The 55,139-nt window shown below is 41.4% G+C and overlaps 1 protein-coding gene across 4 annotated transcripts; it reads right to left on the bottom strand.

The window, feature by feature from the left end:
- Window positions 1-3,256: 3,256 nt before the first annotated feature.
- NR2C2 (nuclear receptor subfamily 2 group C member 2) lies at window positions 3,257-54,808 on the bottom strand. Of its 4 annotated transcripts, none has more exons than XM_073644991.1 (14): window positions 54,522-54,798; window positions 40,592-40,681; window positions 39,718-39,915; window positions 39,530-39,632; window positions 33,992-34,171; window positions 22,077-22,224; window positions 16,096-16,189; window positions 15,881-16,014; window positions 15,350-15,521; window positions 15,132-15,253; window positions 13,706-13,845; window positions 13,490-13,627; window positions 11,956-12,061; window positions 3,257-6,025 (listed from the first exon to the last, which is right to left on the bottom strand). In XM_073644991.1, exons 1-14 carry the CDS (start codon window positions 54,537-54,539, stop codon window positions 5,851-5,853), a joined length of 1,818 nt encoding a protein of 605 aa, XP_073501092.1. In that variant the 5' UTR covers window positions 54,540-54,798; the 3' UTR covers window positions 3,257-5,850. The 4 variants fall into 4 exon arrangements, with proteins under 4 accessions (XP_073501092.1, XP_073501091.1, XP_073501089.1 ...); XM_073644990.1 differs by having other exon boundaries at window positions 15,881-16,017; window positions 54,522-54,797; XM_073644988.1 differs by having other exon boundaries at window positions 13,490-13,845; window positions 54,522-54,808.
- Window positions 54,809-55,139: the final 331 nt, after the last annotated feature.

Here is a 55,139-nt window from a genome sequence, read left to right as displayed (position 1 = left end):
ATCTTGACGCTATTCTTCAAGACGATGTCCCCGCTCTGCAGATACTGGAGGGTGCGGCGGATCGGGAAGCGGCCCTTCATCGGCATCTCGGCGCCGGGCCCGGAACACTGAGGAGCACGACCGCACTGCACGCCGGGAACTGCAGGCTGGGAGCTGACAGCAGCCCCGCACTGCACGCCGGGAAGTGTAGTCCTGTCACATCAACCCCTCCCACTGTCATGTGACCTGCGCTCTGCTCGTGTTAACCCGTTTTGTGCTGCAGCCTGATCTCAGGGAGAGGAAAGGAAAGAGAAGAGAGGCACCAGGACAGAACGTCACATATCTGATTATACAGCGATCCCAAGAGAGAAGCGAGGAGCCTGCATCTACTGCACCAGCAGAATAGTGAGTGCAGCTCTGGAGGATAATACAGGAGGTAACTCAGGATCAGTAATGTAATGTATGTACACAGTGACTGCACCAGCAGAATAGTGAGTGCAGCTCTGGAGTATAATACAGGATGTAACTCAGGATCAGTTATGTAATGTATGTACACAGTGACTGCACCAGCAGAATAGTGAGTGCAGCTCTGGAGGATAATACAGGAGGTAACTCAGGATCAGTAATGTAATGTATGTACACAGTGACTGCACCAGCAGAATAGTGAGTGCAGCTCTGGAGTATAATACAGGATGTAACTCAGGATCAGTAATGTAATGTATGTACACAGTGACTGCACCAGCAGAATAGTGAGGCAGCTCTGGGGTATAATACAGGATGTAACTCAGGATCAGTAATGTAATGTATGTACACAGTGACTGCACCAGCAGAATAGTGAGTGCAGCTCTGGAGGATAATACAGGAGGTAACTCAGGATCAGTAATGTAATGTATGTACACAGTGACTGCACCAGCAGAATAGTGAGTGCAGCTCTGGAGTATAATACAGGATGTAACTCAGGATCAGTAATGTATGTACACAGTGACTGCACCAGCAGAATAGTGAGTGCAGCTCTGGAGTATAATACAGGATGTAACTCAGGATCAGTAATGTAATGTATGTACACAGTGACTGCACCAGCAGAATAGTGAGTGCAGCTCTGGAGTATAATACAGGATGTAACTCAGGATCAGCAATGTAATGTATGTACACAGTGACTGCACCAGCAGAATAGTGAGTGCAGCTCTGGAGTATAATACAGGAGGTAACTCAGGATCAGTAATGTAATGTATGTACACAGTGACTGCACCAGCAGAATAGTGAGTGCAGCTCTGGATTTGTACTGTATGTGCAGGGTGTATGGATGGGGCTCCATGGTGACTATTAGTTGCCCTTTGGGCTATAACCATGAGATAAATGAGAGGACGCTGAGTTTTGGGAAAGTTTTTTATCCACTTTAATAGTATAAACCTTCAGGAAGTTATTATGAAGTGACGAGAGGACGATGCCAGGAGGAAGGAGCATTTGATAAACGCCTCATCTAGTCCATGCACTGCAATACTCTATATACAGAACAACAATGCAGATCTCTCCGTGACGAAGAACATGAATAGATAGAAAAGTCAGGTAGAAAATAATAACACACATGCCGAAGTGTAGAAGATCACAGAGACGGAGCTGGTAAGTGCGGAGGACCGGCGCGGAGGACTGGGGGGAGGGGCGATCACACCTCCTCATCATATACAATGCAGCCACTGACAGGACGCATGTCCTCCAAATCCTGCAGCCACCAGGGGGCGCCACAACCTCCAAATACTAAAGCAGCAGAAGAACCTCGGCCGCTAATACGTCTGGTAGCAAATTATAAAAAAAAACATTTTATGCCCAAAAACAGGAGTGAAAGTTACTGACCCTCAGCCCTCAGTGCAATCAGGTGATAGGTGGGGCTGAGCGACATGTGAGTGGGCATGTGGCTCCGGGGCCTCGGGCTGACAACCCCCACATAAGTTCTCGGTTGACCGCTGTGGTTGCAATGTGGAGTGTGACTGTAGCATCAGACTACCATAGAAACACACAGCTCTGCAGAGGAGCTGCATGCACAAAACGGGAGATTTAATTTATTATGATTATTTACAAAAGTTGCTGCATTAGAACAAAAAAAAAAAGAACAAGACTAGAAAGGCGTTACATGGCGTCGTACATGGCGTCTTACATGGCGTCTTACATGGCGTCGTACATGGCGTCGTACATGGCGTCTTACATGGCGTCGTACATGGCGTCGTACATGGCGTCGTACATGGCGTCGTACATGGCGTCTTACATGGCGTCGTACATGGCGTCTTACATGGCGTCGTACATGGCAGACCCCCCACTAATCAGACCCCAACCGTGGCATATCCTGTGGATTAGTACACGATCTGACCAGCAGGCGGCCCCCGGGGTTTGGGTTGGGGTACAGTGCAGATACGTCAGCGCCCCCCGCAGGCTGTGGTCTGCGCAGAGCTTCACCTGCCGCCTCCTGTGTAACGCATCAATCATCGGCAGCGTATAAGGCACATTAGGAATACTGCCCCCTGCTGGCCGGCCTGGATGGGTGTCAATCTGAGGTTCAGCTCCTTACAGATCATGAAATCGCTTCAATAGCAACTCCCTCACATCAAATAATGGAGTTAGGGCAGATGGAGGACTTTCGGGGGCAGATGGAGGACTTTCGGGGGCACATGGTGTCCCACTAACCATATGCCAACACATGACATTGATTTCATCTTTGCAACCTTCTTAAAGGGATTGTCCAGGAATGTGATACTGATGGCCTAACCTTATTCATCAATATCAGATCGGTGGAGGTCCGACCCCCGGCGATCAGCTGCTGTCAGCTCCTGCAGGGACTGGATGTGAACAGTGTCCAGAGACGGAGCAGCACAGCACCATACACTGTGTAGTGGTCACTCTTGGTACTGCAGCACACAGCAATAGAAGCTGAGCTGCAGTACCGAGAACGGCCACTACACAGTGTACGTAGTTCAGGCTGTAGTGTTCAGGCTGCATCCATTCTGTACATCTGGCCACCACTGACACCAGCTGATTGATGGGTGAAAGAGGGGCCGGACCCACCAACATCTTGTAACCTGACAAAGTTACCCAGACAGTAACTTTTTTATTTTTCCAGACACTTTTTATTGCACCTTTTGGTGGAGGTGACGGCGTTTTTTTTTCCCCCTTTACAGCATTTACCTTATGGGTTAAATAATTTTACACTTTGATGGATTGGCCATTTTTATTTATGTCTATTTTTTTTTTATTCTTTCTTTTTGTTCTAGAATATGGTGGATTCTAATTTTTATGTGTTTTTTTTTTTTTATATTTTTAAACTCTTTTTAAGTTTTTTTTTTTCTTTTTTACTTTTCACTTTTTTTTTTTAGTTCCCCCAGAGGACTTGACCTTTTAGTACATACTTCAATACTGCAGTATATAGCGAAAAATCAGGGTTTCCTATGAAGCACATCCTACGCCTGGGCTGTACAGGATGGCGGTGACCCGACCCTGACTCGGCCCCTTGGTGACCCATCGGGCACCGCGCCGTCGTGTTACGGGTGAAGGCTGATGGATTCCAGAATGGACGCCCCTCTGGGATTGAAGCACTTAAATGCCGCCATTGGTTTTTAGGGACTTGATTTTGCGGCACAAATTCTCCAGGAAAGTACGACGGCAGCGATAACAAACTGGTGTTTTTTTTTTGTTATTTCAGAACTTTGTAAAAAAAAAAACTCTTTTCCATTCTTCCGCTGGCGGAGACGTGCGAGGGTCTTTTTTCTGTGTGTGCCGCACTGTGGTGGTGCGGGGGGTACTGCAGCCTTTTGATCACTTTTTATTGGTGCGGTGAGAAAAATAAAAAAAAAAAAGCAGCAATTTTTTTTCTCTAATTTTACACTTTTTTTTCTTTTTTCATTTTCCAGGGAGATTCAATATTTTTTTTTTTTATTAACAGTTTTAAAAACGATATTTTACTTTACTCTTTATTTTTTAGTCTTCTTAGAGGACTTGAACCTGTGGATTGTTTGATCGCTTCTTCTATATTCTGCAGTATACAGTAATGAATCGCGGTCTCCGGGGCCTGCTGCGGACCATGATGGCGACATGACGGGGGGTCTTCAGCAGGTTCTCGGCCCATTGGCTGCCTGCGATCACATCGCTGGGCAACAAAACGAATCCACCGACTTAAAGGGGTTGTTCGGTCTTACGTACGGACTGGCAATCAATGTGTTAACTTTAAAACCAAATAAAACTTTGAATGCGTAGAAATGGCTTCCAGAGCCAAAACTTTAAAAAGAAAAGTCGCCGATCCGCAGAACCCGCTACACATTGAATGGACGGTGCTGCCGGAGCAAAACACAGCCTATTGGTGGGGGGACGCCAGGTGTCGGACCACTATCTATCCTATGGATAGGTCATCAGTATGTTAAAAGTGGACCACCCCTTTAAATGCTGCAGTCTAAAAAAAAAACCTTATTATAAGTGCTTTCTCGTTCATAAGGGGTTAAAATAGAGTGCAGGGGAGAGGGGGGATAAGTGCATCATTTCAGGAGTCAAATCCACAGCAAGGATCTAAACGGACGCAGCAGATTTGGATGTGAACAGCGAAAATAAGAATAACGGAAAAAGTATCTGCAAAGTTTCCCAACTTTTCCCGCAGGACTTCTCCTTGTCTCAGGACGCGGTCTGGTCGGGTTTCGCTTCCTTGTAATCAGCGATTAGTGTGCGTTCGCTTTACTAACGACCTGGAAATGCTTCAACCAATCTGAAATGAGACCGACCGATGTTTTCTGGCAATGGCAGACTCCGCTGACGGCTCCAAGATGAAGGATAGGACTGTCAGTATGAGCGGCTGCTGCACTACTACTCCCAGCGTGTACTCCTTGGTGCCGGGGAGTGTCTGTTCTCCAATGCTTCATCCAAGCAGAAGGATCAGAAGTGGCACAAAAGCCTAAATCATAAAAAAAAGTTCTGCAACTTTCTACTACACTTTGTGGATCAACCCCTCTGATTGCTGTCAGTATAGGGACACATTGGATTTAATGCACAGGCATTTGAATGTTTTCATTCACTGACAGCAATCAGAACTCTTCCTATTGGAGAGGTATTTAATCACAAAGGGGAAGATTCATCATTATTTTTGCAGCAAAAAAATATCCTAAAGTGACTTTTACACTTGCAAACTATTCATTATATTTTTAGGGTTTTTTTTTTTGGCCAATTCATCATCCATCCAATACAAAATGTGTGTAATATATATATATATTTTTGCATTAGTTGAAGACAAACCTACAACATTTATGGAAAGGATTGTGCAACTTTTTACCCCAAAAAAAGAGCAAAAACTCACAGATGATGAATTGGGGCCTGTTAGAAAGTTGCAGAACTTTTCATTAAGCACCAATTAAGTTTTATTAAGAAAAAATTGGAAACCGGAGAGAAAATGTGACCGGAGAAGGAAAGGAAATCTGGGAGAAGACGCCTCGTTATAAAATATCCCCTCCTCCGTCCATCTGTGAATGACAACATAAATACTGACTTTCCGCGACGCGTTTCGGGAATCCTGGCCACCGTGTGGAATAGTATGTAGCCTTACATAAAAAAGCGAGGGTACCTGGAATTCAGATACATGGGGGTACACAGCTAGAAAACATTGACCTGTAACATATACGCTCCTACCTGATCACCGGCTTATGGCTGCAGAACGGCGTCACTGTCCGGTAATGGAAATAAGGGGCTACAGCTACTGAAATGTTCACTGGTTGAGGAAATAAAGGAGGGAGCAGCGTCTACTCCTGAATGGGGTCTATGTGCTCCCAAAAATGTTAGTGCGCTTTCTCACGCCCTGGGAAGGGAACGCTGAAAAGTGCTTGATCCGTGCGCAAGTGCTAGTTCCGGCTATACGCTGGTCCCCGTGAGCTGCCCGTTGTATTCTGCCGTCTCCATCTTCAGGATGTAAGGGATGATGCTGTCGATAGGAACGTTGCCGATAAGGCCGGTAAAAAAAAGTTCCTCCGTTATACTGGAGCTCATGAGTCTGAGAGCCGGGAGCCGCACCAGGATACGAGCCAGTCTGAGCGAGAGGAAGGGGAGCGACAGAGAAAAGGCAGAGGTCAGAAAACATTGAATAATAGAAGTTACATCCTGTTTTATACTCCAGAGCAGCACTCACTATTCTGCTGGTGCAGTCACGGTGTACATACATTACATTACTGATCCTGTACTGATCCTGAGTTACATCCTGTATTATACTCCAGAGCTGCACTCACTATTCTGCTGGTGCAGTCACTGTGTACATACAGTACAGACCAAAAGTTTGGATACACCTTCACATTTAAAGATTTTTCTGTATTTTCATGACAGAAAATTGTACATTCACACTGAAGGCATCAAAACTATGAATTAACACATGTGGAATTATATACTTAACAAAAAAGTGTGAAACAGCTGAAAATATGTCTTATATTCTAGGTTCTTCACAGTAGCCACCTTTTGCTTTGATGACTGCTTTGCACACTCTTGGCATTCTCTTGATGAGCTTCAAGAGGTAGTCACCGGAAATGGTCTTCCAACAATCTTGAAGGAGTTCCCAGAGATGTTTAGCACTTGTTGGCCGTTTTGCCTTCACTCTGCGGGTCCAGCTCACCCCACACCATCTCGATTGGGTTCAGGTCTAGTGACTGTGGAGGCCAGGTCATCTGGCGTAGCCCCCCATCACTCCCCTTCTTGGTCTAATAGCCCTTACACAGCCTGGAGGTGTTTGGGGTCATTTTCCTGTTGAAAAATAAATGATGGTCCAACTAAACGCAAACCGGATGGAATAGCATGCCGCTGCAAGATGCTGTGGTAGCCATGCTGGTTCAGTATGCCTTCAATTTTGAATAAATCCCCAACAGTGTCACCAGCAAAGCCCCCCCACACCATCACACCTCCTCCTCCATGCTTCACGGTGGGAACCAGGCATGTAGAGTCCATCCGTTCACATCTTCTGCGTCGCACAAAGACACGGTGGTTGGAACCAAAGATCTCAAATTTGGACTCATCAGACCAAAGCACAGATTTCCACTGGTCTAATGTCCATTCCTTGTGTTCTTTAGCCCAAACAAGTCTATTCTGCTTGTTGCCTGTCCTTAGCAGTGGTTTCCTAGCAGCTATTTTACCATGAAGGCCTGCTGCACAAAGACTCCTCTTAACAGTTGTTGTAGAGATGTGTCTGCTGCTAGAACTCTGTGTGGCATTGACCTGGTCTCTAATCTGAGCTGCTGTTAACCTGCGATTTCTAAGGCTGGTGACTCGGATAAACTTATCCTCAGAAGCAGAGGTGACTCTTGGTCTTCCTTTCCTGGGGCGGTCCTCATGTGAGACAGTTTCTTTGTAGCGCTTGAAGGTTTTTGCAACTGTACTTGGCGACACTTTCAAAGTTTGCCCAATTTTTCAGACTGACTGACCTTCATTTCTTAAAGTAATGATGGCCACTCGTTTTTCTTTACTTAGCTGCTTTTTTCTTGCCATAATACAAATTCTAACAGTCTATTCAGTAGGACTATCAGCTGTGTATCCACCTGACTTCTGCACAACACAACTGATGGTCTCAACCCCATTTATAAGGCAGGAAATCCCACTTATTAAACCTGACAGGGCACATCTGTGAAGTGAAAACCATTTCCGGTGACTACCTCTTGAAGCTCATCAAGAGAATGCCAAGCGTGTGCAAAGCAGTCATCAAAGCAAAAGGTGGCTACTGTGAAGAACCTAGAATATAGGACATATTTTCAGTGGTTTCACACTTTTTTGTTAAGTATATAATTCCACATGTGTTAATTCATAGTTTTGATGCCTTCAGTGTGAATGTACAATTTTCAAAGTCTTGAAAATACAGAAAAATCTTAAAATGAGAAGGTGTGTCCAAACTTTTGGTCTGTACTGTACGTTAGATTACTGATCCTGTACTGATCCTGAGTTACATCCTGTATTATTCTCCAGAGCTGCACTTACTATTCTGCTGGTGTAGTCACTGTGTACATACATTACATTACTGATCCTGAGTTACATCCTGTATTATACTCCAGAGCTGCACTCACTATTCTGCTGGTGCAGTCACTGTGTGCATACATTACATTACTGATCCTGAGTTACATCCTGTATTATTCTCCAGAGCTGCACTCACTATTCTGCTGGTGTAGTCACTGTGTACATACATTACATTACTGATCCTGAGTTACATCCTGTATTATACTCCAGAGCTGCACTCACTATTCTGCTGGTGCAGTCACTGTGTGCATACATTACATTACTGATCCTGAGTTACATCCTGTATTATACTCCAGAGCAGCACTCACTATTCTGCTGGTGGAGTCACTGTGTACATGCATTACACTACTGATCTTGAGTTATATCCTGTATTATACTCCAGAGCTGCACTCACTATTCTGCTGGTGGAGTCACTGTGTACATACATTACATTACTGATCTTGAGTTATATCCTGTCTTATACTCCAGAGCTGCACTCACTATTCTGCTGGTGCAGTCACTGTGTACATACATTACATTACTGATCCTGAGTTACATCCTGTATTATACTCCAGAGCTGCACTCACTATTCTGCTGGTACAGTCACTGTGTACATACATTACATTACTGATCCTGAGTTACATCCTGTATTATACTCCAGAGCTGCACTCACTATTCTGCTGGTGCAGTCACTGTGTGCATACATTACATTACTGATCCTGAGTTACATCCTGTATTATACTCCAGAGCAGCACTCACTATTCTGCTGGTGGAGTCACTATGTACATACATTACATTACTGATCTTGAGTTATATCCTGTATTATACTCCAGAGCTGCACTCACTATTCTGCTGGTGGAGTCACTGTGTACATACATTACATTACTGATCTTGAGTTATATCCTGTATTATACTCTAGAGCTGCACTCACTATTCTGCTGGTGCAGTCACTGTGTACATACATTACATTACTGATCCTGAGTTACATCCTGTCTTATACTCCAGAGCTGCACTCACTATTCTGCTGGTGCAGTCACTGAGTACATACATTACATTACTGATCCTGTACTCATCCTGAGTTACATCCTGTATTATACTCCAGAGCAGCACTCACTATTCTGCTGGTGCAGTCACTGTGTGCATACATTACATTACTGATCCTGAGTTACATCCTGTATTATACTCCAGAGCAGCACTCACTATTCTGCTGGTGGAGTCACTGTGTACATACATTACACTATTGATCTTGAGTTATATCCTGTATTATACTCCAGAGCTGCACTCACTATTCTGCTGGTGGAGTCACTGTGTACATACATTACATTACTGATCTTGAGTTATATCCTGTATTATACTCCAGAGCTGCACTCACTATTCTGCTACTGCAGTCACTGTGTACATACATTACATTACTGATCCTGAGTTACATCCTGTCTTATACTCCAGAGCTGCACTCACTATTCTGCTGGTGCCGTCACTGAGTACATACATTACATTACTGATCCTGTACTCATCCTCAGTTACATCCTGTATTATACTCCAGAGCAGCACTCACTATTCTGCTGGTGGAGTCACTGTGTACATACATTACTGATCCTGAGTTACATCCTGTATCTCCAGAGCTGCACTCACTATTCTGCTGGTGCAGTCACTGTGTACATACATTACATTACTGATCCTGAGTTACATCCTGTATTATACTCCAGAGCTGCACTCACTATTCTGCTGGTACAGTCACTGTGTACATACATTACATTACTGATCCTGAGTTACATCCTGTATTATACTCCAGATCTGCACTCACTATTCTGCTGGTGCAGTCACTGTGTGCATACATTACATTACTGATCCTGAGTTACATCCTGTATTATACTCCAGAGCAGCACTCACTATTCTGCTGGTGGAGTCACTGTGTACATACATTACACTACTGATCTTGAGTTATATCCTGTATTATACTCCAGAGCTGCACTCACTATTCTGCTGGTGGAGTCACTGTGTACATACATTACATTACTGATCTTGAGTTATATCCTGTATTATACTCCAGAGCTGCACTCACTATTCTGCTACTGCAGTCACTGTGTACATACATTACATTACTGATCCTGTACTCATCCTGAGTTATCTCCTGTATTATACCCCAGAGCTGCACTCATTATTCTGCTGGTGCAGTCACTGTGTACATACATTACATTACTGATCCTTAGTTACATCCTGTATTATACTCCAGAGCTGCACTCACTATTCTGCTGGTGGAGTCACTGTGTACATACATTACTGATCCTGAGTTACATCCTGTATCTCCAGAGCTGCACTCACTATTCTGCTGGTGCAGTCACTGTGTACATACATTACATTACTGATCCTGAGTTACATCCTGTATTATACTCCAGAGCTGCACTCACTATTCTGCTGGTGCAGTCACTGTGTGCAGACATTACATTACTGATCCTGAGTTACATTCTGTATTATACTCCAGAGCTGCACTCACTATTCTGCTGGTACAGTCACTGTGTGCATACATTACATTACTGATCCTGAGTTACATGCTGTATTATACCCCAGAGCTGCACTCACTATTCTGCTGGTGCAGTCACTGTGTACATACATTACATTACTGATCCTGAGTTACATCCTGAATTATACTCCAGAGCTGCACTCACTATCCTGCTGGTGCAGTCACTGTGTACATACATTACATTACTGATCCTGAGTTACATCCTGTATTATACTCCAGAGCAGCACTCACTATTCTGCTGGTGGAGTCACTGTGTACATACATTACACTACTGATCTTGAGTTATATCCTGTATTATACTCCAGAGCTGCACTCACTATTCTGCTGGTGGAGTCACTGTGTACATACATTACATTACTGATCCTTAGTTACATCCTGTATTATACTCCAGAGCTGCACTCACTATTCTGCTGGTGGAGTCACTGTGTACATACATTACTGATCCTGAGTTACATCCTGTATCTCCAGAGCTGCACTCACTATTCTGCTGGTGCAGTCACTGTGTACATACATTACATTACTGATCCTGAGTTACATCCTGTATTATACTCCAGAGCTGCACTCACTATTCTGCTGGTGCAGTCACTGTGTGCAGACATTACATTACTGATCCTGAGTTACATTCTGTATTATACTCCAGAGCTGCACTCACTATTCTGCTGGTACAGTCACTGTGTGCATACATTACATTACTGATCCTGAGTTACATGCTGTATTATACTCCAGAGCTGCACTCACTATTCTGCTGGTGCAGTCACTGTGTACATACATTATATTACTGATCCTGAGTTACCTCCTGTATTATACCCCAGAGCTGCACTCACTATTCTGCTGGTGCAGTCACTGTGTACATACATTACATTACTGATCCTGAGTTACATCCTGAATTATACTCCAGAGCTGCACTCACTATCCTGCTGGTGCAGTCACTGTGTACATACATTACATTACTGATCCTGAGTTACATCCTGTATTATACTCCAGAGCTGCACTCACTATTCTGCTGGTGGAGTCACTGTGTACATACATTACATTACTGATCCTGAGTTACATCCTGTATTATACTCCAGAGCTGCACTCACTATTCTGCTGATGCAGTCACTGTGTACATACATTACATTACTAATCCTGAGTTACATCCTGTATTATACTCCAGAGCTGCACTCACTATTCTGCTGGTAGAGTCACTGTGTACATACATTACATTACTGATCCTGAGTTACCTCCTGTATTATACTCCAGAGCTGCACTCACTATTCTGCTGGTGCAGTCACTGTGTACATACATTACATTACTGATCCTGAGTTACCTCCTGTATTATACTCCAGAGCTGCACTCACTATTCTGCTGGTGCAGTCACTGTGTACATACATTACTGATCCTGAGTTACCTCCTGTATTATACTCCAGAGCTGCACTCACTATTCTGCTGGTGCATACATTCCGTGACTCCTCGGTGTGCGCGCCGTTTACCTGTACGTGTCCTCTGGATACGCTTTCTGTACATAATCTTGAAGCTCCATTTGTGCCTTTTCCTGGAACGTCTCGATCTGCTCGGTGCTGGAGAGCCCGGGGTGATCTGTGATGATACAACATGCACTGGATATTATTGAAGCCTCCAAGATTAAAAAAGTCCTTAACTTAAAGGGGTTGTCCCTTTTCTGTATGAAGCATCTCGTTAAAGGGCCACTGATGAGCACAGGGGCCAGGGGCGTACATAGGAATCATGGGGCCCTATAGCAGAAGTTCTAATTGGGTCCCCCCACCAAAAAGAAAAGAAAAAACAAAAATTAAATAATTGTCGGGGTCACAGAAGAGCAGATCTCACAACTTTCCAGCCTTTACATAGTAATTTTCCTCCTGCTGAAGTCCTAGATTCCCCTTTCATTGCCCCCATAAAGTATTATGCAAACAAAAGTGCCCCCGAACACAGTATGATACCCCCATGGTGAATTCCTCCACATGCACAGTATAATGACCTTACTGTACCCCACCTCAACTCCCAAGGCAAAGTATGGTGACCCCAACACAGTATGTTCCCCCGACTGTGACCCCCACACAGCTCTCCATACAGTATAATGGCCCCACATAACCCTCCAAATACTATAATGGCCCCACATAGCCTTCCATATAGTATAATGCACCCCCCATGGTCCTTCATGCAATATAATGCACCCCCAAGGGTTCTCCATGCAATGTAATGCACCCCCCATGGTCCTCCATGCAATATAATGCACCCCCCATGGTCCTCCATGCAATGTAATGCACCCCCCATGGTCCTCCATGCAATATAATGCACCCCCCATGGTCCTCCATGCAATGTAATGCACCCCCCATGGTCCTCCATGCAATATAATGCACCCCCCATGGTCCTCCATGCAATGTAATGCACCCCCCATGGTCCTTCATGCAATATAATGCACCCCCATGGTCCTCCATACAGTATAATGCACCCCCCATAGGGCATAGTGCAGCCCCCATAGGGCATAGTGCAGCCCCCATAGGGCATAGTGCAGCCACATTAAATAAATACATATTCACCGCACCTTGCTTCCCCTCCGCTTCGGTCTCGGCAGTGCGTCTCCTCAGCTCCATTATCTGACCCAGCGTGGTGCAATGAAGTGACGTCACCGTGCCCGTTGCGTCAGACGCAGAGGAGGAATGATGGGACAGGGAGGGAGTGTCACATGACGCTCCCTCCTCCATCATTGCTTTCAACTGTATCAGCATCTGCCGAACAGTTGAATGCAGGTAAAGGGGATGGGGGAGCCCAATGCAGGGCCCCATAGCAGTTGTGTGGCCTGCCGCCACTGGCGATACGCCACTGACGGGGCCTGTATTGTGCTCTTGCCCTGGGGTCCTCTGCTGCCCATATTCACCCGCGGTGTAGGGAAAGGCGTCAATGTTTTAGGGGCTCCAATGCAATATTAGAGATATTTTGCAAAAACATGCGGCAAACAGCTGCAGAGATCTCAGCTTCCTGCACCAAGAGACCAATCCCTCTAACCTGGGCTGAAGAGGACCACGGCCTTCAGATAGGCGTATTCGTAGCCGTCGATGTCCAGTTTGGCCATACTGTTACAGAACTCCTGCAGCTTCCATATGTGCTCCATCACCTGCTTAATGCGCTCCCCGGAGAGTTTATCTGAAAGAGGGAAGAATGACTCCGGTGAATCCGACCCACGAGTTCCTGATCGGCCGTAGCGCGAGGAGAGGAGCGCACCTTCCTGGACGCTGTTTTGCAGGTGGTTGACGATGGCGGCCAGAATGGTGGAGAGGCTCATCACCTGCGAGCACTGCGCCAGACCCAAGGTGAACAGCTCGTTCCAGCAGGCGCGGACCAGGCTCGTGTTACAATCCTGCCTGGAAGGAAACATGGACGATAACATATCACGGAGGAGAAAAAACTGCAGGTAGACAACTGGGAAACGGAGCGGAGGAGACGCCGGGACCGATGGTCGTACACTGAGCCTCAAACCGTGCAGAAGCTTCCAAGAATAAAAAGTAGCAAACTTTTGTAAAAGTTTTGATTTCTGCACCAAAAGTTAAAAAAGTTGGTAAAGAGAAGTCAAAAACTTATACGGCTTCTCCAAATGCAGCATTTTTTATGCATTTTGTTTAGTGTTTTTATTGCAGTTTTTCCAGATTGAGATCAAAATTGTTTATAAAAAAAACAACAATAAAAATGCATAAAAAATTGCAGGTAAATTTCGTTGTGGTTTTCTGTCCTATAGTCTTTATGTGTCATGCAATAAAAAATGCAGCATGTGAGCAAACCCTTTTTTTTTAATGACACTCGGTTCGTAAATCTGCCCCAGTGTTTCCAACAGAAGCACAATAATCAGAAATGGCGAGCGCTCACCACATGGACAGACTTCTGAACTCTGGTGTTTTATTCAACAATTTAAAAAAAAAAAAAAAAAAACTCACTGGCATCAATTTTGCCAAAATTTTTTAATTTATTTTTATTTATTTAGGAAAGTTTTTGACGGCCCAATGTCACAAAGTGGAAGCTGCGTTCCCTGCTATGAGCAGGTGCAGAATTGTGCCAAAACTTTCAGGAATAAATCTAATAGGTGGCACCCCTTCCTTTTACTCTGTGCCCACTTTTGTGCCTTTATCAAGAACTTTGCAATAATCATAACAATAACACTCAACACTTATATGCAATTTGTTGCTTTTACAATTTTTTGCGCAAATGATGACTTATTGAGGCTATAGTGATCGAGGCGTATTCCCGGTTTATAAAATGATGGCACATCACTAAAATGTTATTATTGTGCCGGGTCCAATCCTAAAAATACTGGGGCCACAGGTAGTGTTGATTCCTCTGTACTCTCTACAGTTTTTTTCCGGCATAGTAGCACCCAAACCACCACCGGCGCAGGACAGCCCCAGCAGTTATCAAAACTGGCAGTGGTCCCTCAGGTCAGTCCTAGCAATATGCCGGCAATTTACAACCTGGAAATACCCCTTTAAAAATAGGGGAAAAAAATTACAATTTTAGCCAAACTTTCATTGTTTTTGTGCCCTCTAGTGGTGATCAATAGCAATACCAGGACATTAATGAGGATGCATCAGAGCAAGCTCTTTGCTCTCATGGGGCTACGCACTGTGGTTCCCGGGTCGGGCAGGTGGTGAATACTTACCCCAGGGCCTGGAAGGCAGGTATGGAACGAGCCCAGTGCATGGAAAGGAAAAGCAAACGAGATGCGGACTCGCATATATAATGTACGTTCAGGTATTCTGGCATCGGGCTGGGCATCGTGAGCTGCAAGAGAGGAGGAATATCATAAGACGGCCATACTTGTTACAGAGGAGGACTGAATGAGTAATAATTCACGGTCGCCCCTATTGTGATATGGACCTTAAAAGTGACGTGTGTGTCGGAGAGCAGCGGTCCTTCCACCTCCAGAATGGGTGTAGCCTGATCCCGACTAATGACGTGAATGTTCCCGCTGGCCGCCGTGTCCAGACCCTCCGACGCGTTCTGTCCGGCGTCCGGCGTGTTAAGAGCTTTCGCTAAGGTGTCAAATGCCCTGAAACAGGGAACAGAATGCAGAACATCAGTCGCTCTGATTATCTAGGAAATCGGTAAGAAGTGATTCCACTTTTTATATAGTTCCTGCTTCAAGATCTCTGCTTGCTGACAGTGAACAGGCTCATCCCTATTTCCATGGAGCACAGACCTAACACTTCTCACCGCTGCCGGGGGGTCGTTACGAGCATAAGATGAACACATCAGATGCACAATTCTCTCTGCCCTTTCCTGATAGTTTGTTGTAAACTGTATCAGCCCGGCGGCTCGTCACTGTGCTGTCGAATGAGCAGCTGCCTTCACTGACTGCAAGCAGAGATCTTGGAATAAGATCAGAGTATCATTCAGCATTGCACTCACCGGGTGATCTCACTGGAGAATTGGTCCTCTTGTTGAACATCCGACGTGTCCCCGTTATTCAATGACTCGGTCAGGTTGGCGAGGGACGTCACCACGTTAGCCAGGGTGCCCAGCCCGCTCTGGCTCGTCTCTGTCTGCTGGTTGTACGACACATTCATACTTACAACCTATAGGAAGAATGAGGTCCCCATCATCCGGCAGGATCATCTCCTCACCTTGGCATCTGCAGACAGGACCACGGTGCCATCGTCACGTATCAGCGGCTGCTGGATATTCACCAACATCCCCGGGTCCAGGAGTCCGGCTGGTCTGCAAGCGTCAATGCAAAGACATAAAGCAGAACGCACCTTTAACCCCTTTACCCCCCCAGGGTGCTTTGCACGTTAATGACCAGGCCAAGTTTTACAATTCTGACCATTGTCACTTCTGGAACGCTTCAACGGATCCCCCTGATTCTGAGACTGTTTTTTCGTGACATATTGTACTTCATGACAGTCCTAAAATTTCTTCGATATCACTTGCGTTTATTTGTGAAAAAAAATGAAAATTTGGCAAAAATTTCCAAAATTTTGCAATTTTCAAACTTTGAATTTGTATGCCCTTAAATCAGAGAGATATGTCACACAAAAGAGTTAATAAATAACATTTCCCATATGTCTACTTTACATCAGCACAATTTTTTAAACATAATTTTTTTTTTTTTGTTAGGAAGCTATAAGGGTTAAAAATTGACCAGTGATTTCTCATTTTTCCAACAAAATTGACAAAACCATATTTTTTAGGAACCACTTCACATTTGATGTGACTTTATGACAGAATATACCCAAAAGTGACACCATTCTAAAAACTACACTCCTCGAGGTGCTCAAAACCACATTCAAGAAGTTTATTAACCCTTCAGGTGCGTCACAGGAATTTTTGGAATTATAGAAGAAAAAAAATGAACATTTAAATTTTTTCACAAAAATTTTACTTTAGACGCAATTTTTTTTTTATTTACGTAAGGGTAACAGCAAAAAATGGACCCCAAATTTTGTTGAGCAATTTCTCCTGAGCACGCTGATACCTCATATGAGAGGGAAAACCACTGTTTGGGCGCACGGCAGGGCTCGGAAGGGAAGGAGCGCCATTTGACTTTTTGAATGTAAAATTTGCTTGAATAATTAGCGGACACCATGGTGCATTTGGGGAGCCCCTGATGTGCCTAAACAATGGAAACCCTCCACAAGCGACACCATTTTGGAAACTAGACCCTCAGGGAACTTATCTAGATGTGTGGTGAGCACCTTGAACCCCCAAGTGCTTCACAGAAGTTTATAACGTTGAGCCGTGAAAATAAAAAAAATCTAATTTTTCCCACAAATATGTTATTTTAGCCCTAAGTTTTTTATTTTCACAAGGGTAACAGGAAAAATTCTACCATACACTTTGTTGTGCAATTGCTCCTGAGTACGGAGATACCCCATATGTGGGGGAAAACTTCTTTTGAGGCACAGTGCAAGGCTCAGAGGGGAAGGAGCGCCATATTATAGTGCAGATTTTACTGTTATGGTTTGCGGGTGTCATGACCCACTGGGAGAGCCCCTGAGGTGCCAGAACAGCAGAACTCCCCCTTAAAAGACCCCATTGTAAAAACTACACCTTTCAACTACTTCATCTAGGGGTGCAGTGATCATGTTGACCCCACAGGTATGTCACAGAATTTTATACCATTGGTCAGAAAAAAGAATTAAATTTTTACCACCAAAATTTTGTTTTAGCCCCAGATTTTAAATTTTCACACAAGAAGTGGGTAAAAATGGCACCAGAATTTGTTCCACAATTTCTGCTGAATGCAGAAATACCCCATATGTGGCTGTACAGTACTGCTTAGCCACACGGCGAGACCCGGGAGGGATGGAGCGCTATTTGCCTCCTGGAGCGCAGATTTTCCTAGAATAGTTTGCGGACTCGATATACAGAGCCTCTAAGTGTTAGAAGAGCAGAATCCCCCCTCAAGTGACCCCATTTTGGAAATTATACCCGTTTGGGAATTTATCTACAGGTGTAGTGACGATTTTGACTTAATGGGTGTTTTCCAGAAACAAGCAGCAGCGGATGCTGCTGAGTGAAGATTGCAAACTGCCATTGTAGTGACCAGTACGTTGTAGTGACCAGTTCGTGGTAGTGACCAGTACGTTGTAGTGACCGATACATTATGCCCAGCTTGTGCTTCTGGAGACATGCACCCGTAAATTAGGCGGCTCTGATCGGTACAGAAAGGCCAAACATGTGGACGCTATGTGTGTTTTAGGCACACTCTGGGGCTCAGAAAGGAGGGGCGCATTTGGATTTGGGAGAGCAGAATTTGTTGAATTTCTTTTGGAGGGTGAGAGGCCATTTCACTTTTCCAGAGCCTTTGTGCTTCCAGTAATGTGGAAGCCCCTATATTTCCGATAACAGATGACAGACCTGAGTGGGAGCTTTTTATTTGAGGCTTTTGTTGGGAACATTTTACATAACATTTTGGATCACATTTATCCGGCGCTCTACGATGAGCACTTATATTGGGGTTTCCATCTAAATCTCCGAGTGACGTGATTCAGATGAAACCCCCGAGGGATCCATTCACTATAATAAGGCAGCAGAGTTACTCTGGATTCCATCTGGCCTCTGTTCAGCCGTGTCCTTCTTTTCGGAGGATCACAAAACTGTGGCCGACGGCACTTTTATGCATGCCTATAAAGTCGGACACTGTGTGATCACGGGTCAGACGGCGCCCATGGTGCCTCCATCTGCCTCATTATAGGAAATCTTCCTTCTGAATCACTTATTTCAGAGATTTACACGGAAACCCTGCTGTAAGCGCTCAGCGCAGAGCGCAGGATAAATGTGAGCCGAGCCTTACTGCGATCTTTGGGAGGCAGAATGAACAAATCAGCAGCAGGTGAAGAATTGGTTTTATTTAGCTTTTATGCTGTTCCTCGTGTGGTATAAGTGATTAGATGACTTTATTCTTCGGGTCGGTGCGATTACAGATTGATATCGGGTTTTTATGTTTGGCTGCTGTCACACACTAAAAGACACTTTTTTTTGCAAAAACTAGTTTTTACATCACCATATTTTGAGAGATATAATTTTTCCATATTTCGGCCGACAGAGTCATGTGACGGCTCGTTTTTTGCGGGACAAGTTGACGTTTTTCCTGGTACCATTTTCAGGCACGTGATTTTTTGATCGCTTTCTATTCTGATATTTGGGAGGCGGAATGAACAAAAACCAACAATTCCGGAATTGTTCTTTTGTTCTGTTATGCTGTTACACGTGTGGTAAAATTGATAAGGCAGCTTTATTCTTCGGGTCAGTACCTTTACAGCGGTACCACATTTATAGTGTATTTTTATGTTTTGGCGCTTTAACACAATAAAAACTATTTTATAGAAAAAATAATTATTTTTTCATTGCTTTATTCTGAGAACTATAACTTTTTTATTTTTCGGCTGATGGAGCTGTATGGCGTTTTTTTTTTGCGGAACAAGGTGACGCTTTCAGCGGTACCATTTTTATTTATTTTTGTCTTTTTGATCGCGTGTTATTCCACTTTTTGTTCGGCAGTATGATGATAAAGCATAGGTTTTGCCTCATTTTTTATTATTTTTTTTATGGTGTTCACTAAAGGGGTTAACTAGTGGGACAGTTTTATAAGTCGGGTCGTTCCGGACGCGGCGATACCAAATATGTGTACTTTTATTGTTTATATTTTTTTTTCATACAAATATTTATTTATGGGTACAATATATATATTTTTTATTTTTTATATTTTTACAATTTTTTTTTCACTTTCTTTCACTTTTTTACTTTATCACACTATGGGACTTTCATATTTTGCAGACTGATCGCTGTCAGCACTGCAAGCAAGCATATCGGGTCACTATGACAATGATCGGGACCCAGCAATGACATTGTGGGGTCTCCGATCCAAGGTAAGAGGGGTTTTCTTTCCTCTGCCTCCTTGCGAAGTGCTGCGATCGTCTTCGATCGCAGCATTTTGGGGGTTAATGTGCCGGAAGCGGTGCGGGACCTCTTATGGCACCGAGTGCCGGGTGTCAGCTGTCAGAATCAGCTGACACCCGGCGGCGCTTGCGCATGCATAGCCTCTGTGCGGGCGTGATCGCCAAGACGTATCTATACGCACCTGGTCGTTAAGGCCCAGGGCACAGGGACGTATAGATACGTCTCATGTCAGAAAGGGGTTAAGGCTGAAACAATCGACCCATGAGATTCAATTCTGGTCTTTTCAATTTGGGGTTAAACCCGTGCGGGTGAAGGCAATGGGACACTAATGGTTGATGGGGCTGATGGCAGAGGAAAGTGACTGACAGAGTGAAAGAAAACCCCAGGAAAGTGTTTTGAAGAGGAACTGACCCATCACCCCCCTATATACCACAAAAGAGGCGATATACAGTTGAAACCAGAAGTTTCCCTCCACTATATAAAAAGACACATCTGCATGTTTTTCTCAATATCTGACATGAAATCAGAATAAACCTTTCCCGTTTTAGGTCAATTAGGATTATACCATAATTTTTAATATTTGTCAAATGCCAGAATAATGAGAGAGAGAGAATGGTTTAAGACATTTTTAGAACTTACTGCAAAGTCAGAAGTTTCCATCCATTTCATTAGTATTTGGTGCCATCGCCCTTACACTGAATGACTTGGGTCACACGTTTGGGATATCCTTCCACAGCTTCTCACAATAGTTGGTCGGAATTTGGGTCGATTCCTCCTGATGAAACTGGTGTAACTGATCCGGGTTTGTAGGTCGCTTTGCTCGCAGCCTTTTCAGCTTTGCCCATAAATTTTCAATAGGATTGAGATCAGGGCTTTGTGATGGCCGCTCCAAAACATTGACTTTGTTATCCTTAAGCCACTTAGTTATCATTTTGGCAGTATGCTTCGGGTCATTGTCCATTTGGAAGACCCATTTCCGCCCAAGCTTTAACTTCCCGGCTGATGTCTTGAGATGTTGCTTCAGTATTGCCACATAATCTTCTTTTCTCATGATGCCATCTATTTTGTGAAGTGCACCAGTCCCTCCTGCAGCAAAACAACCCCACAACATGATGCTGCCACCCGCGTGTTTCACAGTTGGGATGTTGTTCTTAGGCTTCCAAGCTTCTCCCTTTTTCCTCCAAACGTAACGATGGTCATTATGCCCAAAAAAGTTACATTTTAGTTTCATCAGACCACAGGACATGTCTCCAAAAATTAAGGTCTTTGTTCCTGTGTGCATTTGCAAACATTAATCTGTCTTTTTGTGTTTCTTTTGGAGTAATGGCTTCTTCCTGGCAGAGTGGCCTTTCAGCCCAGGTTGATACAGTACTCGTTTCACTGTGGATATTGACACAATCTTACCAGCTTCCGCCATCATCTTCACAAGGTCTTTTGCTTTTGTCCTTGGGTTGATATGCACATGTCGGACCAAAGCACGTCCATCTCTGGGACACAGAACCCGTCTCCTTCCTGAGCGGTATGATGGCTGGACATTCCCATCTTGTTTGTACTTGCATATAATTGTTTGTACAGATGAACGAGGCACCTTCAGGTATCTTGAAATTGTACCCAAGGATGAGCCAGACTTGTGCAAGTCCACAATTCTCTTCCTGATATCTTGGCTGATTTCTTTAGATTTTCCCATGAAGCTACATAAATAAGCAGTGTGTTTCAGGTGTGCATTAATATACATCCACAGATGTGTCTCCAATTAACTCAGATATTGCCAAAAAGCCTATCAGAAGCTTCCAAACACAGGACATCATCATATGGGCCGTCCAAAATTGTTTAAAGGCATAGTAATCTTATGTATGGAAACTTTTGACTTCGCAGCAAGTAATAAAAATGCCTTAACACATTCTCTCTCTCTCTTATTATTCTGGCATTTGGCAAATATTAAAAATTATGGTATAATCCTATTTGACCTAAAATTGGAAAGGTTTATTCTGATTTCATGTCAGATATTGAGAAAAACCTGCAGATGTGTCTTTTTATATAGTGGATGGAAATGTCTGGGTTCAACTGTACATACGACTGATGCAAAAACATTGGAATGATTTTGTCTTGCGGTTTTTGCTCATTAAAAGATTGGTGACCAGATACCGAATGCGACAGTCACAAGGCAGAAATGAGACTGGACCCCGGGTGCAGAGCCGCTCACCTCCCTCCTTCCTTGTCAGTCACAAATGTGGGTGTCGCTATGAGCGGGCTCCGCAGGTCCTTCCGGATGTAGATCTTCTCTGTGGAGGCCGCACAGTTCGAGGGTTTTTCCCGCTGGATGTCAAAGGGTTTCCTCTCACTCTGCACCGCTGAGAAAAAAAGCACAAAAATATCTCATTACACAGGTACAGGAACAAATATACAGAAAGGACACGTACATGTGACACAGGATGGGGCCGAGACCAGATCCACTGTAATGTGACTACACTGCCTGCTTCAGAGCTGCACTCACTATTCTGCTGGTGCAGTCACTGTGTACATACATTACATTACTGATCCTGTACTGATCCTGAGTTACATCCTGTATTATACTCCAGAGCTGCACTCACTATTGTGCAGGTGCCGTCACTGTGTACATACATTACATTACTGATCCTGAGTTACATCCTGTATTATACTCCAGAGCGGCACTCACTATTCTGCTGGTGCAGTCACTGTATACATACATTACATTACTGATCCTGAGTTACATCCTGTATTATACTCCAGAGCTGCACTCACTATTCTGCTGGTGCAGTCACTGTGTACATACATTACATTACTGATCCTGAGTTACCTCATGTATTATACTCCAGAGCTGCACTTACTATTCTGCTGGTGCAGTCACAGTGTACATACATTACATTACTGATCCTGAGTTACATCCTGCATTATACTCCAGAGCTGCACTTACTATTCTGCTGGTGCAGTCACTGTGTACATACATTACATTACTGATCCTGAGTTACATCCTGTACTATACTCCAGAGCTGCACTCACTATTCTGCTGGTGCAGTCACTGTGTACATACATTACATTACTGATCCTGAGTTACATCCTGCATTATACTCCAGAGCTGCACTTACTATTCTGCTGGTGCAGTCACTGTGTACATACATTACATTACTGATCCTGAGTTACATCCTGTACTATACTCCAGAGCTGCACTCACTATTCTGCTGGTGCAGTCACTGTGTACATACATTACATTACTGATCCTGTTACATGCTGTATTATACTCCAGAGCTGCACTCACTATTCTGCTGGTGCAGTCACTGTGTACATAAATTACATTACGGATCCTGAGTTACATCCTGTATTATACTCCAGAGCTGCACTCACTATTCTGCTGGTGCAGTCACTGTGTACATACATTACATTACTGATCCTGAGTTACATCCTGTATTATACTCCAGAGCTGCACTCACTATTCTGCTGGTGCAGTCACTGTGTACATACATTACTGATCCTGAGTTACCTCCTGTATTATACTCCAGAGCTGCACTCACTATTCTGCTGGTGCAGTCACTGTGTACATACATTACTGATCCTGAGTTACATCCTGTATTATACCCCAGAGCTGCACCCACTATTCTGCTGGTGCAGTCACTATGTACATACATTACATTACTGATCCTGAGTTACATCCTGTATTATACTCCAGAGTTGCACTCACTATTCTGCTGGTGCAGTCACTATGTACATACATTACATTACTGATCCTGTACTGATCCTGAATTACATCCTGTATTATACTCCAGAGCTGCACTCACTATTCTGCTGGTGCAGTCACTGTGTACATACATTACATTACTGATCCTGAGTTACCTCCTGTATTATACTCCAGAGCTGCACTCACTATTCTACTGGTGCAGTCACTGTGTACATACATTACATTACTGATTCTGAGTTACATCCTGTATTATACCCCAGAGCTGCACTCACTATTCTGCTGGTGCAGTCACTGTGTACATACATTACATTACTGATCCTGTACTGATCCTGAGTTACATCCAGTATTATACCCCAGAGCTGCACTCACTATTCTGCTGGTGCAGTCACTGTGTACATACATTACATTACTGATCCTGAGTTACCTCCTGTATTATACTCCAGAGCTGCGCTCACTATTCTGCTGGTGCAGTCACTGTGTACATACATTACGTTACTGATCATGAGTTACCTCCTGTATTATACTCCAGAGCTGCACTCACTATTCTGCTGGTGAAGTCACTGTGTACATACATTACTGATCCTGAGTTACATCCTGTATTATACCCCAGAGCTGCACTCACTATTCTGCTGCTGCAGTCACTATGTACATACATTATATTACTGATCCTGAGTTACCTCCTATATTATAATCCAGAGCAGCACTCACTATTCTGCTGGTGCAGTCACTATGTACATACATTACATTACTGATCCTGTACTGATCCTGAATTACATCCTGTATTATACTCCAGAGCTGCACTCACTATTCTGCTGGTGCAGTCACTGTGTACATACATTAATGATCCTGAGTTACCTCCTGTATTATACTCCAGAGCTGCACTCACTATTCTACTGGTGCAGTCACTGTGTACATACATTACATTACTGATTCTGAGTTACATCCTGTATTATACCCCAGAGCTGCACTCACTTTTCTGCTGGTGCAGTCACTGTGTACACACATTACATTACTGATCCTGAGTTACATCCTGTATTATACTCCAGAGCTGCACTCACTGTTCTGCTGGTGCAGTCACTATGTACATACATTACATTACTGATCCTGAGTTACCTCCTGTATTATACTGCAGAGCTGCACTCACTATTCTGCTGGTGCAGTCACTATGTACATACATTACATTACTGATCCTGTACTGATCCTGAGTTACATCCTGTATTATACACCAGAGCTGCACTCACTATTCTGCTGGTGCAGTCACTGTGTACATACATTACATTACTGATCCTGAGTTACATCCTGTATTATACTCCAGAGCTGCACTCACTATTCTGCTGGTGCAGTCACTGTGTACATACATTACATTACTGATCCTGAATTACATCCTGTATTATACTCCAGAGCTCCACTCACTATTCTGCTGGTGCAGTCACTGTGTACATACATTACATTACTGATCCTGAGTTACATCCTGTATTATACTCCAGAGCAGCACTTACTATTCTGCTGGTGCAGTCACTGTGTACATACATTACATTACTGATCCTGAGTTATATCCTGTATTATACTCCAGAGCTGCGCTCACTATTCTGCTGGTGCAGTCACTGTGTACATACATTACATTACTGATCCTGTACTGATACTGAGCTACTTCCTGTATTATACTCCAGAGCAGCACTTACTATTCTGCTGGTGCAGTCACTGTGTACATACATTACATTACTGATCCTGAGTTATATCCTGTATTATACTCCAGAGCTGCACTCACTATTCTGCTGGTGCAGTCACTGTGTACATACATTACATTACTGATCCTGTACTGATACTGAGCTACTTCCTGTATTATACCCCAGAGCTGTACTCACTATTCTGCTGGTGCAGTCACTGTGTACATACATTACTGATCCTGAGTTACATCCTGTATTATACCCCAGAGCTGCACTCACTATTCTGCTGGTGCAGTCACTATGTACATACATTACATTACTGATCCTGTACTGATCCTGAGTTACATCCTGTATTATACTCCAGAGTTGCACTCACTATTCTGCTGGTGCAGTCACTGTGTACATACATTACATTACTGATCCTGTACTGATCCTGAGTTACATCCTGTATTATACTCCAGAGTTGCACTCACTATTCTGCTGGTGCAGTCACTGTGTACATACATTACATTACTGATCCTGAGTTACATCCTGTACTATACTCCAGAGCTGCACTCACTATTCTGCTGGTGCAGTCACTGTGTACATACATTACATTACTGATCCTGAGTTACATCCTGCATTATACTCCAGAGCTGCACTTACTATTCTGCTGGTGCAGTCACTGTGTACATACATTACATTACTGATCCTGAGTTACATCCTGTACTATACTCCAGAGCTGCACTCACTATTCTGCTGGTGCAGTCACTGTGTACATACATTACATTACTGATCCTGTTACATGCTGTATTATACTCCAGAGCTGCACTCACTATTCTGCTGGTGCAGTCACTGTGTACATAAATTACATTACGGATCCTGAGTTACATCCTGTATTATACTCCAGAGCTGCACTCACTATTCTGCTGGTGCAGTCACTGTGTACATACATTACATTACTGATCCTGAGTTACATCCTGTATTATACTCCAGAGCTGCACTCACTATTCTGCTGGTGCAGTCACTGTGTACATACATTACTGATCCTGAGTTACCTCCTGTATTATACTCCAGAGCTGCACTCACTATTCTGCTGGTGCAGTCACTGTGTACATACATTACTGATCCTGAGTTACATCCTGTATTATACCCCAGAGCTGCACCCACTATTCTGCTGGTGCAGTCACTATGTACATACATTACATTACTGATCCTGAGTTACATCCTGTATTATACTCCAGAGTTGCACTCACTATTCTGCTGGTGCAGTCACTATGTACATACATTACATTACTGATCCTGTACTGATCTTGAATTACATCCTGTATTATACTCCAGAGCTGCACTCACTATTCTGCTGGTGCAGTCACTGTGTACATACATTACATTACTGATCCTGAGTTACCTCCTGTATTATACTCCAGAGCTGCACTCACTATTCTACTGGTGCAGTCACTGTGTACATACATTACATTACTGATTCTGAGTTACATCCTGTATTATACCCCAGAGCTGCACTCACTATTCTGCTGGTGCAGTCACTGTGTACATACATTACATTACTGATCCTGTACTGATCCTGAGTTACATCCAGTATTATACCCCAGAGCTGCACCCACTATTCTGCTGGTGCAGTCACTGTGTACATACATTACATTACTGATCCTGAGTTACCTCCTGTATTATACTCCAGAGCTGCGCTCACTATTCTGCTGGTGCAGTCACTGTGTACATACATTACGTTACTGATCATGAGTTACCTCCTGTATTATACTCCAGAGCTGCACTCACTATTCTGCTGGTGAAGTCACTGTGTACATACATTACTGATCCTGAGTTACATCCTGTATTATACCCCAGAGCTGCACTCACTATTCTGCTGGTGCAGTCACTATGTACATACATTATATTACTGATCCTGAGTTACCTCCTATATTATACTCCAGAGCAGCACTCACTATTCTGCTGGTGCAGTCACTATGTACATACATTACATTACTGATCCTGTACTGATCCTGAATTACATCCTGTATTATACTCCAGAGCTGCACTCACTATTCTGCTGGTGCAGTCACTGTGTACATACATTAATGATCCTGAGTTACCTCCTGTATTATACTCCAGAGCTGCACTCACTATTCTACTGGTGCAGTCACTGTGTACATACATTACATTACTGATTCGGAGTTACATCCTGTATTATACCCCAGAGCTGCACTCACTTTTCTGCTGGTGCAGTCACTGTGTACACACATTACATTACTGATCCTGAGTTACATCCTGTATTATACTCCAGAGCTGCACTCACTGTTCTGCTGGTGCAGTCACTATGTACATACATTACATTACTGATCCTGAGTTACCTCCTGTATTATACTGCAGAGCTGCACTCACTATTCTGCTGGTGCAGTCACTATGTACATACATTACATTACTGATCCTGTACTGATCCTGAGTTACATCCTGTATTATACACCAGAGCTGCACTCACTATTCTGCTGGTGCAGTCACTGTGTACATACATTACATTACTGATCCTGAGTTACATCCTGTATTATACTCCAGAGCTGCACTCACTATTCTGCTGGTGCAGTCACTGTGTACATACATTACATTACTGATCCTGAATTACATCCTGTATTATACTCCAGAGCTCCACTCACTATTCTGCTGGTGCAGTCACTGTGTACATACATTACATTACTGATCCTGAGTTACATCCTGTATTATACTCCAGAGCAGCACTTACTATTCTGCTGGTGCAGTCACTGTGTACATACATTACATTACTGATCCTGAGTTATATCCTGTATTATACTCCAGAGCTGCGCTCACTATTCTGCTGGTGCAGTCACTGTGTACATACATTACATTACTGATCCTGTACTGATACTGAGCTACTTCCTGTATTATACTCCAGAGCAGCACTTACTATTCTGCTGGTGCAGTCACTGTGTACATACATTACATTACTAATCCTGAGTTATATCCTGTATTATACTCCAGAGCTGCACTCACTATTCTGCTGGTGCAGTCACTGTGTACATACATTACATTACTGATCCTGTACTGATACTGAGCTACTTCCTGTATTATACCCCAGAGCTGTACTCACTATTCTGCTGGTGCAGTCACTGTGTACATACATTACTGATCCTGAGTTACATCCTGTATTATACCCCAGAGCTGCACTCACTATTCTGCTGGTGCAGTCACTATGTACATACATTACATTACTGATCCTGTACTGATCCTGAGTTACATCCTGTATTATACTCCAGAGTTGCACTCACTATTCTGCTGGTGCAGTCACTGTGTACATACATTACATTACTGATCCCGAGTTACATCCTGTATTATACTCCAGAGCTGCACTCACTATTCTGCTGGTGCAGTCACTGTGTACATACATTACATTACTGATCCTGAATTACATCCTGTATTATACCCCAGAGCTGCACTCACTATTCTGCTGGTGCAGTCACTGTGTACATACATTACATTACTGATCCTGAGCTACTTCCTGTATTATAGCCCAGAGCTGCACTCACTATTCTGCTGGTGCAGTCACTGTGTACATACATTACATTACTGATCCTGAGTTACATCCTGTATTATACTCCAGAGCTGCACTCACTATTCTGCTGGTGCAGTCACTGTGTACATACATTACATTACTGATCCTGAATTACATCCTGTATTATACTCCAAGAGCTGCACTCACTATTCTGCTGGTGCAGTCACTGTGTACATACATTACATTACTGATCCTGAGTTACATCCTGTATTATACTCCAGAGCAGCACTTACTATTCTGCTGGTGCAGTCACTGTGTACATACATTACATTACTGATCCTGAGTTATATCCTATATTATACTCCAGAGCTGCGCTCACTATTCTGCTGGTGCAGTCACTGTGTACATACATTACATTACTGATCCTGAGTTACATCCTGTATTATACTCCAGAGCAGCACTTACTATTCGGCTGGTGCAGTCACTGTGTACATACATTACATTACTGATCCTGAGTTACCTCCTGTATTATACTCCAGAGCTGCACTCACTATTCTGCTGGTGCAGTCACTGTGTACATACATTACATTACTGATCCTGAGTTACATCCTGTATTATACTCCAGAGCAGCACTTACTATTCTGCTGGTGCAGTCACTGTGTACATACATTACATTACTGATCCTGAGTTATATCCTGTATTATACTCCAGAGCTGCGCTCACTATTCTGCTGGTGCAGTCACTGTGTACATACATTACATTACTGATACTGAGCTACTTCCTGTATTATACTCCAGAGCAGCACTTACTATTCGGCTGGTGCAGTCACTGTGTACATACATTACATTACTGATCCTGAGTTACCTCCTGTATTATACTCCAGAGCTGCACTCACTATTTTGCTGGTGCAGTCACTATGTACATACATTACATTACTGATCCTGTACTGATCCTGAGTTACATCCTGTATTATACTCCAGAGCTGCACTACCTATTCTGCTGGTGCAGTCACTGTGTACATACATTACATTACTGATCCTGAGTTACATCCTGTATTATACTCCAGAGCTGCACTCACTATTCTGCTGGTGCAGTCACTGTGTACATACATTACATTACTGATCCTGAGTTACATCCTGTATTATACTCCAGAGCTGCACTCACTATTCTGCTGGTGCAGTCACTGTGTACATACATTACATTACTGATCCTGAATTACATCCTGTATTATACTCCAGAGCTGCACTCACTATTATGCAGGTGCAGTCACTGTGTACATACATTACATTACTGATCCTGAGTTACATCCTGTATTATACTCCAGAGCAGCACTTACTATTCTGCTGGTGCAGTCACTGTGTACATACATTACATTACTGATCCTGAGTTATATCCTGTATTATACTCCAGAGCTGCGCTCACTATTCTGCTGGTGCACTCAGTGTGTACAAACATTACATTACTGATCCTGAGTTATATCCTGTATTATACTCCAGAGCTGCACTCACTATTCTGCTGGTGCAGTCACTGTGTACATACATTACATTACTGATCCTGTACTGATACTGAGCTACTTCCTGTATTATACCCCAGAGCTGTACTCACTATTCTGCTGGTGCAGTCACTGTGTACATACATTACTGATCCTGAGTTACATCCTGTATTATACCCCAAAGCTGCACTCACTATTCTGCTGGTGCAGTCACTATGTACATACATTACATTACTGATCCTGTACTGATCCTGAGTTACATCCTGTATTATACTCCAGAGCTGCACTCACTATTCTGCTGGTGCAGTCACTGTGTACATACATTACATTACTGATCCTGAGTTACATCCTGTATTATACCCCAGAGCTGCACTCACTATTCTGCTGGTGCAGTCACTGTGTACATACATTACATTACTGATCCTGAGCTACTTCCTGTATTATACCCCAGAGCTGCACTCACTATTCTGCTGGTGCAGTCACTGTGTACATACATTACATTACTGATCCTGTACTGATCCTGAGCTACTTCCTGTATTATACCCCAGAGCTGTACTCACTATTCTGCTGGTGCAGTCACAGTGTACATACATTACTGATCCTGAGTTACATCCTGTATTATACCCCAGAGCTTCACTCACTATTCTGCTGGTGCAGTCACTATGTACATACATTACATTACTGATCCTGTACTGATCCTGAGTTACATCCTGTATTATACTCTAGAGCTGCACTCACTATTCTGCTGGTGCAGTCACTGTGTACATACATTACATTACTGATCCTGAGTTACATCCAGTATTATACCCCAGAGCTGCACCCACTATTCTGCTGGTGCAGTCACTATGTACATACATTACATTACTGATCCTGAGTTACATCCAGTATTATACCCCAGAGCTGCACCCACTATTCTGCTGGTGCAGTCACTATGTACATACATTACATTACTGATCCTGAGTTACCTCCTGTATTATACTCCAGAGCTGCACTCACTATTCTGCTGGTGCAGTCACTATGTACATACATTACATTACTGACCCTGTACTAATCCTGAATTACATCCTGTATTATACTCCAGAGCTGCACTCACTATTCTGCTGGTGCAGTCACTGTGTACATACATTACTGATCCTGAGTTACCTCCTGTATTATACTCCAGAGCAGCACTCACTATTCTACTGGTGCAGTCACTGTGTACATACATTACATTACTGATTCTGAGTTACATCCTGTATTATACCCCAGAGCTGCACTCACTATTCTGCAGGTGCAGTCACTGTGTACATACATTACATTACTGATCCTGAGTTACATCCTGTATTATACTCCAGAGCTGCACTCACTGTTCTGCTGGTGCAGTCACTATGTACATACATTACATTACTGATCCTGAGTTACCTCCTGTATTATACTCCAGAGCTGCACTCACTATTCTGCTGGTGCAGTCACTATGTACATACATTACATTACTGATCCTGTACTGATCCTGAGTTACATCCTGTATTATACTCCAGAGCTGCACTCATTATTCTGCTGGTGCAGTCACTGTGTACATACATTACATTACTGATCCTGAGTTACATCCTGTATTATACTCCAGAGCTGCACTCACTATTCTGCTGGTGCAGTCACTGTGTACATACATTACATTACTGATCCTGAGTTACATCCTGTATTATACTCCAGAGCTGCACTCACTATTCTGCTGGTGCAGTCACTGTGTACATACATTACATTACTGATCCTGAATTACATCCTGTATTATACTCCAGAGCTGCACTCACTATTCTGCTGGTGCAGTCACTGTGTACATACATTACGTTACTGATCCTGAGTTACATCCTGTATTATACTCCAGAGCAGCACTTACTATTCTGCTGGTGCAGTCACTGTGTACATACATTACATTACTGATCCTGAGTTATATCCTGTATTATACTCCAGAGCTGCGCTTACTATTCTGCTGGTGCACTCACTGTGTACATACATTACATTACTGATCCTGAGTTATATCCTGTATTATACTCCAGAGCTGCACTCACTATTCTGCTGGTGCAGTCACTATGTACATACTTTACATTACTGATCCTGTACTGATCCTGAGTTACATCCTGTATTATACTCCAGAGCTGCACTCACTATTCTGCTGGTGCAGTCACTGTGTACATACATTACATTACTGATCCTGAGTTACATCCTGTATTATACCCCAGAGCTGCACTCACTATTCTGCTGGTGCAGTCACTGTGTACATACATTACATTACTGATCCTGAGCTACTTCCTGTATTATACCCCAGAGCTGCACTCACTATTCTGCTGGTGCAGTCACTGTGTACATACATTACATTACTGATCCTGAGCTACTTCCTGTATTATACCCCAGAGCTGCACTCACTATTCTGCTGGTGCAGTCACTGTGTACATACATTACATTACTGATCCTGAGTTACATCCTGTATTATACCCGAGAGCTGCACTCACTATTCTGCTGGTGCAGTCACTGTGTACATACATTACATTACTGATCCTGAGCTACTTCCTGTATTATACCCCAGAGCTGTACTCACTATTCTGCTGGTGCAGTCACAGTGTACATACATTACTGATCCTGAGTTACATCCTGTATTATACCCCAGAGCTGCACTCACTATTCTGCTGGTGCAGTCACTGTGTACATACATTACTGATCCTGAGTTACATCCTGTATTATACCCCAGAGCTGCACTCACTATTCTGCTGGTGCAGTCACTGTGTACATACATTACATTACTGATCCTGAGTTACACACTGTATTATATTCCAGAGCTGCACTCACTATTCTGCTGGTGCAGTCACTGTGTACATACATTACATTACTGATCCTGAGTTACATCCTGTATTATACTCCAGAGCTGCACTCACTATTCTGCTGGTGCAGTCACTGTGTACATACATTACATTACTGATCCTGAGTTACATCCTGTATTATACTCCAGAGCTGCACTCACTATTCTGCTGGTGCAGTCACTGTGTACATACATTACATTACTGATCCTGAGTTACATCCTGTATTATACCCCAGAGCTGCACTCACTATTCTGCTGGTGCATTCATTGTGTACATACATTACATTACTGATCCTGAGTTACATCCTGTATTATACCCCAGAGCTGTACTCACTATTCTGCTGGTGCAGTCACAGTGTACATACATTACTGATCCTGAGTTACATCCTGTATTATACCCCAGAGCTGCACTCAGTATTCTGCTGGTGCAGTCACTATGTACATACATTACATTACTGATCCTGTACTGATCCTGAGTTACATCCTGTATTATACTCCAGAGCTGCACTCACTATTCTGCTGGTGCAGTCACTGTGTACATACATTACATTACTGATCCTGAGTTACATCCTGTATTATACCCCAGAGCTGCACTCACTATTCTGCTGGTGCAGTCACTGTGTACATACATTACATTACTGATCCTGAGTTACATCCTGTATTATACCCCAGAGCTGCACTCACTATTCTGCTGGTGCAGTCACTGTGTACATACATTACATTACTGATCCTGAGTTACATCCTCTATTATACCCCAGAGCTGCACTCACTATTCTGCTGGTGCAGTCACTGTGTACATGTACACTATCCGTTCTAACAGCTCATTGTTGGGGTTCACAAGATCCACTGATTGGCAAAGGCCATTAATTTGCTGGTCTCAGGACCCCCCTTTATGGGTTCTCTATGCATCATTTATACCCCGGGAGCAGAACTCACATTCCATCTTCATGCCCATTTCTAAGCACTTTTTCAGCCGGCAGAACTGGCAGCGGTTCCTGTGGTGCTTGTTGATGACGCAGTCCTGGCTGCTGCGACAGCTGTATGTCAGGCTCTTCCGGACGCTTCTCTTAAAGAAGCCTTTACATCCTTCACAGCTGACGGCGCCATAATGTCGACCTGCGGGGGTGGGGGGCGAGCAGAAGAAAAGAAAATACGGACATGTCCCTTTGTTCCCAAAATTAAAACATTTTCCAAATAATCCATAGAGGGTGGAAGGAAAGGTGTAGGAGACAGGAGTTAGACTCTGCAACCATGGAGACTCATGGAGCTCCTCCAGACTCTGGGACCTTGTGGAGTGTGTCAGTGACTGCCTTCTGGACATCTGTCAAGTCAGCCGTCTTCCCCATGATTGTGGAGCCTACTGAAACAGACTAAGGGACCATTTTAAACGCTTAGGAAGCTTTTGCAGGAGTTTTTTGTTAATTATTTTAATTTACTGAGATAATGACTTTTGTGTTTTCATTGGCTGTAAGCCATATTCATCAACATTATCAGAAATAAACACGTGAAATAGATCCCTCTGTGTGTAATGACTCTATATAATAGATCCCTCTGTGTGTAATGACTCTATATAATAGATCCCTCTGTGTGTAATGACTCTATATAATAGATCCCTCTCTCTGTAATGACTGTATATAATAGATCCCTCTGAGTGTAATGACTCTATATAATAGATCCCTCTGTGTGTAATGACTCTATATAATAGATCCCTCTCTGTGTAATGACTGTATATAATAGATCCCTGTGTGTAATGACTCCATATAATAGATCCCTCTGTGTGTAATGACTCTATATAATAGATCCCTCTGTGTGTAATGACTCTGTATAATAGATCCCTCTGCGTGTAATGACTCTATATAATAGATCCCTCTGCGTGTAATGACTCTATATAATAGATCGCTCTGTGTGTAATGACTCTATATAATAGATCGCTGTGTGTAATGACTCTATATAATAGATCCCTCTGTGTGTAATGACTCTATATAATAGATCGCTCTGTGTGTAATGACTCTATATAATAGATCCCTGTGTGTAATGACTCTATATAATAGATCCCTCTGTGTGTAATGACTCTATATAATAGATCCCTCTGTGTGTAATGACTCTATATAATAGATCCCTCTGCGTGTAATGACTCTATATAATAGATCCCTCTGCGTGTAATGACTCTATATAATAGATCCCTCTGCGTGTAATGACTCTATATAATAGATCCCTCTGCGTGTAATGACTCTATATAATAGATCGCTCTGCGTGTAATGACTCTATATAATAGATCGCTCTGCGTGTAATGACTCTGTATAATAGATCGCTCTGCGTGTAATGACTCTATATAATAGATCCCTCTGCGTGTAATGACTCTATATAATAGATCCCTCTGCGTGTAATGACTCTATATAATAGATCGCTCTGCGTGTAATGACTCTGTATAATAGATCGCTCTGCGTGTAATGACTCTGTATAATAGATCCCTCTGCGTGTAATGACTCTGTATAATAGATCCCTGTGTGTAATGACTCTGTATAATAGATCGCTCTGTGTGTAATGACTCTGTATAATAGATCCCTGTGTGTAATGACTCTATATAATAGATCCCTCTGTGTGTAATGACTCTATATAATAGATCGCTCTGTGTGTAATGACTCTATATAATAGATCCCTCTGTGTGTAATGACTCTATATAATAGATCCCTCTGTGTGTAATGACTCTATATAATAGATCCCTCTGTGTGTAATGACTCTGTATAATAGATCCCTCTGCGTGTAATGACTCTATATAATAGATCCCTCTGCGTGTAATGACTCTATATAATAGATCGCTCTGTGTGTAATGACTCTATATAATAGATCGCTGTGTGTAATGACTCTATATAATAGATCCCTCTGTGTGTAATGACTCTATATAATAGATCGCTCTGTGTGTAATGACTCTATATAATAGATCCCTGTGTGTAATGACTCTATATAATAGATCCCTCTGTGTGTAATGACTCTATATAATAGATCCCTCTGCGTGTAATGACTCTATATAATAGATCCCTCTGCGTGTAATGACTCTATATAATAGATCCCTCTGCGTGTAATGACTCTATATAATAGATCCCTCTGCGTGTAATGACTCTATATAATAGATCGCTCTGCGTGTAATGACTCTGTATAATAGATCGCTCTGCGTGTAATGACTCTGTATAATAGATCGCTCTGCGTGTAATGACTCTATATAATAGATCCCTCTGCGTGTAATGACTCTATATAATAGATCCCTCTGCGTGTAATGACTCTGTATAATAGATCGCTCTGCGTGTAATGACTCTGTATAATAGATCCCTCTGCGTGTAATGACTCTGTATAATAGATCCCTGTGTGTAATGACTCTGTATAATAGATCGCTCTGTGTGTAATGACTCTGTATAATAGATCCCTGTGTGTAATGACTCTATATAATAGATCCCTCTGTGTGTAATGACTCTATATAATAGATCGCTCTGTGTGTAATGACTCTATATAATAGATCCCTCTGTGTGTAATGACTCTATATAATAGATCCCTCTGTGTGTAATGACTCTATATAATAGATCCCTCTGTGTGTAATGACTCTATATAATAGATCGCTCTGTGTGTAATGACTCTATATAATATATCGCTCTGTGTATAATGACTCTATATAATAGATCCCTCTGTGTGTAATGACTCTATATAATAGATCTCTCTGTGTGTAATGACTCTATATAATAGATCCCGCTGTGTGTAATGACGCTATATAATAGATCCCTCTGTGTGTAATGACTCTATATAATAGATCCCTCTGTGTGTAATGACTCTATATAATAGATCCCTCTGTGTGTAATGACTCTATATAATAGATCCCTCTGTGTGTAATGACTCTATATAATAGATCCCTCTGTGTGTAATGACTCTATATAATAGATCCCTCTGTGTGTAATGACTCTATATAATAGATCCCTCTGCGTGTAATGACTCTATATAATAGATCTCTCTGCGTGTAATGACTCTATATAATAGATCCCTCTGCGTGTAATGACTCTATATAATAGATCCCTCTGCGTGTAATGACTCTGTATAATAGATCCCTCTGCGTGTAATGACTCTGTATAATAGATCCCTGTGTGTAATGACTCTATATAATAGATCCCTCTGTGTGTAATGACTGTATATAATAGATCCCTCTGTGTGTAATGACTCTATATAATAGATCCCTCTGTGTGTAATGACTCTATATAATAGATCCCTCTGTGTGTAATGACTCTATATAATAGATCCCTGTGTGTGTAATGACTCTATATAATAGATCGCTCTGTGTGTAATGACTCTATATAATAGATCCCTCTGTGTGTAATGACTCTATATAATAGATCCCTCTGTGTGTAATGACTCTATATAATAGATCCCTCTGTGTGCAATGACTCTATATAATAGATCCCTCTGTGTGTAATGACTCTATATAATAGATCCCTGTGTGTAATGACTCTATATAATAGATCCCTCTGTGTGTAATGACTCTATATAATAGATCCCTCTGTGTGTAATGACTCTATATAATAGATCCCTCTGTGTGTAATGACTCTATATAATAGATCACTCTGTGTGTAATGACTCTATATAATAGATCCCTCTGTGTGTAATGACTCTATATAATAGATCCCTCTGTGTGTAATGACTCTATATAATAGATCCCTCTGTGTGTAATGACTCTATATAATAGATCCCTCTGTGTGTAATGACTCTATATAATAGATCCCTCTGTGTGTAATGACTCTATATAATAGATCCCTCTGTGTGTAATGACTCTATATAATAGATCCCTCTGTGTGTAATGACTCTATATAATAGATCCCTCTGTGTGTAATGACTCTATATAATAGATCCCTGTGTGTAATGACTCTATATAATAGATCCCTCTGTGTGTAATGACTCTATATAATAGATCCCTCTGTGTGTAATGACTCTATATAATAGATCCCTCTGTGTGTAATGACTCTATATAATAGATCCCTCTGTGTGTAATGACTCTATATAATAGATCCCTCTGTGTGTAATGACTCTATATAATAGATCCCTGTGTGTAATGACTCTATATAATAGATCCCTCTGTGTGTAATGACTCTATATAATAGATCCCTCTGTGTGTAATGACTCTATATAATAGATCCCTCTGTGTGTAATGACTCTATATAATAGATCCCTCTGCGTGTAATGACTCTATATAATAGATCCCTCTGCGTGTAATGACTCTATATAATAGATCCCTCTGCGTGTAATGACTCTATATAATAGATCCCTCTGCGTGTAATGACTCTATATAATAGATCCCTCTGTGTGTAATGACTCTATATAATAGATCCCTCTGTGTGTAATGACTCTATATAATAGATCGCTCTGTGCGTAATGATTCTATATAATAGATCGCTCTGTGCGTAATGACTCTATATAATAGATCCCTCTGTGTGTAATGACTCTATATAATAGATCCCTCTGTGTGTAATGACTCTATATAATAGATCCCTCTGTGTGTAATGACTCTATATAATAGATCCCTCTGTGTGTAATGACTCTATATAATAGATCCCTCTGTGTGTAATGACTCTATATAATAGATCCCTGTGTGTAATGACTCTATATAATAGATCCCTCTGTGTGTAATGACTCTATATAATAGATCCCTCTGTGTGTAATGACTCTATATAATAGATCCCTCTGTGTGTAATGACTCTATATAATAGATCCCTCTGTGTGTAATGACTCTATATAATAGATCCCTCTGTGTGTAATGACTGTATATAATAGATCCCTCTGCGTGTAATGACTCTATATAATAGATCCCTCTGTGTGTAATGACTCTATATAATAGATCCCTCTGTGTGTAATGACTCTATATAATAGATCCCTCTGTGTGTAATGACTCTATATAATAGATCCCGCTGTGTGTAATGACTCTATATAATAGATCACTCTGTGTGTAATGACTCTATATAATAGATCCCTCTGTGCGTAATGACTCTATATAATAGATCCCTCTGTGTGTAATGACTCTATATAATAGATCCCTCTGCGTGTAATGACTCTATATAATAGATCCCTCTGTGTGTAATGACTCTATAGGATATACGAGCTTCACTTTTTGTATTGAAGAACTGAAATCAATTAACTTTTTGATGAAATTCTAATTTTGAGAGATGCACCTGTAGATCTGCATAGGGGCTGTGTACACAAAACGGCAGGAGGAGTTTAGCCAGGATGATTAGCAGCGTTGCTTCATCTTTTATTTTAGATGCACTGGGAATATTTCACTTTTGAGGATCTCTGCTTGGTGTCTCTGGATGGTGTGGAGCCTGGTGCACGGCGCTGCGGCTGCGCAATCAGGCAGATTCATACACAGCAAGCAGAGAGGTTGAAAGCCCTGAGCAATTATCCATGTGAGAGGACTACCAGACCCATCATCCTCCCCGCAATCACCTGAGGCTTTGTCTCCGCAGACCACGCAGTACTCTACGATCTGCGGCCGCTGCACCTCCGTCTTCCCCAGCAGTCGCTCCACCGAGGCGGCATCTGTCACTATCTGGATCAACGCAAAACACCAAGAGAATAAGAAGCCCCTGAAATCAAGGCAGAAGCAGAGGACGGACCCCCCGAGCGCCGCCCACCTGGATCCTCCCGGGCACAAGGTTCTCCGTGGTGAAGATCAGCTGCTTGGTGTTGGCAGACTCGGGCGCTGCCAGGATCACCTTCCCTGCTCCAGATCCATCCGGGCTGGCCAAGATAAACTGCTGCTTGGTGGACACCGAGGAGTCGACGGCCGTCACAATCTGGATCTTCTGCCCGGTCTGCTGATCTGTCACAATCTGAAAACACAAAGTGGCGCGTCACTAAGGCCCTGACCTCACTCCATGCTTTACACTGCAGCCCTGATCCATTAGGACACAGATATTATTTCAGCTTAGCAGCACATATAGAGGCAAAGCTAGCTGCTCTGACCTTACGCCATGCTGTACACTGCAGCCCTGATCCAATAGGACATAGATATTACTTCAGCTTAGCTGCACCCATAGAAGCTCAGGTTGCTGCTCTGACCTTACACCATGCTTTACACTGCAGCCCTGCTCCATTAGGACACAGATATTATTTCAGCTTAGCTGCACCTGTAGAGGCTCAAGTTGTTGCTCTGACCTCACTCCATGCTTTACACTGCAGCCCTGCTCCAATTGGAAACAGCTATTACTGCAGCTCTGCTCCGTGAGGACACAGCTATGATCTAGGACTACAGCTTTGATTAAGTCTGGATCTGCAAACCAGCATCTGTGTCATCAGACCTCTTCTCTGTCTATCCTCCATGCTTTACACTGCACCTCTGCTTAGGAAGCTTTACCTACATGATAGGGAGGAGCCTCAATAAAGGGGCGGAGCTCAGACTGCAGCTTTACGAAAACGTTTAGTTAGTCGGAAATCCAACTGTGGTTTTTTTTGTAATTCATTTTAACCCCTAAGCCGCTGGATTACAATCTTCTGACCCGACTTTACCTGGATGCGCTGCGGAGTGGAGACTGTGGAGTCGGTGGAGATTATTTGGATGCGCTGGGAGGAGCTGGTCATCACTGAAGATTCCTGAACCTGGAGGACGAAACCCATAAAAATAGGACCCCGGATATAATCAACCAGTATAAAGCAACTCCCCACCCCCACATCACTATCTGTGCAAAATTGAACCTCAATGTCACTTTCAAGGGTATGAACACCTTTGCAATTAAGTCTCCCGTTCGGAGTACACAGCTCTGATGCAGAGCTATGTGTCCTGCCTTACTCCACTCCATCCGCCTCCTGTTTTCAATCACCTGACAGAAGAACGTAAAGCGCAACTGCAGCCTCACACCCTACAGAGTTTGTTTGTCATCTGTAATCATGGAGACATGAAGGTCCGGATAGGAGCTGTAAACGCAGAACGGCAGGACATTTGTAAATCAAGACTATGGCAAAATTGCAGAATTTTATTTTGTTTACAAAACTACTAAAACAAAAATGTACAAAGTCCAGGGGATGGGACCACAACGTTACCGATATCGGCCTCGGAAATTATTTCTGATTTTTTTTGCATTTATTATAGTTTTTTTTTTTTTTAAATTTGCATTTGGAACGGAAAAGGGGCAACGAAATCTCCAGACCCCGGGTAAATGGACTCTGCGCCATCCATGGCCATACGTCGGCCCCGTATACGTGTTTTATGTAAATATATGGGGAATGTAGGACGATTCGGGGGGGAGACGCGATGATCTGCATCAGGAGCGCAGCGGCGCTCGCCCGTCACACTCGCAACCATCTAATAAACCCTACGGGACGTTGGCGCTGATCGGGGGGAGGCTAATTATAAGCCGAGGACCACAAGACGCCTCATTACTGCTCGTCCGCCAGGACCCGAGGAGAACTGATTAAAGGGATGACGCCGGTGCCCCAGATCTGCAATGATCGGCAGCAACACTGACATTTTGTCCATGAAACAATAGCAGCTGGCGGAAAATGGGGGTGCGGCGCCGTTCTGATAGGGACGCTGGGGTTGTTTTTACACCATCATGAACTCATTGATTTGTTTAAATGTAGCAGAAAAGCCCTTTATTTATTAAATGAACAATCAGATCAGACAAATCCACATCATTTTTTGTCTTTTGTAGGTTTTGCTTCCTTTTGCTAGTGTGAACATGCTCCTATTTCTTGCATGTGTACCATCTTAGACCTCAGTTCACATTGCTTGTTTTTTTTGTCTTGTTTGCATTCTGTGCAAATTAAGGGTGTGGCATCCCCTTTGTTGAGCTGACTGGTATATATGTAGCTTACCACGGGCCTAGGTGGTCTGAAGTTGGGACCCGGTCCTATTTGTCTACCCTTTTATATGCATTACTTCAACTTTGATATACAGTAAGGTTTTTAATATAGGCAGTATAGGTACCGTCCCAATTTAGGGTCACCTTGCCGCTGGTGGGACGGCTTGTATACTTTTTTTGATCAAAAATAGTTCACTAAGTACCCTATATTTCATATGCAACTTTGCTTTACATTTATATATAATGATGGTAGGGTATGAGATATATTTTTTGTCTTTTGTAGGTTTTGCTTCTTTTTGCTAGTGTGAACATGCTCCTAATTCTTGCATGTGTACCATCTTAGACCTCAGTTCACATTGCTTGTTTTTTTTAAATCCACATCATTTGTAAGAGCAGAGGAGCCACCACATTGTGACAGGGGCAATAGTTGCCCTTTATTGTGCAACATGTTACATATAATCGTCTACGACTTTTATTAATGATTTGCACCAGGATGGTACAAAAGTAAAAAAAAAAACATAACTAACGAACCGGCACCATTCCTCCATTCTGTTTCTGGGGTTCCCCGGAAGATACCTAGTACTACATTAGTTAGGATGGATCAATGATTAGCTGCAGCGGTCAGATGGCAATATGACATGAAGAGTTAGCCGATGAGCCAGGCGAGCGATGCTGCTAACTAACTGAAGGGCACCACCATGGGTCCATTAACAAAGTGTTAATAAATAGTGGACTACCCCTTTAATATTATATTTGTGCCGGTCAAAAATATGAAAATTCTTGGGGAAGAATTTGGCTGCTTGAATCCCATCCCTGCTCTTCTGGGGCTCGTTCACACGTCCGATTGTCATGTAAAAGTGCGATTCACGGTCTTCGGGGACAGCACACGTATCCGTCACATGTCCCTGGTGCTCGTAGACCGTGTGGTCTGGGTTTTAAATCACGTAGACATGTCCGATCTCAATCAAAATCGGAAAACTCAGTCTATGGGTCCATGAGAAAACAGACGGGCAGAATACAGAAGTTGTAGAAACTTTTTTTTATTTTCTTCATTTACAAACGCTCGGAACAAACAGTGCTCAGAATAATCCGTCCATTTTTCTCACAGGTGCAAAGATAGCGCGTATGAATGAGGCCTTACTCTTTGCAATGTCTTACGCTGCTCTCGATAAATGGATGCCGATATTCTGTAGCCCAATTCCACAATTCTACATATTTGTCATCCTCTCACACAGGGCAGCCCCTCACCCTCCATCCTTTCCTCCCAGCAGTTCACCTGAGGTTACAGGATTTGGAGGAGAATAAAAAAAAGCAATTGATTTTTTTCAGTTCTTTGCGTAAAAATAAAAATCCTTCTGATTACAATGAGACTTTCCACCACTAGATGGCGATAATCCCAGCGAGCAGGAGTACTAATAACCCTCAGACTACTGCCACGCCCTCGGAGCACGTGATAGGTCAGATGAAACGTCAGTTGCCTGAAGACACCGCCCACTTTAGAGAAGGTGAAAGCTAATTGGCTGGCTGGATACACCCGCCCACCAATGACGTCACAAAATAAATAAATAAAGGCAGCGCGTTTGGCGGAGAAATATGGCGGCTATTGGCGCACTGCCAGCGGCGGGGACGGCGGGTGCTAGCACCGGAGAGCGCGGGCCGGGGAGCGGGAGACTGCGGGGGAGGTGGAGGGCGCAGAGCGGCGGTCAGAGGCGGCGGAGGTTGTCAGGTGAGCGGGCACTCGGCGCTGTAGGGGCGGCCGCGGTGAGCGGAGGGTCACCGGGGTGCTGTCAGGCGCTCGGCCGGTGATGTGAAGCGGTTCTACGCCGGTTCCGCCGCTCCGCGAAAGCCTCACCCGCGGCGCCGCTTCTCCTTACCTCACCCCGACGGAGGTTCCTGTCACAGCCGCATCCCCTCAGCTCCTGGCGGCCCCCGCAGCTTCCCGCAGCCGCGAACGGCCCGTGAACCCCCGAATCTTTCGGTAGTTTTGAGTTTTTTCTCCTCGGTGAGAGGTCAGAGGTCGTGACCCCGCGCTCCGCCGCCTCTTCCCCCCTCTCCTGCTTCCTCTTCCCTCTCGCTCGGATGGGGGTGGGAGGATGACGTCACTACAAGGGAAAAGGTGATTGGACGCGCGGACGATGGGCGTGGCTAGAAACGACCCCTCCCATTTTAGATGTCAAGTGTAGTTTGTTTGTTTTTTTTCTTAAACTTTATACAGATCTTGTTAGAAAACAAAATAACTTTTTATTGACTAAGAATAAACTTTTATAAAACTTAGGAGTTTTCTATAGACAGACTGTCATGTGCAAGTGGCTGATAACATGGAGCAATAGAGGACACTCAGCTTCACACTCAGTACATGGAGCGGTCACCACTTACCACCAAAAGCCAAAGCTTATTGTATTCAAGGATGTCGTCATAAGACAATGTGTGGGATGACATTTATTTTACTAAATCTCGAGAATAGAAATCATTCCGTATACATAGCAGTATTATAGTAGTTATATTCTTGTACATAGGGGCAGTATTATAGTAGTTATATTCTTGTACATAGGGGCAGTATTATAGTAGTTATATTCTTGTACATAGGGGCAGTATTATAGTAGTTATATTCTTGTACATAGGGGCAGTATTATAGTAGTTATATTCTTGTACATAGGGGCAGTATTATAGTAGTTATATTGTACATAGGGGGCAGTATTATAGTAGTTATATTCTTGTACATAGGAGCAGTATTATAGTAGTTATATTGTACATAGGGGGCAGTATTATAGTAGTTATATTCTTGTACATAGGAGCAGTATTATAGTAGTTATATTCTTGTACATAGGAGCAGTATTATAGTAGTTATATTCTTGTACATAGGGGCATTATTATAGTAGTTATATTCTTGTACATAGGGGCATTATTATAGTAGTTATATTCTTGTACATAGGGGGCAGTATTATAGTAGTTATATTCTTGTACATAGGGGGCAGTATTATAGTAGTTATATTCTTGTATATCGGGGAGCAGTATTATAGTAGTTATATTCTTGTACATAGGAGCAGTATTATAGTAGTTATATTCTTGTATATCGGGGGCAGTATTATAGTAGTTATATTCTTGTACATAGGAGCAGTATTATAGTAGTTATATTCTTGTACATAGGAGCAGTATTATAGTAGTTATATTCTTGTACATAGGAGCAGTATTATAGTAGTTATATTCTTGTACATAGGAGCAGTATTATAGTAGTTATATTCTTGTACATAGGGGCAGTATTATAGTAGTTATATTCTTGTACATAGGGGCAGTATTATAGTAGTTATATTCTTGTACATAGGGGCAGTATTATAGCAGTTATATTCTTGTACATAGGGAGCAGTATTATAGCAGTTGTATTCTTGTACATAGGGAGCAGTATTATAGCAGTTGTATTCTTGTACATAGGGAGCAGTATTATAGTAGTTATATTCTTGTACATAGGAGCAGTATTATAGTAGTTATATTCTTGTACATGGGAGCAGTATTATAGTAGTTATATTCTTGTACATGGGAGCAGTATTATAGTAGTTATATTCTTGTACATAGGGGCATTATTATAGTAGTTATATTCTTGTACATAGGGGCATTATTATAGTAGTTATATTCTTGTACATAGGGGGCAGTATTATAGTAGTTATATTCTTGTACATAGGGGGCAGTATTATAGTAGTTATATTCTTGTATATCGGGGAGCAGTATTATAGTAGTTATATTCTTGTACATGGGGAGCAGTATTATAGTAGTTATATTCTTGTACATAGGAGCAGTATTATAGTAGTTATATTCTTGTACATAGGAGCAGTATTATAGTAGTTATATTCTTGTACATAGGGAGCAGTATTATAGTAGTTATATTGTACATAGGGGCAGTATTATAGTAGTTATATTCTTGTACACAGGGGGCAGTATTATAGTAGTTATATTCTTGTACATAGGGAGCAGTATTATAGTAGTTATATTCTTGTACATAGGGGGCAGTATTATAGTAGTTATATTCTTGTACATAGGGGGCAGTATTATAGTAGTTATATTCTTGTACATAGGGAGCAGTATTATAGTAGTTATATTCTTGTACATAGGAGCAGTATTATAGTAGTTATATTCTTGTACATAGGAGCAGTATTATAGTAGTTATATTCTTGTGCATAGGGGCAGTATTATAGTAGTTATATTCTTGTACATAGGGGCAGTATTATAGTAGTTATATTCTTGTACATAGGGGCAGTATTATAGCAGTTATATTCTTGTACATAGGGAGCAGTATTATAGCAGTTGTATTCTTGTACATAGGGAGCAGTATTATAGTAGTTGTATTCTTGTACATAGGGGCAGTATTATAGTAGTTATATTCTTGTACATAGGGGCAGTATTATAGCAGTTATATTCTTGTACATAGGGGGCAGTATTATAGCAGTTATATTCTTGTACATAGGGGCAGTATTATAGCAGTTATATTCTTGTACATAGGGAGCAGTATTATAGTAGTTATATTCTTGTACATAGGAGCAGTATTATAGTAGTTATATTCTTGTACATAGGAGCAGTATTATAGTAGTTATATTCTTGTACATAGGGGCAGTATTATAGTAGTTATATACTTGTACATAGGGGCAGTATTATAGTAGTTATATTCTTGTACATAGGAGCAGTATTATAGTAGTTATATTCTTGTACATAGGGGCAGTATTATAGTAGTTATATACTTGTACATAGGAGCAGTATTTTAGTAGTTATATTCTTGTACATAGGAGCAGTATTATAGTAGTTGTATTCTTGTACATAGGGGCAGTATTATAGTAGTTATATTCTTGTACATAGGAACAGTATTATAGTAGTTATATTCTTGTACATAGGGGCAGTATTATAGTAGTTATATTCTTATACATAGGAGCAGTATTATAGTAGTTATATTCTTATACATAGGGGGCAGTATTATAGTAGTTATATTCTTATACATAGGGGGCAGTATTATAGTAGTTATATTCTTGTACATAGGGGCAGTATTATAGTAGTTATATTCTTGTACATAGGAACAGTATTATAGTAGTTATATTCTTGTACATAGGGACCGTATTATAGTAGTTATATTCTTGTACATAGGGGCCGTATTATAGTAGTTATATTCTTGTACATAGGGGCCGTATTATAGTAGTTATATTCTTGTACATAGGAGCAGTATTATAGTAGATATATTCTTGTACATAGGGGGCAGTATAATAGTAGTTATATTCCTGTACATAGGGGCAGTATTATAGTAGTTATATTCTTGTACATAGGGACCGTATTATAGTAGTTATATTCTTGTACATAGGGACCGTATTATAGTAGTTATATTCTTGTACATAGGGACCGTATTATAGTAGTTATATTCTTGTACATAGGAGCAGTATTATAGTAGTTATATTCTTGTACATAGGGGCAGTATTATAGTAGTTATATTCTTATACATAGGGGCAGTATTATAGTAGTTGTATTATAGTAGTTATATTCTTGTACATAGGAGCAGTATTATAGTAGTTATATTCTTGTACATAGGAGCAGTATTATAGTAGTTATATTCTTATACATAGGGGCAGTATTATAGTAGTTATATTCGTATACATAGGGGGCAGTATTATAGTAGTTATATTCTTATACATAGGGGGCAGTATTATAGTAGTTATATTCTTGTACATAGGAACAGTATTATAGTAGTTATATTCTTGTACATAGGGACCGTATTATAGTAGTTATATTCTTGTACATAGGGACCGTATTATAGTAGTTATATTCTTGTACATAGGGACCGTATTATAGTAGTTATATTCTTGTACATAGGGGCCGTATTATAGTAGTTATATTCTTGTACATAGGGGCAGTATTATAGTAGATATATTCTTGTACATAGGGGGCAGTATTATAGTAGTTATATTCCTGTACATAGGGGCAGTATTATAGTAGTTATATTCTTGTACATAGGGACCGTATTATAGTAGTTATATTCTTGTACATAGGGACCGTATTATAGTAGTTATATTCTTGTACATAGGGACCGTATTATAGTAGTTATATTCTTGTACATGGGGGCCGTATTATAGTAGTTATATTCTTGTACATAGGAGCAGTATTATAGCAGTTATATTCTTGTACATAGGGGCAGTATTATAGTAGTAGTTATATTCTTGTACATAGGGGCAGTATTATAGTAGTAGTTATATTCTTGTACATAGGGGCAGTATTATAGTAGTTATATTCTTGTACATAGGAGCAGTATTATAGTAGTTATATTCTTGTACATAGGGGCAGTATTATAGTAGTTATATACTTGTACATAGGAGCAGTATTATAGTAGTTATATTCTTGTACATAGGAGCAGTATTATAGTAGTTATATTCTTGTATATCGGGGAGCAGTATTATAGTAGTTATATTCTTGTACATAGGGGGCAGTATTATAGTAGTTATATTCTTGTACATAGGAGCAGTATTATAGTAGTTATATTCTTGTACATAGGAGCAGTATTATAGTAGTTATATTCTTGTATATCGGGGAGCAGTATTATAGTAGTTATATTCTTGTACATAGGGGGCAGTATTATAGTAGTTATATTCTTGTACATAGGAGCAGTATTATAGTAGTTATATTCTTGTACATAGGGGCAGTATTATAGTAGTTATATTCTTGTACATAGGGGCAGTATTATAGCAGTTATATTCTTGTACATAGGGAGCAGTATTATAGTAGTTATATTCTTGTACATAGGGAGCAGTATTATAGTAGTTATATTGTACATAGGGGCAGTATTATAGTAGTTATATTCTTGTACATAGGGAGCAGTATTATAGTAGTTATATTCTTGTACATAGGGGGCAGTATTATAGTAGTTATATTCTTGTACATAGGGGGCAGTATTATAGTAGTTATATTCTTGTACATAGGGGGCAGTATTATAGTAGTTATATTCTTGTACATAGGGAGCAGTATTATAGTAGTTATATTCTTGTACATAGTGGGCAGTATTATAGTAGTTATATTCTTGTACATAGGAGCAGTATTATAGTAGTTATATTCTTGTACATAGGGAGCAGTATTATAGTAGTTATATTCTTGTACATAGGGAGCAGTATTATAGTAGTTATATTCTTGTACATAGGGAGCAGTATTATAGTAGTTGTATTCTTGTACATAGGGAGCAGTATTATAGTAGTTGTATTCTTGTACATAGGAGCAGTATTATATTAGTTGTATTCTTGTACATAGGAGCAGTATTATAGTAGTTGTATTCTTGTACATAGGAGCAGTATTATAGTAGTTGTATTCTTGTACATAGGGGCAGTATTATAGTAGTTGTATTCTTGTACATAGGGGCAGTATTATAGTAGTTGTATTCTTGTACATAGGAGCAGTATTATAGTAGTTATATTCTTGTACATAGGAGCAGTATTATAGTAGTTATATTCTTGTACATAGGGGCAGTATTATAGTAGTTATATTCTTGTACATAGGGAGCAGTATTATAGTAGTTATATTCTTGTACATAGTGGGCAGTATTATAGTAGTTATATTCTTGTACAAAGTGGGCAGTATTATAGTAGTTATATTCTTGTACAAAGTGGGCAGTATTATAGTAGTTATATTCTTGTACAAAGTGGGCAGTATTATAGTAGTTATATTCTTGTACATAGGAGCATTATTATAGTAGTTATATTCTTGTACATAGGGAGCAGTATTATAGTAGTTATATTCTTGTACATAGGGGGCAGTATTATAGTAGTTATATTCTTGTACATAGGAGCAGTATTATAGTAGTTATATTCTTGTACATAGGAGCAGTATTATAGTAGTTGTATTCTTGTACATAGGGGCAGTATTATAGTAGTTGTATTCTTGTACATAGGAGCAGTATTATAGTAGTTATATTCTTGTACATAGGAGCAGTATTATAGTAGTTATATTCTTGTACATAGGAGCAGTATTATAGTAGTTATATTCTTGTACATAGGGGCAGTATTATAGTAGTTATATTCTTGTACATAGGGAGCAGTATTATAGTAGTTATATTCTTGTACATAGGGAGCAGTATTATAGTAGTTATATTCTTGTACATAGGGAGCAGTATTATAGTAGTTGTATTCTTGTACATAGGGGCAGTATTATAGTAGTTGTATTCTTGTACATAGGGAGCAGTATTATAGTAGTTATATTCTTGTACATAGGGAGCAGTATTATAGTAGTTATATTCTTGTACATAGGGGGCAGTATTATAGTAGTTATTTTCTTGTACATAGGGGGCAGTATTATAGTAGTTGTATTCTTGTACATAGGGGCAGTATTATAGTAGTTATATTCTTGTACATAGGAACAGTATTATAGTAGTTATATTCTTGTACATAGGGGCAGTATTATAGTAGTTATATTCTTGTACATAGGAGCAGTATTATAGTAGTTATATTCTTATACATAGGGGGCAGTATTATAGTAGTTATATTCTTATACATAGGGGCAGTATTATAGTAGTTGTATTATAGTAGTTATATTCTTGTACATAGGAGCAGTATTATAGTAGTTATATTCTTGTACATAGGAGCAGTATTATAGTAGTTATATTCTTATACATAGGGGCAGTATTATAGTAGTTATATTCGTATACATAGGGGGCAGTATTATAGTAGTTATATTCGTATACATAGGGGGCAGTATTATAGTAGTTATATTCTTGTACATAGGAACAGTATTATAGTAGTTATATTCTTGTACATAGGGACCGTATTATAGTAGTTATATTCTTGTACATAGGGACCGTATTATAGTAGTTATATTCTTGTACATAGGGGCCGTATTATAGTAGTTATATTCTTGTACATAGGGGCCGTATTATAGTAGTTATATTCTTGTACATAGGGGCCGTATTATAGTAGATATATTCTTGTACATAGGGGGCAGTATTATAGTAGTTATATTCCTGTACATAGGGGCAGTATTATAGTAGTTATATTCTTGTACATAGGGACCGTATTATAGTAGTTATATTCTTGTACATAGGGACCGTATTATAGTAGTTATATTCTTGTACATAGGGACCGTATTATAGTAGTTATATTCTTGTACATGTGGGCCGTATTATAGTAGTTATATTCTTGTACATAGGAGCAGTATTATAGTAGTTATATTCTTGTACATAGGGGCAGTATTATAGTAGTTATATTCTTATACATAGGGGCAGTATTATAGTAGTTGTATTATAGTAGTTATATTCTTGTACATAGGAGCAGTATTATAGTAGTTATATTCTTGTACATAGGGACCGTATTATAGTAGTTATATTCTTGTACATGGGGGCCGTATTATAGTAGTTATATTCTTGTACATAGGAGCAGTATTATAGTAGTTATATTCTTGTACATAGGGGCAGTATTATAGTAGTTATATTCTTATACATAGGGGCAGTATTATAGTAGTTGTATTATAGTAGTTATATTCTTGTACATAGGAGCAGTATTATAGTAGTTATATTCTTGTACATAGGAGCAGTATTATAGTAGTTATATTCTTATACATAGGGGCAGTATTATATTAGTTATATTCGTATACATAGGGGGCAGTATTATAGTAGTTATATTCTTATACATAGGGGGCAGTATTATAGTAGTTATATTCTTGTACATAGGAACAGTATTATAGTAGTTATATTCTTGTACATAGGGACCGTATTATAGTAGTTATATTCTTGTACATAGGGACCGTATTATAGTAGTTATATTCTTGTACATAGGGACCGTATTATAGTAGTTATATTCTTGTACATAGGGGCCGTATTATAGTAGTTATATTCTTGTACATAGGAGCAGTATTATAGTAGATATATTCTTGTACATAGGGGGCAGTATTATAGTAGTTATATTCCTGTACATAGGGGCAGTATTATAGTAGTTATATTCTTGTACATAGGGACCGTATTATAGTAGTTATATTCTTGTACATAGGGACCGTATTATAGTAGTTATATTCTTGTACATAGGGACCGTATTATAGCAGTTATATTCTTGTACATAGGAGCAGTATTATAGCAGTTATATTCTTGTACACAGGGGCAGTATTATAGCAGTTATATTCTTGTACACAGGGGCAGTATTATAGCAGTTATATTCTTGTACACAGGGGCAGTATTATAGCAGTTATATTCTTGTACACAGGGGCAGTATTATAGAAGTTATATTCTTGTACACAGGGGCAGTATTATAGTAGTTATATTCTTGTACATAGGGGCAGTATTATAGTAGTTATATTCTTGTACATAGGGAGCAGTATTATAGCAGTTATATTCTTGTACATAGGGAGCAGTATTATAGCAGTTATATTCTTGTATATAGGGGGCAGTATTATAGCAGTTATATTCTTGTATATAGGGGGCAGTATTATAGCAGTTATATTCTTGTATATAGGGGGCAGTATTATAGTAGTTATATTCTTGTACATAGGGGCAGTATTATAGCAGTTATATTCTTGTACACAGGGGCAGTATTATAGTAGTTATATTCTTGTACATAGGGGGCAGTATTATAGTAGTTATATTCTTGTACACAGGGGCAGTATTATAGTAGTTATATGAAAAAGTTCGGGCACCCCTATTAATCTTAAGCTTACTGTTTTTTTAAAATTGGTGTTTTTGCAACAGCTATTTCAGTTTGATATATGTAATAACTGTTGGACACAGTAATGTTTCTGCCTTGAAATGAGGTTTATTGTACTAACAGAAAATGTGCAATCTGCATTCAAACAAAATTTGACAGGTGCATAAGTATGGGCACCCTTATTATTTTCTTGTTATAAATACTCCTTCCTACTTTTTACTGACTTACTAAAGCACTTTTTTTGGTTTTGTAACGTCATTGAGCTTTGAACTTCATAGCCATGTGTATGCAATCATGAGAAAAGCTACTTAAAGTGGCCACTTGCAAGTTGTTCTCCTGTTTGAATCTCCTCTGAAGAGTGGCATCATGGGGTCCTCAAAACAACTATCAAATGATCTGAAAACAAAGATTATTCAACATAGTTGTTCAGGGGAAGGATACAAAAAGCTGTCTCAGAGATTTAACCTGTCAGTTTCCACTGTGAGGAACATAGTAAGGAAATGGAAGAACACAGGGACAGTTCTTGTTAAGGCCAGAAGTGGCAGGCCAAGAAAAACATCAGAAAGACAGAGAAGAAGAATGATGAGATCAGTCAAGGACAATCCTCAGACCACCTCCACAGAGCTGCAGCATCAACTTGCTGCAGATGGTGTCACTGTGCATCGGTCAACTATACAACGCACTTTGCACAAGGAGAAGCTGTATGGGAGTGTGATGCGAAAGAAGCCGTTTCTGCAAGCACGCCACAAACAGAGTCGGCTGAGGTATGCAAAAGCACATTTGGAGAAGCCAATTTCTTTTTGGAAGAAGGTCCTGTGGACTGATGAAACCAAGATTGAGTTGTTTGGTCATACAAAAAGGCGTTATGCATGGCGGCAAAAAAACACAGCATTCCAAGAAAAACACTTGCTACCCACAGTAAAATTTGGTGGAGGTTCCATCATGCTTTGGGGCTGTGTGGCCAATGCCGGCACCGGGAATCTTGTTAAAGTTGAGGGACGCATGGATTCCACTCAGTATCAGCAGATTCTTGACAATAATGTTCAAGAATCAGTGATAAAGTTGAAGTTACGCAGGGGATGGATCTTTCAGCAAGACAATGATCCACAACACCGCTCCAAATCTACTCAGGCATTCATGCAGAGGAACAATTACAATGTTCTGGAATGGCCATCGCAGTCCCCAGACCTGAATATCATTGAACATCTGTGGGATCATTTGAAGAGGGCTGTCCATGCTCGGCGACCATCAAACTTAACTGAACTGGAATTGTTTTGTAAAGAGGAATGGTCAAAAATACCTTCATCCAGGATCCAGGAACTCATTAAAAGCTACAGGAAGCGACTAGAGGCAAAAGGAGGATCTACTAAATATTAATGTCACTTTTCTGGTGAGGTGCCCATACTTATGCACCTGTCAAATTTTGTTTGACTGCAGATTGCACATTTTCTGTTAGTACAATAAACCTCATTTCAAGGCAGAAACATTACTGTGTCCAACAGTTATTACATAGATCAAACTGAAATAGCTGGTGCAAAAACACCAATTTTTATAAAACATTAAGCTTAAGATTAATAGGGGTGCCCAAACTTTTTCATATTACTGTATATTCTTGTACATAGGGGGCAGTATTATAGTAGTTATATTCTTGTACATAGGAGCAGTATTATAGTAGTTATATTCTTGTATATAGGGGCAGTAATATAGTAGTTATATTCTTGTATATAGGGGCAGAATTATAGTAGTTATATTCTTGTATATAGGAGCAGTATTATTGTAGTTATATTCTTGTACATAGGGGGCAGTATTATAGTAGTTATACTCTTGTACATAGGAGCAGTAATATAGTAGTTATATTCTTGTACATAGGAGCAGTAATATAGTAGTTATATTCTTGTACATAGGGAGCAGTATTATAGTAGTTATATTCTTGTACATAGGGACAGTATTATAGTAGTTATATTCTTGTACATAGGGGGCAGTATTATAGTAGTTGTAACATACCTGGCGGCGTCCTTGCATAGTGGTCCATCTTCCACTGTGCAAGAGCGCGTACTTGATCTCCAGTCCAGGGTGTCTCTCTGGCTTCCCTCCATGCTGTCTGTGTCTGTTTCTGCTGCTTAAGGGCGGCGCCCGATCACTTCCTGCTTTTTTTACCTGCTGCAGGGACACCCCTTGTGCGTCCTCAGCCTATTGCTGTCTATCACCTGGTATTTAAATCAGCTGCCCCAATTAACTGATGCCTGAGCATCTTGCCCTGTCAGTTGGCTTTTGTCTCTGACATGCCAGGTCCTGTCTGTTACCTGTCTTGCAGTATCTGTTCCCATGTCTGTACTGTGTCCTATCTGTGTACCTTAACCTGCAGTCTGTACTCGTTCCTTGCCTGTTCGTTCCGCCCTCCTGGAGGCTGTATTTCCAGGCCAGTCTGAACACGCTCCTTGCCTGTTCGTCCTGCCTCTCTGGGGGCCGTATTCCCAGACCCGCTCCTGTATCCCGCTGCAGTGTCGGTCTCCTCCGTACACTCAGTTCCAGTCTGAACTCTCTCCTATCTTTTACCTGTTTTTTCTCTATGTCCGTTCCATTCCTTTTTCTGCAGAGTCTGAACTCGTACCTAACTCCTGC

The sequence above is a fragment of the Phyllobates terribilis genome, unplaced genomic scaffold, assembly GCF_046119375.1.
Source record: "Phyllobates terribilis strain yellow unplaced genomic scaffold, ASM4611937v1 Scaffold_8__6_contigs__length_399053987, whole genome shotgun sequence".
NCBI lineage: Eukaryota > Metazoa > Chordata > Amphibia > Anura > Dendrobatidae > Phyllobates > Phyllobates terribilis.
This window is presented reverse-complemented; position numbering and strand designations above follow the sequence as displayed.

Coding starts and splice junctions, on each gene's coding strand:
- NR2C2 (XM_073644988.1), bottom strand. Junction 39,916..40,591: donor CCACTCCGCAGCGCATCCAG/GTAAAGTCGGGT, acceptor TTGTGTTTTCAG/ATTGTGACAGATCAGCAGAC. Junction 12,062..13,489: donor CGTGGTCCTCTTCAGCCCAG/GTTAGAGGGATT, acceptor GTATCATCACAG/ATCACCCCGGGCTCTCCAGC.